Here is a 70,398-nt window from a genome sequence, read left to right as displayed (position 1 = left end):
TGATTTTATTCTATTTTGTTTTGTTTGTGTTATGTCTGGTGGTATAGGCAACTGCTTTGAAGATAACAAGAGGCGTCATGGTAGCCACTATTGCTTTCCTATGATCTTGTTTTGAAGTCCTGTACTGCTTCCATTGTTTTGTTTTTACTGGTTTTATCTTGCACTATTTGGTTTGACTTTATTACACCTGATGGTATGGGCAGTTTTTTTGAAGCTAACAAGAGGAATTACGGTAGCTATTATTGATTTCCTTGTATTTTGTTTTAAAGTCATGTACCATATTCATTGTTTTGTTTTGATTGACTGTATTCTATTTTATTTCACTTGGTTTTATTCTTTTAACAAAAAAGAATACCCATACCAACAGGGACCAGAACGTGACAGCCCTTGTGTCTGGGGTGTTTTGTAAAGTTGGGACAAAAGTGAGGTTTCTGTGACATCCTAAGAGTCCATTGTTAAGGCTGGGAGTTAGAGGACTGAGGTACAAGACCCTGTCCACTGAGGAGGAAGGCAAGTGTAGGCCCTTTTTGGCAACCTATAAACCAGGCCAGTTTTGATTGTAGTGTCATGAGTGCAGTGAGGTAGTTCTCCTATTCGGAGAGAAGGCACCAGACAGGTGAGGTTAGCTGGCTAGCCATAAGAGCCCGAAACAGAGAAAGGACCTACACTGGCTGCATCTGTGGCTGAGATCTGTAGGAGGTGTTCTGATCTGTAGGAGCAGCCAGGTAAACATTCTGTTGGTGTGGGATGAGCTGCCAGCGTTCTGTGAGGTTTGTAGACTGTGATAGGGCATCTTATGTTTGTGACAGAAGTTGGGGGACAGGTTGAGTTTGATGTGGGAATACTTCGGGCAGTGAGGTGGGCGATTGTGGGGTGTTGAACATAGGGAGTGAGGCTGTGAGTGCGGCCTGCAGTGAGGAAATTGCCCTGAGGTGGGCGATAAAGCTCCATGCCAGAGGAGGTGATTCTATGAAAGAGAAGGTCCCATGTCTTTCCCAGGAGATATTGGGGGTGTGATGCATTGTGGAGTGTGAGCTCTACTTTTCCCGTGCTTCCCCATGCCTTCCCACCCCTCCCAAGCCATGGTAGGGGGGCCAGCTTGTTTTGGAACTTCGTATCTACCTCTGTTTTATAGGTGGGCAGTTGATTCCCCTATCCCAAGTTTGACGGTCTAGTCTGAGGTGACAGTATGGGGTTTTGAATATACACATAGGCATAACAAGGGTAAAGTTGTGGGTAGCTATATAACCCTGACCAGTAGAGTAAGGGAAAAGGTGCAGGTAGGACTCAATGTTGGGTTTGTGGTTATGCCAGCGAAAGAGGGGAGCATGAGAGTGTGAGGCCTAAAAGTTGGGTCTCAAAAAGACGGTACGATTGTGTCATAGGAAGAAAGGTTAGAATCCAGATCCCTGAAAGTCTCATGTTTGGCATAACAGTTGAGGGTGGAGAGAATTGGGATTGTTGCTAGGTAGAACAGTATATTGGGGCTGGGGATTTAGCTCAGCGGCATAAGCGCCTGCCTTGCAAGTGTGCGGTCGTAAGTTAGATCCCTGGTATGGATAAAAAAAAAAAAAGAAAAAGACAAAAAAAAAAAAAAAAGAACAGTATAAAGACCACTTTGTATATGGTGTGGAGATCTTTTGGTGAGCTCACCCACAGTGCTGTAGCAAAGAAAATCACCACTTAGAGGTAAGGAACCAAGAACCAGACAGAATCACAAGCTGTGAGTTAGTCTGACAGTTGTGACTGTGTGCACCTGGTAAGATGGAGATGAGTAGGAGATAGGAGACATGATGATCACTCATCAAGTAGGAGCTTAGCTTGAGTGATGTGGAACCAGCATGGTAGTACAGTGACCTTGATTGCCATTAGAGTTCCATGGTACACCAGGTAAGGGCCACTCCACTTTGGCTGGAGCCCTGTGGACTTAAGAGATTTGAGCTAAATTAGGTCTTCTGGGGAAATGGGAGGATTTGGTTTGGCTTCCTCAGAGGGCTTGGGGAAGACAGAGTTTGGCATGCTGCTGTAGCAGGTGTTGAAGAAGAAGGTTGAAATATAGTCAGAAAGAAAAAGAGGATTTTGGGAGGTAGGAAACTTGTGGAGTAGGAATGATTTGCCACACATAAACTCAAAAGGGCTTTAAAAAGTAAGAGCCTGAGGTAGTACCCTGAGTTTGGTTAAGGTTAAGGGAAAAAGCTGAGGTCAATGTTGATGTAGTTCTAAAGTGAGTTTTGTGAGGTGTGTGGTTTTTTTTTTTTTTATTGGTACTAGGGATCAAACTCATTACCACATGCTTGCAAGGCAGGCGCTTATGCCACTGAGCTAAATCCCCAGCCCCGTGAGGTGTGTTTTTATGAGATCATTTGCCTTTTCTACTTTTCCTAAGGATTCTGGATGGTATGGAATGTGTGGGAACCAAGTGATGTGTAAGCTTGAGGATAGCTCCATTGAGTGATCTGAGAAATGAAGGCTGGACCATTATGTAATTGGATGCTTTGTGCCAGTCTGAATCTGGGTATGATGTCCTGTAATAAGGCTTTAGCAACTACATTGGCAGTTTCCCTAGCAACAGGAAAAGCTTTTGTCCATCCTGAAAGGGTAAGACAAAGGTAAGAAGATATTTAACAGCTTTGTAAAGATGTGTGTGTGTGTGAAGTCTATCTGCCAGTCTTGACCAGGAGTGTGTCCACACAATTGTTGAGTACGAAAGGTGGTGATATGTGTCTTCGAGGAGTTTTAGCCCAGAGTTACAGGTGTGAATTATCCTGATGATGACAGTTTTTAAAGGAGGATGTGTGATCATTGGGACTAGACATCGTAGAGTGCCTGTGAAACCATGTGAAAACAATTGTGTAAATCAGTAATGATGTTCTGGGCTTGTTGATCTGGGAGGACAAGTTTTGATCCTTCAACAATCCATTCCTGGGTGTTTTGTACATAATCTGGTTTGTGAAGCAATTGTAATTGTTTTGATGAGTAGGTAGACAGAGGTAGGGTGTTTGAGACCAGTGGGAGGTGAGAGCAATATGATCCTTGTGCAGCTAGCTTGGTTTGTGTATCTGCAAAAGCAGTGCTCTGGGCAGTGGAGTCTGTAGTTTTTGGTGTCCCCTGCAGTGAACAACTGCTGCCTGTTTTGGAAGTTGTGCTGCTTTTAGGAGTTCAAGGATCAGAGGTATATTAGTGACGGGTTCCCTGAGTGTTGATAAAGCTTCGTTCTTGCCAGTTAGTGGCCTGGGAGTAAAGGATATTGAATGTGTATTCTGAGTCAGTGTACATGTTTATGAACTCACCTTTTGCCAGTATTAGGGCCTGTGTGAGAGCAGTAAGTTCTGCCTTTTGTGAGGAGGTCCCAGGTGGTAGTGAGTTTGCCTCTATAACTTGACTGGTTAACTATGGCATAGCCTGTCTTTTTTTGATTGTCCATGTTTGTTAAGCTCCCATCTATGAACCATGTGTCAGAGGTGGCTGAGAGACAAGTGCTATATATAGATGTGGGGGAAGGGAGTAGGAGTCATCTATAAGACCTCAACACTGATCATGGAGGGGAGCCCCATAGGAAGGAGGGAGGTTGGGGTGAGGGAGCTAGTAGTGGAGATGATGATAATAGGGTCCTGTATGAGTGACCGGTGGACTTGTAAGCAGGAAGGGATCATCAGGGCAGGGAGTATCTTGTGTGAAATTAGGTCATTTTAGTCAGTGTGGTGAGTACATAGTGGTAGACTGCCCCAATGTAATTTGTTTGTTTCTTGAGTCAGTGCTGTTGCCGAGGTAAGTGCTCAGAGACAAGAGGCCAGCCATGCATGGTGTTGTCCAGTGGTCTGGAAAGAAAAGCTATAGATTAAAAGAAAGTCCTTTCTACTGTCCCAGGACCCCCCACAGTATTGTGATCTTGAGAGGTAGTGTATAAAACAAAAGGTCAGGTTGGGTAGGAAGAGGGTTGGGGCCCCTAGAAGAGCTTCTTTGAGCTTAACAAAGCAGGAGTGTACAGGTATAGTGGGGTCTAGGGGCTCTGACTAGGAGCCCTTGGAAGCTTTGTAGAGGGGTTGAGCTAAAGCTGCAAAGTTAGGAGCCCAGAGGTGGAAAAGTTAGAAACAGAAAAGATAGGACCTATTGTTTGGTTGTAAGGACCTGGAGATCCCAAAGGACTGCCTTACATTCTGTGATGATGAAACAAGTGGCGGGAGTGAAGGTGAGTCCCAGGTATCTGATGCTTGGGGAACCTATTTGGATTTTAATAGGAGAGACTGTATCTGTGGTGGGAGAGAAAATTAAGAACAGCTGGAGAGCACAGGCGATCATCAACATATTGAAGGAGTGTGCAGGATCTGAGATGAAGAGTGGTATGATCAGCAGTGAGAGCTTGGCTAAAGACATGAGGACTGTCTGAATCCCTGAGGGAACAGTGTCCAGGTAAGTTGTTGAGTCTAAGACTGTCTGGGTTAGTTCATGTAAACACAAAGAAATCCTGACAATCCAGGTGTAGGGGAGGATAGTTAAAAAGCATCTTTAAAGTCTAAGACTGTGAGGTGAGTGGTGGGGGGAGGCATATGAGGAAACACAGTGTAAGGGTTTGGTATCACTGGATGAATGGGTATTACTGCTTGTTTATGGTTTTAAGGTCTTGGACTACATGGTAGGATCCATTGGATTTGAGACCTGGGATGATTATTTGGCACTCAATCTGAAGTGGCACAGACAGAATAAAAAGACAAAGAGTAGAAAGGCTTTAATGCAGGCACAGGAGAGCTGCAAAAGAGTACAAGTACTCTCTGAGCTATACAAAGGGCAAAGGCTGCTTATAATTAACTCACATTGGGCTGAAGCTAAGCTCACTGGTGACAGCAAAGCTGAATGACATTTTAGTTGGGCATTGGAGGGTCTTTGGCACACACAGGAAGGACAGGCAGGAAGTCTATTTTGGGTCAGGATCACCAGAAGTCTGATAAAGTGTCCTTTTGTGGTCTCCTCACCATAATGATTTGGCAGATTTCCATGGAAAAAAACCTGTTAGTTGCCATTGTGATTGAATTGGAAGTGAGGCAGAGGGCCAAAAGGCCAGGTTACAATCCCTTAAAGAGTTACCCCCCTTACAGGCAATGTGAGTCAAGTAAGGAATAGAGATTCCCAATCCCTGCACCCAGCAGTCATCACTGGTGGGACAAGGGGGGGGGGAAGCCCCAAAGGGCATGGTCCTGTAGGACAAGATGGGGGGTGTCCTCATGTGGGCTTACAATTTATGAGATAGGAAGCCCAAAGTGAGCAGTGGCTCACCTGTTTGGATCCGAGAATTAGACTGAGGTGGTGGTGGGTGGAGGCCAGTAATAGCAACAGTGGAGACAGAAAGGAATGAGAAAGAGGCTCATAAATGAGAGGAGCTCAAACCAAGGGAACTCCCCAGGAACTACCCTACTCACCAATCTGCATCATGGCACCAACTGATAGGATTTTTTTCAGTACAAATAAGAGACAGAAAAAAAAAAAAGAGGCCTTTACTGTGGACACGGGAGCACTGTGGAAGAGAACTGAGCAGGCTCTTACCAGCTTTAAATTTGGGAGAGGTTTGGGGTTGATGAGGTCTTATTAGCACTGGATTAGAGGTTTTTTGGTGAGTGTGTGACTGGGGACAGGAAGTTTATTTTGGGATGAGGGGAAAAGGGAGAAGTCAGATAAGTTGTCATTTTTGGCTTCTGCATCATCTTGTATCATCACCATCATGACTTGGTGAATTTCACATGGGCATGAACCCATCAGATGGGCCCTGTCTGGAGAAGTTGTACAGGTTGGCTGTCAACCCTTACAACAGACTGTGGATTGGGTACATCAACTTGAAAATTCACAAAAAACACAATAGGTAGTCCCTGCAATAAGAAAAAAGATTTTATATAAATATGAGATATCCAGCAAGACTCAGGGCCCTGAGTCCTGTCAGTCCTCTTCAGCAGTGATGCCAAGCAGTTCAGTCGATAATGAGTCCAGTGGTGGTGGTGATTGGATCTCCTGTGAGGACTGGATTTCCTGTGATGACTTACCTGCTCTCTGGTGGACAGGGAAGTCACATTTCCAGTGACCCTTGAGATTGCTGATGAGACAGGTCCCAGTGTGGCTGCAGAGTGGGGCAAGCACGTGCTCAGTGTCCTTCGTTGCCACAGTTGAAGCATGATCCTGGGGGAGGGGCTCGTGTTTTAGAGTCTCTTTTGACCTGTGTTTTATTTTGAGCCCTGAGTGCTGCAGCTAAAAGTTGACATTTAATATTTTCAAGATTATCCTGCTTTTGTTGTTCTTCTCTATTGTTAAAGACATGGAAAGCCACATTTACAAGGTCTCCCTGAGGGGACTGAGAGCCAAGGTCTAACTTTTTGAATTTGGCTCTAGTATCAAGTTTCATTTGAGAAATAAAATGGGATTAAGGATGGTCCCTTCAGATGAATGGGGACCCATGTCAGTAATTTTGGTGAGGGTCTCAGTGAGGTGAGTTAGAAACTCAGTGGAATTTTCATTGGCTTGTTGGGTCTGTTTCTGATGTTTTAGTATTTAACTGTCTAAACATGCACAGACACTGTGTAGCTGAGCCCTGGAGGTACTGTTCACACTAAAACCAAAGTGGTTACAGGCCCAGACTGCCTCCATTGTGCGATGTGACTGGTACTTACGAGTTAATTCTGTTTTTTTTCTTAAAAGTTGTTCAGGCTGGCCTTCAACTCAGTATGTAGTCCAAACTGGCTATGAACTCAGAGTGATCCTCCTGCCTCAGCTGCCTGAGTGCTAGGATTATAGGCGTGTGCCACCACTCCCTTCTCCTTAATTCAGTATTTGTTTCCCCACTACCAGGGATAGAAACCAGGGTCTGGCACATGCTAGGCAAACACTCTGCCAGAGAGCTACATCCCCAGTCTGCAACCTTGTTAGATATTTTTCTATTAATTTTTGAACTCCAGTAGCACTACATCCCCATCCACTTTAAACATTTAAAAAAAAATTTTTTTTGGTACTGGGGAATGAGCTCATGACCTAGTGCCTGTAAGGCAGGCACTTATGCCACTGAGCTAAATCCCAGTGCCGACATTTTAAAATTTTGAGACAGAGTCTCGAGGGACTCAAACTTTTAATATCCCTGCCTCAGCCTCCTAAAGCACTGGGTTTACAAGCTTGTACTAGTATGCATGGCTTATTATTCTTTTAACCATGTTTTACATCTAGGACAGTGCTTTATAGTTAGTGATCAATAACTGGTTAGTGGATTGAATTTGTACCCACAAAAGAGCACTGGGCTTCTGGTCAAAAGACTCGAAGTGAACCCTGTTCATGACTCCATTATTTAATAATGTATTGGCAAATGCTGACTAGTGTGGTTCACAAAAGTTTCAAAAGGTTAACATTATTTCTAAATGACTATGTGCTGGAAAACCTAATTATCAACTGAAAAACTATTCAAAAATAGTAAGACAGTAGAACAGGGTGGCAGGTTATAAATTAAATATTCAAACATCAATGATTTTTTCATGTTTCAAAAGTAACTAATGTAAGTTGGGTGGTGTATAATCTCAACACTGGGAGGCTAAGGCAGGATGATGGCCAAGTTTGAGTCCAGCCTGCACAGTTTAGTGGCTTAGTAAAACACTGTCTCAAAATTCAAAAAAAGTGGGCTGGGAATGTGGCTCAGCACGAGGGCTCATGATTCAATCCCCAGTACTTCTGGAAAAAAGGGAAAAAAAGGCACAAGTCCTGTGACCCTGAGGCAGTTTCACCGCAGGGGTGAGCTATGAGAAAAGAGAGCATGAATAGATACCTTCCAAGTTACATGAGCTGCAGTCATGTGTGGCTAACAACCCAGTGAGACGGGATGGCAGTGTACAGGATTAAGCATTAACCTAAGGTGTTAAAACTCTTTCCAAAGGAAGTGACCTACTGTAGGCCTCTGTCTACACACCAAGTGTAGAGTGGAGATGCATCTCCAGGGTCTCCTGCAGAAGCCAGAGGTTTAAGTAAACATGTATGTGTGTGTGCATGTGTGCCCATATGTGTATACAAGTACATCTATTAGAAAGTGTGGTGTTATGAAAGAAATAATAGTGTGACAGAAAATAAGGGGCATGACTTTGGTTTGCAGCCTTTCTTCAGAAAATCAAGAGATGAACATGCAGAACAAAGCACATGGCAAGCACAGTTGACTCCTGGAGTCTGGGAAGATGAGCAGCTTTTTTGCTTCCTGTGATGAACACTGTGGGAGGGAATCCCAGTAATAGGAAGCAGGGATGCCCAGGTATGACGGGAATGAGGAAGGCAGGAAGCAGCCGCATGGAAAGGGGTGGGGGGGAGGCAGAAACAGGAAGATGGAGCACAGAGCTAACACTGCAGTGTGTGTTAAGCATTTACCATATGCCTAGCAACACTTGGGGATTCTGATTCTGAAAATAATGGTTCTTCCTCTCAGTAAGGCCAGTAACAGACCTCCTTTGAAGACAATACCCCCTGTCTTACGGCCTTCGCACTGGAGACATCAACAAGGATTTTGGTCTTTGGACTGCAGTACCAGGGTTGTGACCTCTACTACTCAGCTGCACTCCCAGCCTTTTTTAGCCTAAGACAGGGTCTTACTGAGCTGCCCAGGTTGCCCTCAAACTTGCCCTCCTTCTGCCTCAGCTTCCTGAATAACTAGCTCAAAAATTTCTTTTGGGAAGAACACACACACACCTTTTTTGGTGCGTCTGGGGATCAAACCTGCACCTGCACTTCTTGATAAGCAAGCATTCCACCTCTGAGCCTCACTCCTCCAATGAGTCTCTGAATTAAAAGATGCATCTTTCTACCACAGGCCCCCACTGCCCACTACAGCCTTCCAGCAGTCTATGGCTGGAGATAGGAAGGCTGCTGAGCCTCTTCAGAGATGCAGAGAGGTGCTTCCGACTATTTACAGGAACATCTTTCTCCTTATTTGCTTTTTTTTGAGACAGGGTTTTAGTGTGTAGCCCAGGCTGGCTTCAAACTCAAGGTGGTCCTCGTGCCTCAGCCTCACAAATGCTAGGATTACAGGTGTGGTATAGAGCACTACACCCAGCTCACAACCTTCCCTTACTTACAGCACAAGAGTTAACACCCTTTCTGTTTTGTGTAAGTGTATTAAGCCTGAAAGTTTTTGTTGTATCTTCACAAAGGTAAAACCTACAATATTTATTGGGTTGGTTAGATAAGGGGTTATTTACCTCCCACTGGAGAAGCTGAACAATGACAAAACAAAGTAGCAAAGGTTCTAACTGTAAAAAGTGATGCCCAGGGCTGGGGATTTAGCTCAGTGGCCTAACCACCCACTTGGCAAGTATGAAGTCATGAGTTAAAAAAAAAAAAAAAAAGTGATGACCTAATTGGGGTTCAGTTCTGAGATATTCTAAATAATAAATTCAACTGGATGTGTGTGACAGAGTATCAGTTTTGTGACAATAATGGATTCCTTTGTTTTCTGTTTTGAGATAATCTCTCAATGCCAGGCTGGCTTCAAACTCATTGTGATCCTTAGTCTTGCAGTGCTGGGATTACAGGTAGGGCCACTATGCCCCCAACTATTTTTTTCTTCCATGTGTTTTTGGGGATTGGATTGAACCTAGGTCCTTGCACATGCTCGCATGTCAGGTTCTATGTAAAAAGGAAAGAATGTACATAAGTGCTCATCATACAGCCCACATATTCAGTGCTGACTAAATGTGCAGTATTTGAAGACCTTAAAAAGATTATTAAGCAAAAGAGCTGTAGTGCTAACTCCAGGAGGCTGAAGTAGGAGGATCATAAGTTTGAGACCAGCATGAATATGAGTAACTTTCCCTGGGTTCAATCCTAGTAACACACACCCACACCCACACACATACACATGACAGCCTATGACTCTAAGAGAAAGAGATGGACTTTTCGGATTTTTTTTTTTTTTTTGTCTTTTTCGTTTTTATCGGTACCAGGGGTCGAACTCAGGACTGCCTGCTTGCAAGGCAGGTGCTTATGCTGCTGAGCTAAATCCCCAGCCCTGAGATGGACTTTTCAAGCAAGGGACAAAGCTAAGTGACAGACTGTTGGATGGTTTGATTAGAACTCAGGATTTTTATGTTAGGTAAAGAACAGGCTGAGAAAAGCTGGTATATAACTTAAATAGTGTGGATATTCCACGACACTGAAAGTATTTTTGGGAAAGGAATATAATGTTTAAAGCTCAATTTTAAGAAAGTCAGAAAAGGAACACAGGAAGAAAGCTGAGAGTAAAGGCAATATTAAGGAAATAATTCACAAAACCATTATGATGATTCAAATTATTTTGTGGGGATAGGTATTGAGCCTATGATCTTATGCATACTAGTCAAGTTTTATCCCACTGAGTTTTATCCTTGGCTCCAATTTAAGTTTTATTTTTGTTTTTGCTAAGCTACATCCCTAGTCTTTTTTTTTTTTTTTTTAAGATACCAACTGCTCAGTTTGGGCCAAATTTACGATCCTCATGTCTCAGCCTCCCAGGGTGGTAGCACTACAAGCCTGTGCCACCATACATAGCTCAGATTCAGGTTTTATTTATTTATTATCTATTTATTAGAGGCTTTTTTTTTTTTTGAGACAAGGTCTCACAATACAATGCTGCTTAACTTGGAATTATGTAGCATAGGCTGACCTCAAACCTATAGTGGCCCTCCCACCTCAGCCTTCCAAGTGTTGGGATTGACTACAAGTGTGTGCTGCCATATCCTGCTCAAGTTTTAAATAGCACTAACACATTTAGAAAGAAAAAACTGGTGTGAAACTGAAAATCAGGTTAGGCTCAATTTAGGTTTTATTTATTGAATCCTTGAGTATGGGGGGAATAAACAAGAGAAAGGTACCACAAGTTGAAATTATTTAAAAGCTGTGGCTAACATACAGAGCCCATTATTATGGAATGATAATAAAAGTGTTGAATTTCTGGGTGTAGTGAGGCACATTTATAATCCCAAGCACTCTCTAGGAGGCTGAGGTAGGCCTCCAAGTTCCACCCTAGCCTGGATAACCGGGATTCTGACTCAAAAAACCAAACCAAACCAAACCCAAAACCAACACCAACAACGGCGACAAACAGTGCTACGATGTGGCAGTTCAATGCGAAGGCCCTGGGTTCAATCTCCAGTATCACCACTCACACACACACACACAAGGAATTGATAGGGGATAAGACTCAGAATGCGAGGCCCAGAGCCAATACAAATTTTTTTCTTTTAGCATTTGCTTGATAAGGGGTCCTTTCCCCAAAAAGTACTATCTTCCTTCCCTCTCCATAACCAGGAAAAACAGTTGAACTACTTATTGAATCGTTCAGGATACCGCTTTCACCAATATGACCGCTATAAATATAAATATATATTTTTGATGCAAAATAAGTTATAGGAGATTCGGATTGCTATCAGAACCTGTCCTGGTATTTCAAGAGCTCTCATCTCTGCCTTTTAGGGAATGTCAGATTATATCAGACACTGTAAACTGGACTCTTGCAGTCTCGTTCTCTCCACCTTAAAAAGCGCAGTCCCGCGATACCTTCTTGGACACAGACTTCAGGAAGTGAGGGAGGCTCCGGCCAGCTGGCCACAGCGCGGACCCCAGGGGTGCGCGGCTCGCTTCTCAGGAAATCTCAGGGCCGCTCTGGGCATCGCTGAGGAGGCCGCCTGGGTCTACACCAGCTCGCTCGGTTCTCTCTCAACTGCCCTCCGGTCCGCAGCGCAGCCGGAAACGACGCCGGCTCCCGCCACAGCACGGTCCTCGTCGCCCGGGCAAGCAATTTGAGGACGCCCGCCTCGTGCAGCGCGCCAGGTGAGTACGCGTGCGCAGTCCAGCCGTAAACAAGCCCGCCCCTTCCCCTCGGCCCGCCTTCCCGGGGCTGGCTCGAGGGTGGGCGGGGCAAGGAGGAAGGGGCGGGGGTAGAGCGAGCGCCTGAGACGGCGCCTGCGCGGTGGGCGTGATCCGGGCACTTAGGGCAGGATGAACGCTGCTTTCCAAGATGGCGACGGAGGGAGGAGGGAAGGAGATGAACGAGATTAAGACCCAATTCACCACCCGGGAAGGTCTGTACAAGCAGCTGCAGCATTCGGAGTACAGCCGGCCCAACCGGGTGCCCTTCAACTCGCAGGGATCCAACCCTGTCCGCGTCTCCTTCGTAAACCTCAACGACCAGTCTGGCAACGGCGACCGCCTCTGCTTCAATGTGGGCCGGGAGCTCTACTTCTATATCTACAAGGGGGTCCGCAAGGTACCGACCCGGGCGTCACCGGGGCCCGCCAGCGGCGCGGGCAGAGGCTGGGAGCAGGGCGGTGACAGCGGCCCCAGGGTGACCAGTGGGGGTGGCCGTCGCTCGTACTTTTGAGTGGGCCGGCAACTCCACTGGGGTACTCTTGAGGAAGGGGGTTCTGGAGGAGAAGGGTGGAGGTTGGGGGGCGGGGGCTGTGGCGTGCCGGGTTCCGGCCGGGATGCCCCGAGGGAGCCGGCTCCCTGTCTCCGGGCAGGGTCCGGCAGGCTGTGACACGGCCAGGGAGCGGGCCTGCAGGTCCCCGGAAGAGGTGGCGTGGCCGGCTTGTCTGCTCCCATTGCCTCGGCTCCTGGGCGGGTGGGAATCTCGCCCTGGGCTGGAGATTAGGGTGCGAGGTGGCTCGCAAAGGTCTGTAAGGCAGACCCGGGGCTGGGAGGCGGAGGACCAAGACTAGGTCAGAAAGGACCTGCCCGGCACGCAGGGGCACTCCACCTGCTGCCGCACTGACACTTCTCAGAGCCGCTCCTTCTGGGGTTGGCACTTTGTGTTTCCAAAATCCTCCGCGGGAGGGATGGCTGTCATTGTCTCCGCGGAGGGAACCTTCTGCCGAAAGACTAGAAAGAGAGTCCTTCTTTCCCTTGCAGCCCGCGAGGGCTGAGTACTAGGGGTGGGGAGTGGAAGTAATGTTTCCAATCGACTGAACTGATTCGAGGGGCTCTGTGTGAGCGTGCCCAGGTGAATCTTGTCTGACAAGTCAGGCTGTATCCCAAAGAGGGAGGGATATGCCTTAAGAACTGCTTTAAAAGAGCCCTTCTTCTTGGCGAGGCGGGGGACCTAACAGTAATTCTGTGAAGCATGTAATCATGTTTTAAAATATCTTTAAAAGTAGTAATTTATTAGAGCTTTTCTTTCATTGGCGATGTTACTGTGTTGTGAGAACTGCCGACTTTTGAGATGATGATCTTTGACCTGACTCTTAGGAAACAGGAAATTAGCATCTCAGGACTGGATAAGGTGATAGGTTAATTTATAAATGCTTAGTGTGAAAATAAACTACATATTGAAGAGTGAGCATCCCCTAGGATGTCATATGTCCAAATGAAGTACAGAATTTCTACTTGTAACAAAAGTATCTACAGTATTGGAACTGTTTCATTCAAGGTGAATCCTTGTTTGCGTTTATTAGAATAAGTACACTGTGCTTATACTTAGGGCATATTGTTAAAAGTTTCTCAAGTCGCTTGACTTTTCCTCTCTTTTTGGAATTGGGAAGGCACAGTAGTTGGGAGCTGTAATTTTAGTGCTGCTCCCAAGCGTGTCACTGACTTGTTGGGTGACCTTGGATAAGTTATTTAACTACAATTTGCACATCTTTAAAAAGGGAATATTGCAGTACACATGTGATTAACAACATAATAGCAATGGATTTTAAAGCTCTGAAGCACTCAGGAGATGTAAAATATATCTAAAACAAACATGCTAGGTGCAGTGGTGCATGCCAGCCACTGGAGGCTGAAGCAGGAGGATTCCCAAGTTCAAGGCCAGTTTGGGCAACTTAGCAAGACCCTGTCTCAAAATAAACAGTAAAAAAGGTTGGGGATGTAGCTCAGTGGTATCATGCTTACTTAGCATGCTAAAGTCCCTGATTCAGTCCACAGTACCACCACCTCTACCTCACCTCACCCTACCCCTGCCAAAATTAAAAGTAATTGTTAAATGGAAAGATGCCATCATTAGAGGAGGACCAAAAATATCAGGCTTTTTCTTCTAGAAATAAGTTTTAAGATTTATATTTATATAAACCATAATGTGGTTAAAAGCTAAATTCACTACCAGTAGCAATGACTACAGCAAACATTACTTTAAATTTTTTTTTTTTTTTTTTTTTTTTTTGCTGGGTGTAGTGGTGCAGTCCTGTATTCTAGAGGCTGAGGGAGGAGGATTGTTATGAGTTTGATGTTAGCTTGGGCAACAAGACCCTGCCTCATTTATGGTGCTGAACATTGAACCCAGGCCCTTTTAATGGTAGGCTAGTGCTTTACTAGCAACTGCACCTCTAACCTTGAAACATTATTTCTTTTCTTTCTTTTTTGGTGCAGGGCCCTTTCATTGGAAAAAAAAAATTTTTTTTTTTTTTTTTTGAGATAGGGTCTCACTAAGTTGCTAGGTTGCCTAGGTTGGACTTGAATTTGGAGTTATCCTGCATCAGCCTTCCAGACTGCTGCACAGATGCATGAAGCACACTTCTGAAGTATTCTTGTGGCAAACCTCATTTGAATCTGGTTGTCCTGGTTTGCTTCATTAAAAAAAGATCACTTGCTGGGTGTGGTGACACACACCTGTGATCCCAGCACTCTAGAGGTTGAGGCAGGAGATTGCTGAGTTCCAGTCCACTCTGAGCTATATGGTGAGTCCAAGGCTACTCTGAACATATAGTGAGAGACTGCCTCAAAAACAAACAAAACAAAAACAGCAAAACTCAGGGCACTCACTTGGATGTTCTCTTTTATTTAGCAAGACACTGTTCATTGAGTAAAACTAATAGAGCTTGTTTCAAAACTGTGTCAAAAGGGGCCCCGGATATAGCTCAGCTGCACAGTGCCTTCCTAGCAAACACAAGATCCTGAGTTCAATTCCCAGTACCCACAAAGCAAAACATAACAAAAACAAGACAAATCTAAGCTATGTAGATTGCCTTTACCTGCATAATTTGACCCCTTTACCTTTTTTTTGGTAAAATTCATTTTTATGGGGTAATATTTTATAGATATATTTGCATTTTGTATCAATTTTTCTTTTTTTTTTTTTTTCTTTTTGAGACAGGGTTTCACCACGCAGTTTAGGCTGGCCTTGTACTCACTTCATAGCCCAGGCAGGCCTTGAACTAGTGGTGATCCTCCTGCCTCAGCCTCCTGATGCTGGGATTACAGACATGTGCCACCATGCCTAATTTTGTACCAACTTTTAAATCTAGTAACTATTGGGCTGGGGATTTAGCTCAGTGGCATAAGCGCCTGCCTTGCAAGCAGGGCAGTCGTGAGTTCAATCCCTGGTACCGATAAAAAGGAAAAAAGACAAAAAAAAAAAAAAAAAAACCCTAAAATTTGGGGAGTTAGTAGATAGAAGTCTTTTCTGACTGTTTTTGATTGGGTTGATTTGTTTTTGTTTTTCTTATTTTTTTGTCTTTTTCCTTTTTATCGGTACTGGGGATCGAACCTACGACTGCTTGCTTGCAAGGCAGGCATTTATGCCGCTGAGCTAAATCCCCAGCACCTCATTCTTTTTTAAAGGGATATCATTTTAAAACAATTATCCAGGTCATTTAAAAGTGCTAATCTGGACACAATTTAGATTCACCTGAAGTGTGTGTAGAATGGTCTTTCCCATGGGAATGGGAGGTGGTGTGCCAGTGACAATGAGGAGTGTGGCCTTGGCCCTTCTAACACAAGTGAGAGGTTGGTGACCGGATCACCCAGGGGCCTTGGAGGACAGGACGTGCCAGTGCCAAGGAACCCACCATCCGAGTGCTGCAGAGGCCGTTTGTTATCACTGAAAGTTCTAAGAGTTCCGCCTGGTGTGTGGGGCATCACCCACACCAGGAAAGGCAGACCCGCCACAGGGTTTTCTCATCGTGAGGAAGATGAAGCACAGCTACATCTCCGTCTGCAGATACTGAGTCCTCTGGGCCTGGTGGCCAGGCCTGTAATCCCAGCACTCCAGAGTCTGAAGCAGGAATAGTATGAGTTTCAGCCTAGTTTAGAAAACGTAACAATGTAGTGAAACCGTATCTCAAAAAAAAAAAAAAAAAAAAGAAAGTTGGGGATGTAGCTCAGTGTGAAGGCCCTGCATTGTTCCTGAGTCTGGAAAATTTAAAAAAGGCAGGTGCTTATTCTGCCTTCTGGTTGGAGTACCAGAACTTCCCCAGCATTTGACCACAGCAGCTTGCATGGAATCTTGTGCACCGTGACGAAGATGAAAGCAGCTTTTCATGGTGGCCGTTCAAGTAGGGTCCCTTGTGTGAGGTGTTGTTTGTGAATTTATTTGGCTTAACCAAAAATAATTTGAACATTAATACCAACTAATCTCAACAAAGCCTGGCTTGGCTTCGGTCACACAGCCATTACCAGTCCTGGTGATTGGGAACTGTTTGGAGCTGAGGCAGACCACACCTCCCACCCCACCCTGGGTCTGCCAGCTGTTAGCCTTCCGTCATTTCCATAGCGTGGCTTGTTACCTTCAAAAAAGGGTGGTTGCCTGCTGAACCAGTGCTCTGCTTTCCTGGAGTGAATGACCTCGGCTCAGACCTCAGCTTAGCTATCCGCTCTCAGTGAGGCCTCTGCGCAGCTCCAGGCTGGATCAGTGTGCCCACTCCTTTAGCTTCCTGTATACCCTTTGTCTTCCACGAACTTCTCTCAGTTTGTATTTCTTTAGGGGAGTCATCTTTTTGATACACTTCTCTTAGTTTGTCTCTCTCTAGGGCAGTCGGTTTTTTTGGTAAGCAAAGTGACTGGAGAATGGGGTTGGAGCCTCCTTTTGGCCCACATCTTCCCAGAGCCCACTGCAGTCTCTAGTGGAGTCAGGACTTAAGTTGTGTCCACCTATGCTGTTCTTTAAAAAGATATTTAAGAAGCCAAAAAAAATTCAATTTCAGGTCAAAAAGTAACAGGTATTTATGTGTAGCATATATCTCTCTTTGGAAGGAGCTGATGTTGTTATGTTTGTTTTGCTTGTTGAGACAGTCTCAGTATGTAGTTCAGGTTGGTCTTGAACTTGCCAAGTAGCTCAGGCTGGCCTCAAATGCACAATAATCCTCATGCTTCAGCTCGTAAGTAATAGGATTACAAGTGTGTGCCAGCTCTGGGTTTTTTTTTGGTCTTTAGTCTTTTGTCTTTTTGAGACAGGGTCTCACTATACAGTTCAGGCTAGTCTTGAGCTTACTTTAGCCCAGGCTGGTCTGGAACTTGCAACGGTCCTCTTGCCTCAGCCTCCCGAGTGCTGGGATGACAGGTGTGTGCCACCACACCCAGCTTGTACTTTTTTTTTTTGAGACAGGATCTCACCATCTAGCCCAGGCTGGCCTTGAACCTATGATGATCCTTTTGCTTCAGCCTCCCGAGTGCTGAAATTACAGGCATGTGCCACCACACCCCTGGCATGTAGCACACGTTTTTTGAAAACATTTAAAAGTGCCATTGAAGGTAACAAATACGGCTTTCTTAAAACTGGGAAATTATGTGGCAAGAGTCAGTGAAGTAATGGAAAGTAACCAGGTAGCAAAGATTACTTACAATCTATGTCTGACAGACCATGTTCATTACCTGCGAGGTTCGTGTCTTGACAGCTTTGGAACTTGTAGTCAGAATTACTTAACATTCAAACCAAAGAACCTTCCTCCCCACCACCTCTGCCCCATTTAGGATCCCAGACCACAAATGTACTACTCAGAGATGTTACTGAGACATTCCCACGGTGGGTGGAAAGTACGCAGGTTTTTGTCTATGGGTGCACTGTATTGCCTAGGCTGGTCTCTGACTCCTGAACATAGTCAACCTTCCCACTCCCCTCTATGTTCCTATGCCTGGTGGCGAGGTTAATAAGTGGTACCGAGGACTTTTCATCTCCAAAAGTTGTTTGGGCCTTTTTTTTCAAAGGGATCAAACTCGCTACCTTGTGCTGCTAGGCAGGCACTTAAGCCACTGAGCTAAATCCCCAGCCCTTCATCTCCAGAAGTTGTATGCTCCTGTGCTCAGTTATGTCCTCATCTTTTTGTTGGGTGTGTCTTCATGTCTTGAATGCATTGCCTGCTTTGAGTTTGACTATAGGGAGGGCAGGATGCCTGGGAAAACAAATCGGAGACACTGATTTTTTATGGTGCCACGGTGCAACCCAGGTGCTCTACCAAGAAGCTGTGTCTCAGCCCCCCCCCCCTTTTTTTTCTTTTTGAGACATGGCCTCACTATGCAGTTCAGGCTGGCCTTAGAGCTCACTTTGGAGCCCAGGCTGGCCTCAAACTCACAGTGATCCTCTTGCCTCAGCCTCCTGAGTCCTGGGTTTACAGGTGTGAGCTCCCACCTGGCTACATCATAGCCTTTCCACTTTTTGAGACAAAGCTTGCTGGTCTAGCTCATGCCGGCCTCAGATGTCCTCTGTAGCTGGGCTTATAGGCGTGCACCATTATGCTTGACTCGTTGGGAGGACTTGGCAGTGGAAAACTCCATGCCAACCATGCTGAGAGAACGTTGGGGCCACAAGAAGAATCAGTCTGCGGCTTCTAGGATGTTTTTAGAACCATATACCAGAGGAAAATGAACTCAGGAGAGAAAATGGACTCAGGAGAGAGCATTCTCCTAGACAAATGTTCTCTCTTAGTCAAAAACTGGAAGACCACCTGTTGGTGACACAGCTGGATGAACAAGGTATCTTTATGTGGTGGGGAAGAACTAGGGGTTGAATCCAGGGCTTTTGCATTGAGCTACATCATGGCCTTTTTAACTTGTTTTTTGGACGAGATAGGGCCTTGACAAGTTGCTTAGGCTGGGCTTGCAATTGTGACCTTCCTGCCTCAGCTTCCCCGAGTTCTGAAATTCCAGGAATGTACCACCATGTCCAAAGTAGATGCCTTTTAAAGTTTTTTCCCACAGATTGGTTTTAGATGGACAATTGCTTCAGAAAAGGTCATGTTCACACCCTTCTTTCTGTTTGTAATTTTCACACCTCACTGATCACCATTTATAATTTAGAAAGAGGCTTAGAAATCTAAAACTTTTTATGTCAAACTGACTTTGAGAGTCTTGTACTTAATGTTGTAGGGCACATGTAGGATTGCTGAATGCCTGGGAACTTGTTTCTTTTCCATTAAGAGCTAACTTACTGACTTGTGAAATATTGGTAAGATTTACTTATTTGACTTTGGAATCTTACATTCTAACAGGAAAGCATCTTCATTGTCACTTAAAATGGAAGTTATGTTTGTTTTTTTGGCTGCATTGAGGATTTGTGTGTGTTGCTAAAAATTTCTTAGATGCACATAATGATAGTGTTCATCATAGAGAATGGGTGTCTTGTACTGGGCTCGAACTCAGGGAATGATGAGCTGCCGCATGCCTATGCCTTTTTATTTTACTTGGCAACAGGATTGTGCTAGATGTGAACTTGTGACCCTCTTGTCTCAGTCTCCCAAGTATTATGGTGTGCCCCACTGCACTGGGCAAGAAATGCTTTGATTCTCTACTTTCCTTCTCTTGCCCTTGCAGAGGTTGGTGGTGAGATTTTGAAAGACTTTGTGGGTGAATACAAGCATTGGAAAGATGCATCCAGAAAATGTCAGTTAAGCCCGTAAGATGGCCATGAATTGTCACCTTTAAGCAAGCACTAGCTGGTACTGTTCTAGATGCTGGGTATAGACAAAGCCTTTGCTCTCAGGAATTTTTCTTATTTATTAGAGCTGGGTGTAGACAAAGCCTTTGCTCTCAGGAACTTTTCTTATTTATTAGAGCTGAGTTAACCTAGAGATTTCAATGGTATTTTGGTCGGTAGGAAGGGCGAGCAAGCGTTTCTTCACACTAAGGTCTAAGAGAGAAGAAACTGCTGGGCTGGTAGCTGTTGAAGCTGAGGGGTGGAGACAGGGCTCCATTGTGTCAATACCAGCAAGATCGCAAGGCTCACCCTAATTTTATTCTTTCTGCTATTGCTTATGTTTGAAATTTTTCATAGTGAAAAGTTTTTTTTTTAGACTAAAAACAAAGCAAAAACAATAGACTTTGTCATTGAATGATTTGAGTATATGGTTAAAGAAGAAAAATTATTTTTTGGTGATACTGGGAATGGGAACAGGGCTTTCATGTCTTTTTTCTTTTCTTTTTTTTTTGTACTGGGGTTCAGACTCAGGACCTTGAACTTGCCAGGCTGGCACTCACACTACTGAGCTATATCTCTGGCCCTCGAGTCCTTTTCTTTTTTTTTTTTTTTTTTTTTTTTTAAATTTTTACTTGCTATGTAGTCCAGGCCTGCCTTGAATTTGTGATTGTCCTCCCTTAGCTTCCCAAGTAACTGAGATTGCAAGTGTGAGCCGCCACACCTAGCCTATGGGAGTAATTTTGTTTTTCACTAAGTTAGTTTGTATAAGAATATGAAATTGGTCCTGATTGGCTATTCAGGAGAGTCGCTATACTTGACTACTTGGGAGGCTGAATCAGGAGGATCAGAAGTCTAGCCTGGCCTGGGCAATTTGGTGAGACCCTGTCTTAAAATAAGAAACAAAGACGACAGAATGTAGCTCAGTGGTAGAGTGTGTGCTTAGAGTCCCTGGGTTCAATTCCTGGTACCACAACCAAACCAAACCAATAAATTGAGAATATCAGTGACGAGTTGCCTTGTCTTCTGAGCATTTGGCATCTTTTTTTTTTATAGTGGAGTGTAAGGTGTTGTCTTGGTTACTTTTCTCTCATTGCCAAGACAACATACGTGATGCCCAAAATTAAGTAAGGAGAAATTTTATTACAGTTTGTGGAGGTTTCTGTCCATATTCACTGGCTCCAAGGCAGGGTGGCATGGCAGAGGTTAAGAGTTCATGACCACAGAAGACTACAAAAGCAGCAAGAGCAAAAGAGAGGAGTTCAAGAGAAGACGTTTTCCCGCCCTGTGTTACATATAGACTACCTGCCCTAAGGAGGATATAGCAGTCACACCCATTAACCCAGCATTGGACTATGGATTAATCACAAACTAGAAGCCTGCCTCCGAAAAGTGCCTTCATGACTGCATGAGGCTTTGGGGGACTTCCAGGCGCAAACCATAACAAATATGTGTTGCGTTTAAAAAGTCATTCAACAACTGTGTATTGAGGATTTATAATGTACAAGACACTTACTGTCTATTTTGGATGACTTGAGGGTGGGTTAAGACACACTTCCTTGCCAGGTATGGTGATACGTATAATTCTAGCACTCAGAAGGAAGCTGAGGCAGGAGGATCACTGTGAGTTCAAGGCCAGCATGAGCTACATAGGTAGACTCTTGTCTCAAAACAAAAAACAAAGAGCATTATGTATATCTAGAATGTATCAATAAAAATCTAATGTTAAAAAAAGGACACACTTCTTGTCGTTATAGTTTGTATTTTTGTATTAATGATTGTAATGTAAAAGTAGAAAGTGTGTTCCACGTGTGGCTTAAGTATTAAGTGTTAAGTTGATTTAAGGAATAAAGATAAAGAAGTATTTCTCTACCTAGCAGAAGAATTTGGGGTCAGGTTTCAAATAGGTGATTTGCCCTAAAATGCTGTGTCCAGGTTATATTGTTGTAAATTTTTAAAATTGTAGCCTTATATTTCTAATTTCAGAAATGCTTTATGGTTATTTCTGATTGAGCTTTAGTTCACAGTTGCTCTTAACTTTCAGCATTTTTTTTTTTTCTTTTTGTCTTTTTCCTGTTTATTGGTACCAGGGATCGAACTCTCGACTGCCTGCTTGCAAGGCAGGTGCTTATGCCGCTGAGCTAAATCCCCAGCCCCTTCCGCATTGTTTTTAACTAAAAAATTTTTCTGCTGATTAGTTTGTAAATTAATACTTTGTTTAGTGGTTAAGGATTTTTAAAAAATAAGTGTATTATACTGAAAACATGCCCAGTTTGTTACACTTTATTTGGTGACTATAGGAAATGTGCTTGAATCTATAGATTTTACTTTCATTCATGAGGAAGAAATTTGTGCAGTTTTTTATTTGTTGAGACAGGGTCTCACTGTGTACTTTAGACTAGCCTTGAAATGACTGTAGCCCAGGCTGGCCTCAAACTTGAGGCCATTCTCCCACCTCAGCCTTCTGAGTATTGGGATTACAGGAATGTGCTACTATACCTGGCTTGTGCAGTTTTGAGTCTTTAAAAAGTAAGAATAGCTAGGACTTGATAGGCAGTTGTAACCCCAGCTACTTGGGAGTCTGAGTCAGAATGACCCACTGTAAGGCCAGGCTGGCCAATTTAGTGAGACCCTGTCTCAAAAATAAAAACAATTTACAAGGGATCGAGGTGTAGCTTAGTGGCAGAGTGGTTGTCCAGCATGTGCAAGGACTGTGTTCAGTCTGCAGAACCAGGAAGAGCAAACACAAGTGCAAGCTGTCCTGCAGGAAGGAGTATTTTGACACCCCTCGGCCACTCCTGGGCGAGCGCCCTTCTACTTGGAAGCTGTTTTTCCTTTTTTTGACTCGCTATTGCTTTTTTCCTACGATCACAAAGCTTGTCCAAGCACTTGCAGTCTTTGCTTTGATCTCCTGAAGAGGCTCTGTTTGGTCTGAATATTTCATTTACTAAGTACTGTAGGGGTTTTGTGTGAAGAGCAGTGTAGCGGATTGTGGGAATCACTGGCGTGACCTTGAGAGGGTTGTCCTCGTACCAAGGAGATTTGGTCTCCACACATCCTTCAGTGACAAGTGGCAGCCGGACAGTGTTGCTGAGAAAGGGTCTCTGCTGGCAGGGGGGTCCAGGCCAGGGGCGAGAAGAATAGCTTGCTCATTCAGCCAGCATTTACTGGACCTGTGCACCTGAGGACAGCTGGGACAGCCACTGTCCTTAAGTGTCTGCTCTCAGGGTGAGAGGGACAGGTAGAGCAGGGTGCCAGCAGCTCCTGCAAAGCCAGCTGGGCATTGCCTGCCCTGTGTGGCTGGCAAGGGGATCGGTGCCCAGCCTGGGATTAAACTCAGGGAATGTAGCTGAGCTACATTTCCAGCCCCCAGGCCCCATTCTTTTTGAGACAGGTTCGGGTGCTCTGGCTGGTCTTGAACGCTCAGTCCTCTTGCCTCAGCCTTGTGAGTAGCTGGAATCACAGGTGTGCACCACCGCACCCAGCGTAACGCATGGAGGTTGGCATCTCAGTCTTTTCATTTTGTGCTCCTCAAAGCAGTCCTTTGGATGGGGGTGGGGTTTTTTTTGTTTGAGATAGGGTCTGCCAATAGCGCCCGTACCTTCAAGTCCATTTCGGTAAAGTAAGGAAAGGACTGCCTGCCCTAACCTGTAGAGCTACAGGCTACAGTTCAGGTATTCCTGCCTCAGCCTCCCGAGAGCATGTACTACCACACCCAGCGGGGAGGGTTTTTGTTGACAGAGGTTTCCACTTACTTAGCTGCTCAGCGGGGGCCTGGTGTTGACCCCAAGGCCTCTGATTAGGCCCCCGTGCCAAGTGAAACATGAGCACTGTGCTTGAGGCAGTAGGGCCTGGTTGGTGGGGGACGCTGGTGTCCTTCCAGAGTAAGGGAGGGTGTGGGCTGGGGAGCAGTCTGTTGTTTCGTGGAAGACAGGTAATGGCATGTGCCGTCCTTTCAGACGTGGAGAGGTACCGGAGGTGTCAGAGGGAGAAGGGAGCTTCGCTCTGTCCTCATGGGAGGAGCATCGAGGCAGCTTTCTCAGCAACACTTGTCCTGTCTGTCTGTCTCTCTGTCTCTGTCTGTCTGTCTGTCTCTGACCATCTGTCTTTCTCTTTCTCTGTGGTTTGAGCTTACTATGTAATTAATCTCATCTAGTCTTGAGCTTCTCTGTAGCCCAGGCTGGCTTCAGACTTTTTTTTGGTGCTGGGAATCAAACTCACAACCTCATGCTTGCCAGGCAGGCACTTGTGTCACTGACCTAAATCCCCAGCCCACGGCTTCAAGCTCTTGGGTATCCCGTCTCGGCCTCCTGGGTACTGGGATTCCAGGTGTACATTGGTAGTTTTCAGGTCTCCTTGGGTCTGGCATTGGTTTGTCCTGTGTCCTAATGGAATATGGACTGCTTGAGCACAAGGCCTTTTCTGTGTCAGGCGTCATTGTATCTTCGGTTTAGCAGCGCTAACATAGACAGCTAGTTGGCTGAAAGAATGAGTGTCACGCTGTGTTTTGTCTGCCGTTTGCGTTACTGGTGAGGACAGTTCACAGTATACACAGCTTCAGCACACATCGTCTTCGTGGAGCTCTACAGGTTAGGGCAGGCAGTCATTTCCTTACTTTACAGAAGCTGACTTGAAGGTACAGGTGCTGTTGGTAGAGTTAGGACACAGTTCCTGAGGGGCGTAACCTGGCTGTAGAGCTTGTGCTCTGTCTTAACCCAGTGCTGCCATGGTGGTTTTTTATTTAACATTTTTTTGGCACTAGGGATTAAGCCTATGGGTTTCATTCAGAGCCATACCTCCAACTCTCCTTATTTTGTAATTTCAGCCATGGTCTTACTTGGTCACTAAGTTGCACAGACTGGGCTCAAACTTGTGATCCTCCTGCCTCAGCTTCCCAGAGTGTGCCATCATGCTAGTTCTAAGAATTTTAATAGACCAGCTAATACTTGGAGCCTTCTTAAATGTTAGATTCTTCCAGCAATGCCTATTTTGCCTTTCGTCTGATGGTCAGAGCTGTTGATTGTGTTGGTTCGTGTCTAGGGGCCTGAGATTAGATTATTTTTTTCCTCTTCCTTTTTCTTCTTCCTTCTTCTTCCTCCTCCTCTCCATAGTGATGAGAGCATCTATCCTGCTTATTATTTTAACTTTTTTTTTTTTTTGTCTTTTTCGTTTTTATCGGTACCAGGGATCGAACTCACGACTGCCTGCCTGCAAGGCAGGCGCTTATGCTGCTGAGCTAAATCCCCAGCCCCAACTTGTTTTCTTTTTTTTTTTGGTACCGGGGATTGAAAGCAACGCAAGTGCACGCTTCCAAGGCAAGCACTTATGCCACTGAGCTAAATCCCCAGCCTCTGTCTTGCTTATTTTTTATCCTGCTTGTTTTTCTCTTGATGGTACAGGGGATTGAACCCAGGGCCTTGTGTGTGTCAGGCAAGCAGTCCACCACTGGTCTACACTCACAGCCCTTTCTATTTTGAGTTAGTGCCTCACTGAGTTCCCGAAGCTGGCTGCAAACTTGGAATTCTCCTGTCTCAGCCTGAAAGGAGCTGAGATTATAAGCATGTGCCATATTGTTGTCTACTTACTGTTTGTTTAGGATTAAGTTAGATACTTGTGTAAAACCTCTTTAAAAATGACGAGGTCACCTGTGAGTGTAGACCTTTTTTTTCGCTTATGGGAGCATGCACCAGAGGGCTGAACTGACTGTTCGGGTTTAGCTCCGGCTTCACCTCTGGAGTCTCCTGTGTCTGGAAGTACAGTGGGCTGGGCTTTACCGATGGCGGGCTGTTAGGAGTGCATTTGGCTGGGAGAGGCATGACCCAGAAGGGGTGTCTCCCTCTTCACGCCTGCCCAGGCTCTTAGCTTCCTGTGTGCCCTGAGGTGAGCAGTTTCCTCCGCCAGGCTCTTCCCACTGTACAGTTTGGTGTTTAAGCCAGCTGAGCGGGACTGAAAGTTCTAAAACATGAGCCCAAATACACCTCGCCTGCTTTAAGTTGCAGGTGCTGGATATTGGGTCCCCGCGACAGGGGAGGTGACTAAGGCAGACTCTCGTTCTCTGTGGACTGTGACTCAAGAGGAGGTGGAGAGGAGCTGGGAAAGCAGAACAGCCAGACTCATAGCCCTGTCAGAGTTTGCGGGAAGAGCCAAGTCGGGTGGGGTGGGGATAGGACGACCGTGAGATACACCAACCCATGGGACACATGCAGACTGCAGTTACTCCTCAGGGCTCTTTGCTAAGCCTGAACAGGATTTAGGGCTGTGTCCACACAGAAGAAAGCCATTTCATATCCTGCGTTTCTCTGACTTTTACTGGGATGCAGGGGTCCCTGACTGAGAGAGGTAGAGAGCCAGTCCCCGCAGTGGGAGAGGGTGTGGCCACCAGGGGCCACCCCGGCGTGTTCAGAGCATGCCGTAATCCAGGCTTCTATTTCAGGCATCGTTTACGCTCATCACTACTTTCAAGTTATAGTAGTCAGTGGATCTGCCCCTGGATCTTGTTCAGTAGTAATGAAACATGTGGATATCTGTGCTTGTTTGATGTGGTGTAATTGTACTTCAGTAGAGATTTCTTATGTAACTTAGGTTTTTAAGAACGATTGGAGTAGACCATGCACCCTGATTTGGAAAAGTCTTGGCTGCCCTTCTTCAGTGTCATGAGTGTGATTACCTGTAAGGAGCTAGCTGCTGGCGTTTCGTGTCCGGTTATGTGAAACTTCTGCTCCACCAGGATCTCCATGCTCTTTTTTTTTTTTTTTGGTACTGGGATCCTACTCATGACCTTGCACTTGCCAGGCAAGGGCTTATACCACTGAGCTAAATCCCTGGCCCTCCATGCTCTCTTGCCGTGCTCTGCGCTCGGATGTTGACTTGTAGCCTTCTAGGTGCCTGCTTTTTTTTTTGTTCCTGGTGCTGCCTTTGTTCTTGCTGCCCCACCTGGAGCGAGGCATACAGAAACTGCTCTCTAGGATAAACTCTCGCGCTCCATCTGGCAAAGTGTAATGTGGCTTTGTCTCAGCTGCAGTGGGAATTTAGAGAGGCTTTAACAAGGTGATATTTGAGCCAGCATGGCAGTGCACGCCTATGAACCCAGCACTCAGGATGCTGAGGCAGGAGGATCGTGAGTTAGAGGCCACCCTGGGCTGCATAGCAAGACCTGTCTCCAAACAAAATGAGGAGATACTTAAATTGAAGACTGATGGGTTTTTGGCTGAAGGAAGACAGGATTTCAAACCAAGAGAACTAGAAACCCAAGACCTAGGGATGTGGGAGTTGAGCTGTACTGTGAGGCTGAAGCTTTGCAGTGCTTGGGGAGGAAGGGTGAGCTATGTTTTGTAGTGGTAGATGCTTTATTTATTTATTTATTGAGATAGGCTCTTACCTTGCAGCCCAGGCAAGCCTCAAACTCATGTGACCCTTCTGCCTTGGCTTCCTGCCTATTAGGATCACAGATGGCACTACCACGCCAAGTTCCCTTAGTGGTAATCATTTACAAGTTGGCTCTATCCTTGCTTCTTGTAGAATTTTGGTGTGATTTTTGAAAAGGTTTTCCAGCAGTGCATTTTCTTACTCTCCGTCCTTCCTGCGGAGCAGTACACTCCATTAGCGTGTCATTCCCCTTCTGGGACCCAGACGTCAGATTGTACCCCGCCCTTCTCAGGGCCCAGGTACTGCTCTCCATCTCTGTTGTTTTTAGCTCCTGCTTGCTCAGTGCTCACTTCCCGACATCTCTCCCAGTGCAGTGTGATGGCTGCTCCTGAGCCCAGCTTGTACACATACTCATCTTAGCCCTGGTCGTCCTCTCTATCTCCTGGTACCTGGCTCACATGGCCGCTGTGGCTGTGGCTGGAGAATAAGTCACCCTGCCCACGGGCCTTTGCTGTTTGGGACCGTGATCTACACAAGGTTGTGTGCTACTGACTCTCCACCCTCTTATAACCCTCTGCAAGCTCCTTTCCTGCCCTCATTCATAATTAATGTCCTTTATCTTCCTCTGAGCACATTAGGCAGTTAGAAGAAAAGGAAGGAGGAGAAAAAAAGTTGTAGTTAAAAGCTGAACCGGAGAATTGCCATAAGTTCTCTGCCAGCCTGGGCTATATTAAGTTCTCGGCCACCTTCAACTACAGAGTGAGACCCTGTCTTCAAAAAAAAAAAAAAAAGAGCAGTGAGAAGAAAACGGCATCTCTGACTGCCTCCCCTCAGGGCCTGCCAGCCCGCCTCCGCACTGCGGGCTGTATGAGGAAGAGCTGTCCAAGCCTCTGAGGCCCCTGCCCCACCTGCCGTCTTCATCTCCTTACCTGCACTGGCTTTTCTGTCCTTGCAAACCTGTGCCCCGAGTTAAACACTGGGAGGCCTTCCCAACCCCAGTGTGCTCTCTGGGGCTGTCACCCGCGGCCCTGCTGCCCTGCCAGTGTCTCCGCAGTGCCATGGTAGAGCTCCTGTCCAGCCTCCATGCAGTGGGGCCCGGCTGCACTGATACCTTGGTCCCAGGACTGCCTCGGTTCCCTTAGTCCAGTCCAATCATGGCTGCTCCTTGCCGTCTAGCTGAGGGATACAGGTCTATGATTTTTAGGGACATTTCCAAGTTGTAAAACTATTACCATAATGTAGTTGAGGACTTCAAGATTGGCCCTAGTATTTTTAAACTTTTAATTCTGTAAAATACTTCAATGGCTCTGAAATATATTTTTTAACTAATTAATTAACTTATTTATTTTAATTTTTTTTGAGACAGAGTCTCACTATGGAGTTCAGGTTGGCCTTGAACTCACTTTGTAGCCCAGGCTATCCTCGAACTCATGACAGTCTCCTGCCTTAGCCTCCTGAGAGCTGGGATTACAGGCATGTGCCATTACACATGGCTTAGATTGATACTTTTCTTTTCTTTTAGTGTGTGTGTGTGTGTGTGTGTGTACCAGAAATTAGACATGGGCCTTATGCTTGCCAGACAGGTTCTTTGCCTCTGAGCTATATGCTTGGCCCAGCTCTGAAATACAGAGCATGTCCATCCTGCTCTCTCTCTCAGTTCCTGGCTTCTTGGTACAGGTGATCATTTAGCTTTCAATTTGCAGTTCCGTTGTAAACCCATAGAGCACCTGAGCAGAGGTTGGAAGGAGGTGAGGTGCAGTGGAGAGGCTGTTCTGTACTTTGTTTTTTCCTGTTCATGAGAGGGCTTCGCCATGCTGTCTTCCAGGTGCTTTCTACCCTGTGCCTTGTTTTTTTCTCAGACAGGGTCTTGGTACACACTGTTTATGTGGCCTGAAATTCAGTCCTTCTGCCTCAGCCTCTTGAAAAATACATGAATCTTGATTGTTAATCTCTTATTTTATTTGATTTTTTTAAGACGGAGTACAGTGCTGGGCTCAAGAGCACCAGGGTTAGGGATGTGAGTGCTGTCAGCCCCGAGTGGCCCAGATGAGATATAAGGAACGGAAGGAGCTGTGGTCTTTCCTTGTGGCTCCCTTTTGCATGCCTTGAGCGGTTTCTGCAGTGCCTGCCTGCATCCACCCTGCCTTGGAACCAGCCGATTAGGGACTAAAACCTCTACAAACTGTGAGCTAAATAAACCCTTCCCCCTTTAACTTCGAGTGTCTGGCATTCTGTCCCAGCAGTGACAAATGGAACTAAGACACCTGCTATAGCGTTGTGCTAGTTTTACTCAGATGTGCCTGAGAGTTGCTTGTTCTTCTGTACATTATCTAGAATTGTCAGATTTGTGCATTTGATATGACGTGTGAGGAATTAGGGAAATTTGTAATTTATGTTATTAATTTTTGTGGTTCTGGGGATAGAACCCAGGACCTTCACACTGACTACCTCCCTAGCCTTTAACACTTTCATTTGAGACAGGTTTCACTACACTGATAAATTGTACAGGCTGGGCTGGAGTATTTTGATCCTCTTGCCTCAGCCTCCCAGGGTAGGGGATTATAGCTGTGTGCCAATGTATCCAACTATTAGTGAATTGTTTTACTTTTCCTGTGATGCGCGAGGGTAGGCATCTTTCTGTATATTTGAGTGAGCTGTGTTTCTGTGAACTGCTTCACATTTCTTGTCCACACTCCTGCCTTTCTGTCAGATTGAGGTGTATCTTAAGGGAAACTGCTTCTATATTGGAAGATTATCGTTTTGTCTGTGATAGAAATTGCGTATTTTTTTTCCTAGTTTGCCATTTGTTTTCTAACTTTCCTTGGGCAGTGTGTTGTTTGGTTTTGCCATGAGGAGTTTTCATTTTTTGTGTGTGTTTAAATCTGCAAATTTGTACATTTCCTTTTATAAATTTTCATAGATTTTGAGTCTCAGTTAGCCAGCTTAACCAGTTGCCAGTCTTCAAGGTTTAGATAAGGGAAACATTTCCATTTTAATATTTGGGAACTAAGTTTAATGAAGACATCTGAATGTGCAGCAAAGTGCTGCTGGGCTGTGATTCACTTGTGGGTTTAGCATGCCCTGAGTATTTTATAATGTTCCAAATGTTTTAGTTTGCAAGTAACAGGAAACGTGTTCAAAGCAATTTAATTTTTAAAGGTTATACTTCGGTTTCTGTTGCTGAAAATCCCTTTGGATGGTGGGCTCTGTCTTGCTGATTCTCTCGGTTCTGCTTTGCAGTCTGTCAGCCAGGTGTAGGTGGCCAAACGGTGGCACAGATATTAGGCTTCACATTGTGGGCCCTCTGGACCAGGCAAGAGCCAGGATCCAGTAGGAGCAGGAACAGCTCTCTGGAGTATTAGAAAAGTGTGTTGTCGAAGCTCCTGAGAAACCCTTCCTGACTCCTGCCCCTAGCTGGAGTGTGGGCCATGCCAGTAGCCAAGGGTAACCCACACCAAGGGGGTTGGATTATCTGTCCCCTGAATGCCACAGAGACCAGTGTGTAGGTGGATGGGAGAGCACGAACTTGACCGTGCCCAAGTAGCGGGCAGGTGCCCCCCCCCATCCTTCCTAGGAACAGCCTAGATGAGGAGGTGAGTGCAGGGCAGGCATGGGCTCCTCGAAACAGGCACAGCCCTGAGCCTGTCCTTCCAGTGCTGCTGTCGTTAACTGTGGGTATTCCCCCGCCTCTCTGTACACTGTGGTCATTTTTTGTTTGAATCTGCCTTTCCTTCTAGACTGAATCTGAAGGGGTAAAACCATATCTTATTTATCCATATCTATCACAGTTTGTTTTCAGATGAATGAATTGGTCAAAATTATAGCTCTCCGAGGACTCACTTGAATAAATTGGGTAATGTCAGCTGTGGTCTGTGTCAGTTCCTGGAGTTCACAGAGATAGGCTTGCCAACCCCTTCTGTCTTGGTCGAGAGGCTTTTAGAAATTAGTCACAGCCTTGACTCTTGTGCTGGTAGAATCCTCTGGACCAGCCACAAGAGGAAGCTGTGTGTAGAGTCTTCCATGTGCTGCGCTGACTTCGCTTGGAGTCTATGTGTTCCTTCCTGGAGTCTCAGAGCGAAATTTCCTCACTTCCGTCCAGGAGGAAGCAGCTCTGCTGCTGACCCTTACTGCTTCTTTTCTGCTAATTACAGAATTGCCTGACTGTGTGCATTGCTGTCTTTCCTGCAGATTCTGGGATAACTCCTGGGATAGCAGGACTGAGGGCAGGATGAGGCCAGCTTATTAAACAGTGGTGGGCGTCCTCATGGCGCCCATTGGTGTGTGCAGTCAGAGAACACGGGTGAGCTGGAGAGGCCTTGCAGAGAGCTGCTTGCCACGCCACACAAGCAGCCTTAGACAGGGCTGTGTGCAGTGTCTGCCTCCCTCCATGCATGCGCCGTCTCCGTCTGACCAGTGACGGCACCCTGCTTCCACGTCCCCACCGCCTGGCACACATTGGTGCCAGCGCCCTAGCCTTCCCTCTTGCCCTGGCTCCTGCCCTTGTCTTGAGTGGTTTCATATCCACCACATGACCATCAAGCACCTGCACTGCTTAGTTTCGTGGCCACCCTGGGGTTCCCCAGCCCCCTCTGGCATTCTCTTCCCCTAGAAGCACTCACGGTCTTGTCACCCCCAACTCCAATCTAAATTCAGATACGAAACAGTTTTCCTTCCCTGCAGTACAGCCTTGGCTTCCACCATGCTGATTCTCCAGGACACTGGTTGCTCACAGCCATCAGACACTGTACAGCCCGGACCTTCCCTGGCCTCGCCACAGCACCTGACACCACTGGTCACCTTTTATTGAAACTCTTCTTGTCAGGACACTTCAGTCCTGACGCTGTACTTTCCAGGCCCATCTCTCTGCCGTGTCTATCTTACCTCCTAGCTCCTTCCCCTATGCCCAGTTGCCACCCATGCCCTCTAGCTTTGGAGACAAGGTCTCGCTGAGTTATCCAGACTGGCCTTAATTTGGGATTCTCCCATCTCAGCCCCCTGGTAGCTGGAACTCCAGGCCAGTGCCCACCACATCTGCCCTTTGGCTAGTTTTTGACTGTTGCCTTTCCTTAATGACTCAGTTCTAACTCCTTTGCTCACTCCAGAGTCTCTGCTATATCTGGAATTATATTTCTCTTTTGTGCCTAAAATTGTTTATGTCTTGTCTCTTCCCTTCCCCAGGTAAAAGTAAATTAACCCAGTGGTTCCTGGGAGAACACAAATCAGGACAATTGAAACATAAACTAACATATGTGGCCAGCAGAGCTCTATCTCAGTCACAGTTCTCCTCGATAGTGCCTTGCCAGTTCCTTCCTGGCTCCTCTCGTGCCTTCTGCTTCCTGGGCCATCTGTCTCCAGCCTGGACGTCACCTTCTCCACTTTGGACTCTGGCTGTCGGCCTCCTGCAGCCTGTGACCCCGAGCCACAGTGCGAGACGTGTTCTGCTGCATCACTAGCTGCAGCTGCATCTGTTCATTTGTGTTTGAATTTTTTGCTGGATAGACTTACAGTTTGTTACTTAACATTTTTTTCCCAAAGAAACGAATGTCATTCCTTCATTTTCTGTTTTGTTAGTGTGTTCTCTTTATTTTCATTCTGTGTTTCCTTTAGATATACTAGATAGTCTGTTCTTTTTCTAGCTTACTAAATTGAAAACACAAGTTTTCTTACCCCCCCTTTCTTCCTCTTTCCTTTTTTTGGTGGTACTGGAAATTGAACCCAGAGATACTCTACCACTGAACTACATTTCCAGCTTTTAAAATAACAGTAGTAACTATTACTAGTATTTGCAGTGCTGGGATTGAATCCAGATCCTTCACACTCTGCTATAGCCCCAGAACTCCTGTCCCTTTTTTTAAAAAGTTTTGAGACTGGGTCTCTTGCTAAGTTGTGCAGACTGGTCTTGAATTTATTGCCCTGCCTCTGCTTCCCAGAGTGCTGGATTCACAGGCATGCACCTCCAGACCCAGCTTCCTTTTCCTTTTTTTCTTTTAATTCCTTTGAGACAGAGTCTCACTGGCCAGGCTGGCCATGCGCTTTTGGTTCTCCTGCCTCTGCCCTTGTAGTGACTGGATTACAGGCATACAACTTTGTGCCTGATTCTTCTTGCATTTTAATGTGCACAAGGCTATAGAATTCCCTCTAAGAACTGATTTAACAGCCTCCTATTAGATTTGTGATAACGATTGTTGCTGATACCTATACAAAGTCTGTGATGATTTTGTTACTTCTATTTTTATTCCCTGTTTAACTCTTTAGTTTCTGAGTAGACTTTTGTTCTTGGTTTGGGTGATAAGGTCTTAAACTCAGCATTGAGCCTGGCTGTAAGTAGGCATTTTTAGTTTCTATTTATGATATTTAGCTTCTTAAATATTGATTGACTTATCAGCATTTATGGTCATGGAAGATGTTTTTATACTTATTTAAATGGATACGAGACTTTCTTTGTGACTTCGTTAAAATATTCCATGGATTTCTAAAAGATATGTATCCTTTGTTTATTAAAGTCAGGATGGCATATGCGTGTGTTTGGTCAAAATTGTAATGCTCTTCACATTCTCTATCATTACTGATTTCTGTACTGCCTTATTTATCAATATTGGATTTTTTTAAAACAACTCACTATGATTCTGAACTCATCGATTATTTTGTCAGTTCTGCTTCATATACATTTAGAATTGTAAGTCTTTGTACTGGCATATTGTACCGATTTATATCTTTGCGCAAAATTCTTTTTTTATTTGGTTTCTGTTTGCGTAGAATGGCTTTATGTCCCTGATTTTCAGCTTACCTGGGTAGTTTTGCTTCCATGTGTCTGGTGCCTCTTTTTAGGAAGGGCACTGGGAGTGCACAACCATTAAGCTACAGTGCATTCTTAAACCCCCCCCCCCAACCCAGTGCTGGGAATTGAGCCCAGGGCGCTCTCCCGCTGAGCTGCATCCTCATCCCTTTTCATTTTGTTAGGTGGAGTTGCTGTAAATTGGAGGTGGAGGGGGCTGGCTTGCAGACCCCTGGCTGAGCCTGCCTGAGTGCTGGCGTCACAGCTGTGTGTGCTGCACCTGGCCCTCTTCAGTGTGTTCTGTTTCTCTGGCCTTGTGAGACTTCTTTCTCCAGAAACATTCTCTTGCCTCTATCCACTTTTCTCACTGGTTGCTGTTGATTGTATCTCCAGCGAGAACCTTGAATGCATCTACTTCCATTTTCACTGCCCTCATTCATTTCACCTAGCAGGTACACCTTTGCCAGGTCTCCTGGGGCACTCCTGCTCCCTTGAGTCTCATCTCTGTACAGCAATCAGAATGAATGATCTTGAGACATGGTGAACCTAGGATGCGTGTGTTGGCTCTGCCTGCAATCCTAATAGTCTGGGAGGCTTAGGCAAGAAGTCTGCAAATTCAAGCTCTGGGCAACTTAGTGATTTAAGGAGACGCCGCTTGAAAATAGGAAATAATAAAAGTTGGGGAGGTGGCTCATTGTGAAGGCCCTGGGTTCCATCCCTAGTATCAAAAACAAAGGTGAGTCTGAATCTGATTGTCGTTCCCAGGCTACTTGTTGCATTTAGCTTGAAAAACAGAATCAATAACCTTGCTGACTAGGACTGCATGAATTAGCCCTTGTAACCTTATTAAACCCTCTCCCTTCCCTATCAGTTTCTAACTCCCTTGCTTATTTTTAACTCCTGAGAAGCTGAAACTTCTCACCAGGAATTCTTAGAGGTCGTTTTCCTCACCTGGAGTCGCCGCCTGTCCTATCTCCTCCATCCTGTGGAGAGAAGGTGCAGGCACCCACCTGCCTTCAGAGCCTGGTCCAGTGACAGCGAATCTTTCAGAGTCTGCCACAGCACGCATGCCACAGCGTTGCCCCCTGGCCTGGTCTCTCCCTCTAGAGGATCTGATTTTTGCCATCCTCTGCCTAAGTGTGACTCTGTCCCTTCTCCCCAGAAAGCAACTGGGTCACCATTTTCCCTCAGTCCCAGCATTCACTTTTCTTGACTGGTTTTTCTTCACAGTCCTTCCTCTCTGGCGTGTATTTGAGTCCTGTGTTCTGGGTGTGCCTTTCCTTGCACTTCATAGGAGGAGGGACATGTCTGTCCTCATTGCTGAGACCCCCCCCCCCAGAGTCTGAAATAGTGCCTGGCAGATACTGTGGAGTTCAGTAAGTGGCAGCTGGTGCATCTAAGGGACTTAGAAAGTCTCATTTAGGATGTAGGGATTATAACTCCTCTTGGGCCTGTTTCATTTTTTAAATCGGTGATAAATTCACTCATGGTTCCCAATGTGAAGCACATGCACAGGAGAAGTGTTAAGACCTGGCCGCAGCTGCCAGGTTCCCTGCCTCAGAAGAGGCCGGTGTGAAATTCTCGGGCAGGTTTCCAGAGACAGTGCATAAAGTCGCAGGTGCATTCTATCTTTAACCAAGTGCAGAGGCACTTTTTTGCACCTTGTCTTTGTTTTGTTTTATAAATATACTTTGGAGATTATTTTTCCCTCAATGAGCAAAAGGCTTCTTTATTTAATGACAGCACAATATCCCATTGTGTGAATTTCACATAATTCCCCTTTTGATGGCCACCGAAGTTGTTGCCAGTATTTGGCTCTTACAAACTGTGTTGCTTTAAATAACCTTGTACGTCATTTCTTGGGCTGCTGGTGTAGCTGAAGAATAAGTGACCCTGTGTGGATTACTAGGTCACCTGTGCACTGTCACTCGGACAGGCATAGTCCAAGTGCCTTCCGTAGGTCATACGGGTTTCTACTGCTGGCACAGGGTACTGTTTAATCTTTGGCAATTGGACAGACGAAAAATGGTGTGTCTCTGGACTTGTTTTGTGTTTCTTATGCAAGGATTTAAGCTTTATTTCATAGTTGAAAGCCAAATTTATGCTTTCTGTGAGTTGTCAAGTCCTGTACCTATTTTTCTACTAGGATTTTGGTCTTTTTTTTTTTTATTGATTCGTTAAGAGCTTTTTTTAGAAAAGTGATCTAAATTGTGGACATTTTGTCAGTTGTCTTTCAGTTTTGCTCACAATGGTTTTCTTTTATAGAAATTTAATTTAGGGGTCTGTACTAAAGCCTTCCAACTTTATTTTTTAAAATCCTCCGTATTTTGTACATTGGAGATTTACTTTTTTTACATTTGGTATCTCTTCATCACTGCTGAGATTTTTAGTGAGGTGAGGTAAATTTCAAAGGCTTCTTCCTGCTTTGCTGTGCTGGGAACTGAACCCAGGACCTCACATATGCTAGGCAAACTCTTCGCTATTGAGCTATACCTCGTTTTATTTTGAGGCAGTGTATCACTGAGTTGCCCAGGCTGCTCTTGTGCTCAGTCCTTCCTGACTCCTGAGCAGCTGGGATTACAGGTGTGTGTCCCACACACCCAGCTCTTTGCTCTGATGTTGAGGATAAGACCCTGGAACCCTGAGTTTCACTCCCAGAACTCAAGCCCATTGAAAAATCCCTTATATCTTATGGAAAATAATCTGTAGCTATTTTGTGCAGAGCTCTGAGTAGTACAGACCAGAGGGTCACCTCTTGTGTACTTTGAAGAACAAAATGTAGTAAGATGTGCAGGAGGTGGTGATGCACATCTGTAATACAGGCAGATAGAGGATGGCAGAAGGAGCCCCACAGATTCAAGGCCAGCCTGCATTGCATAGCAAGACCCAGGGAGTAGTGGCACCTGCTTTTAATTTCTGCTCTTTGAGAGGCTGAAGCAGGAAGATGTCAAATTGGAGGCTAGCCTGGGCCACTCAGTGAGATCCTGTCTCCAAAAACAGACCAAAGCAAAACAAAAGAAACAAAGTTGGGCATATAGCTCAGTTTTGCCTGAGTTCACTCCCTAGTACTACAAAACAGAAATACAAGATGTGGTTGTATTTTTCTTTCAGTAATGGGAATTGATCCCAGGACCTTGTATGTGCTAGGCAAGTGCACTACCACTGAGCTCCTTCCCTCGCACCCTGCCCCTATTTGAGACAGTGATCTCCTGCCTCAGCCTCCAGGTAGCTGGAATGACAGATGTGCACCAAGTCTGGCTGTGGTGGTCTTATTAATGCTAATTCAAAGAAGTGATTGAGGTACACTATTGGTAAACATTGTTTGAAACAAACTTGGCAGAATTTTCAGCTCGTAAGTGAAGTGCAGTGATAACTGATTAACATTATCTACTTACTTAAATGTGTTTAGTAAATTACATAAAGCTAAACAAATAAGCGATTTCTCCTTTTGGAGTTGAGCGAGTGTGGCTGAGATCTGTGGCTCTTCTGTGAACGCCTGGTAACATCAAATGAGTAACTCTGAAGGTCCAAGGGAGCTTCGGCTCTGTTTCAGAGCTTCCCGAACCTTCCCGCGCCCTCCCATGCCTTCCCGCGCCGCAGGACCCTCACTGCTTTGCCCTCCCCGTCCCCCCCCCCCCCCGCCCACCCCTGCCCTGCAGAGCAGAAGCCTGCCAAGCTCTAAGCTCCTCCGCTCTCCAGGAGGGGCTCCCTGGCTGTCCCTGCTGGTTCTGTCTCAGCCCTCTCTTGTGTGCTTTTCCATACCTTTTGCTCATTCATACCATTTCCTAACTATTTTGCTTCTTACATGTACAAAACCCACCAGGCTCTAGGAACTCTGAAAAACTACAGTATGTGTCCCAGCCCTTTGACAGCTTGGCCGCCTATTTTTATTTTTATTTTTATTTTATTTTTTTGTTTTTGTCTTTTTGAGACAGGTTCTCACTTCGTAGCCCAGGCTGACCTTGAACTCACAATGATCCTCCTGCCTCAGCACCCCACCACTACTCAGTGCTGGGATTCAGGCTTGAGCCACCATACCCAGCTAAGATGCCTGTTTTTATAAGAATTGAGCCTTTCAGAAAGTGGTAGAATTTAAGCACTGTAAATTGCTTCCCAGCCTCCTGTGTCCCCCGGTAGGGATCACACTGTGTACCCTTCTCTCTCCCTTAGATAATGGTTCTCTTAGCAGTAGTCCCTGGCCAGCAGCACTGCATTGCTTTGGACTTGTGGAAATGAAGCTCCTTGGCCTCCATTTCTCCAGCCCGGGGAGTACTAAGGATTGAACTTAGAGCCTTTGCACTGAGCTACAGCCTCAGACTTTTTAAAACTTTTATTTTGACATAGGGTCCCCAAGTTGCTGAATTATCCAATCCAGCCTTGGGTCCTCCTGCCTCAGCTTCTCAGAATGCTGGGATTATTTCCATGTGCTACCACGTCTAGCAACACCTTCTCAGTATTTTTGTCTCAGAAATTAACTTGTACTTCATTGATGGATAAATTGGTATACTATACAACTCTGACCTCTGAATTTCTCTTATACTTTTTAAGAATTATAATCCAAATGACAAAAAAAGGGTGGGGGGGCTGGGGACTTAGCTCAGCGGCATAAGCACCTGCCTTGCAAGTGTGCGGTCGTGAGTTCGATCCTTGGTACCGATAAAAATGAAAAAGACAAAAAAAAAAAAAAAAAAAGAATTATAATCCATCCAGTTTAGTGAAATCTTCACTGGTTAGAAAAGTAGTTTTCTTGGCTTAACTTTTGAGTTTCCTCCACGTTCAGATTCCCAAACATACCTGTATGCACACACAGTTCTCCACAGGCAACTAAATAGAGTCACAAACATTTTTGTTTTGTACTATCTCTTTAGTTTTTCCTTTGAACACTGAACAAATGCAAGTTCATGTAATTTACTTAATGATGCAAGTTCTTTCATCACAGAATCCAAAACCAGCATCAACAAAACATTCACTGCATACCCAGCAAGGCGTTTTGGATTTTCAGGGTGTGGAATTGTGAAGTCTGTGTGATGTGCCGGAATCCCTATAAGGCTCACACTTCCGTTTCACCTTGTACCAGGCTTGACTATAATCACTTCTGCCAGTTAAACTACTCCCAACTGCCACAGCTGCGTACCAGGGCATGGTCGTGGGTCGGTGGTGGGCAGCCACCTGCCCGGGCTCCCAGCACAGAGTGGGGCAGTTTGCCTCGCCTGGCCCCAAGGCTATGCCTGGCAGCTCCCCGTGGCACTAGCCTTTGTAGCAGTCGCTGCTCCCTCCATTCCCCCCCAGTCGGGACATGTAAGGCAGTGGGGCTGATGTGCGAGCTCACACAGGAAAATACCAGGTCATTGGGACCAGCCCAGCGCCGTTTTGTTTGTTTGTTTGTTTGTTTTTTGAGATTGGGTCTCATTGTGTAGCCCAGGCTGGCCTTGAATTTGTGGCAATCCTCCTGCCTCAGGCACCTGATTACAGGCGTGTGCCACCACAACTGGCCAAACATTTTTTTAAAATACAAGAAGAGAGCTGGGCATGATGGTGCACGCCTGTAATCCCGCACTTGCGAGACTGAGGAAGGAGGATTTTTGCAAGTTCAAGATCAGCCTAGGCTACAAAGTGAGCCCAACGCTAGAGTCTCAACTGTGTAGTGCGACCCTGTCTCAAAAAGACAAAATAAATACATATACACATATGTATCTGCATATATACAGGAATAATGGCAGAAACAAGAGGCGATTTTAAACCAGGTTGCCCAGATATGGACAGCTAAGGAATGCATACCAGCAGTTCAGCTTGTGGTGCTTCTGTTAAAAACAGAGACTGTAGCTGGGCATGGTAATACATCCCTGTAATCCCAGTACTCAGGAGGCTGAGACAGGAGGATTGCCACAAGTTCAAGGCCAGCCTGGGCGGACACTGTCTGTAAATTTTAAAAAATAGAATTTGTTTTCATTACTTCTTAGATAGGATCTTGTTATTGTAACCTCGGCTGCCTTTGAATTTGGGATCATCTTGCCTCAGCCTGTTCAGTGCTGGAATTACAGATATGTGCCACTATATCTGGCTGTCATTTTCATATTCGCATGTAAAAATTTCATACACGTTGGCCATAATTTCATCGGCAGGAAGTGGGGCTAGGCTGCATAGGTATTATTTTCTGGGAGGGAGGTAGGAGTTTGGGAGTTGTGGGGGTGGGCTGTGGCCTTGTTATCAGAGACAGGCAGCTCCCTTCTCCCTCCTCAGCTGCTGTGAACTAACAAAGGCTGCCTGCAGCTGGAACAGACCTGTCCTCTTTGCGCTAAGGAATGTCATTGGTTTATCCTAAGCTTCCAGGGTATGAAGCCTTCTGTATCTCCTTTGTCTGCATTAAAGATACATAGTTACAGGTTCTGACAGCAGCTGTTACCACCGACCTAAATTCCAGAGTCAGAAAAGGCATGAGAAAGGGGCTTTGGCTGTTGCTTTTCAGAGGTTGCTGGGGTGGCATGGGCCCAACGAGTGCGAGCAGAGCCCTGGGGCCGGCTTGGCAGTGTGCACTGCTCTTGTGACTTCCAGCAGTTTACTTCCTGCTCTAAGTGCAGCACCTTGGGAACAGAGGGACTCGGTGTTTGAAAGTGCTATTGCTGCTCTTTTGTGTGTTGGCTTGACTCTGGATCAGATTTACACTGTCCAAATTCAGAGGAGACCTCCGTGTATGTTCTAGAGTGCTTCACGTTGTAAAGTGACTTGGTTCTTTAATCCACCTCCTTCTGTATAGCTATGCAAATGTGAGTGTGCGTGACAGGGACCTCAGTCTCGGCTCTGAGTGGGGGGTGGCCTGCTCACCTACGTTTCAAATCCTATGCTGTGCCTTGCTGAGACAAGGGGAACACCACCTTCGTCTGCAGCCTAATACTTCTTTAGGCCTCAAAAACCTTACCTTTAAATGTGAAAATCTTACCAAGTACTTAAAAACAAATTGCTTTGTGTAACATGTCTTCCATTATGGACTAGGCGTGGTAGCACATTGCTGGTAATCCTAGCACAAAGGAGGCTGAGGCAGGAGGATCGCCACAAGTTTGAGGCCAGCTCCTGCTTCAAAACATCTTCTCCAAAAAAGGATAATAATTAGGGATTCAATTTTTGTAGACTCCCTAGAAGAACATTAAATGGATGCCAGGAATACAGCTTCTTGTAGAGTGGCTGCCTCACATGCACAGGGGCCTGGGTTCAATCCACACCACTACCTAAATAATCTCAGTTTAGTTCTTATGAATCAAATATGGATTCATATTTCACTTCTGTGCTGGGCATGGTATCACACACCTGTCTTCCCACCACTAGGAGGCTGAGGCCACAAGAATCACTGTGAGTTTAAGGCCAGCCTGGGCTAAAAAAGTGAGTTCAAGGCCAGGCCACACTATATAGTGAAACCCTGTCTCAAAAAGAAAAAAAAAAAGTACTTCACATCTATGTTACAGAAAAAATAGATGAGGTCAGACACATTCAAGGTTGTTTGGCCATAGACTAGAGGAAAAATAGAGCAGTAAACCTGGAGTGGACTGGGTTTCCCGGGAGGACTCTGGGAGAAGCTTTTGCTTCTCTGCGGGCATGACCACAGAGGTGCACACAGGCTCCTCGCAGTGCTGTGTGAAAAGCTAGACTTAGAGCCGCCTTTGCCTCCCTAGCCACACCTGGACAGCTGGCCACTCTGGGAAACTGACCTCTCACGGTGAGTGTAGCCATCAGTACTGCAGATACACTAATTAAAAAGGCAGCATTAAGTAAAAATAGAAACTTTCCTGGCCTTTCTCCAGTGCCATAGTTGATGCCAAAATAAACCAACCAGGACCAGGAGATGGCATGGGCCTGGCGGTGGTGAAGGGACAGTAGCCTGTTGGAGTTGGGCATCCCGCTGGTGAGAAATCAGCCCTGCTTGTGTGTTTGTCTTACTTAATCAAAGAATGCTTCCTTTTATGATGAATTTTAGTGGTTTTTGGTTTTTGCTGTACTTTGACTTTTGGCTTTTGAAACAAGGCCTCACCAGTAACCCAGGCTGGCTTTACTTGTAGCAATCCTTCTGCCTCGGCCTCCTGAGTACCAGAATTATAGCCAAGCACCACCAAACCTGGCTAGTGATAGCTTTTAATATTCATGGGAATATCTTTTCAAACTGTTTTCTTTGAATCAGATGTAAGCATGAGTAACTATATGGTACGATAATACTTTTTTAATTGCGGAAATTTCCCAACTGACAGAAAAATGCAAAGCATGGCACAATGGACTCTATGTTCCTGTGTCCCAGATTCAGCATTTGCTGACATAAGAACACTGTCATTTTATCTGTTATCTATCCCTGCCAGATTATTCTAAAGCAAATCCAAAGCATCGTGTCTTCTGTATTTTTTTTTGTTATACATGGACTGTTTTTGGTAATAACATTCTCATGTGTAGATATTTATCCCTAAATAGTCTTTTCCCTGAAAAATTTATAAATGTACGTTATCTGTCTATTACAATTTTGGGGATTGAACTCAGGCCCTTTGTTCTGAGCTACATCTCCAGCCTTTTTTATGTTTTGAGACATGACTTTTTTAACTTGCCAAGCCTAGGGTCAAAGTTTTGATCCTTTGGGCTAGGGATTCAGCTCAGCGGCATAAGTGCCTGCCTGACCAGCATGAGGTTGTAAGTAAAATCTTTTCAAAGTTTTGACCCTCTTGCCTCAGCTTCTCAGAGTACTGGAATTACAGGTATGTGCCACTGTGCCCAGCTCATAATATTTATAGATGGCTTCTCTAGTCAGCTTTCTGTGGTTATGACACAAATACCTGAAAGAATCAATGTTTAAGAAGAAAGGGTTTATTTTGGCTCACGGTTTCAGAGGTTTTAGTGCATGGTTGCTTGCTGCTTTTGCTTTGTGTGTGGTGAAGAGGAAACCTGTTCACCTCTCGGTGACTGGGAAGCAGAGACAGGAAGGTGCCCGAGGCTCTCCCCTTAAAGGGCCTGCCTTCAGTGGCCTACCTTCTTCCTTCTTCCACTAGAGGCACTGCTTCCTCCTGTGACAGTGCCACAGGCTGGTACCCGTGTATTGCATAGGGTCCCTCACCCCTGAACCATTTACACTGACTTACAGGGCCCTTTTTATTATCTCATTGCTGACTTTTTTTGAGGGTGCGCTGCTGGATCAGATCCAGGACCGTACATATACAAGGCAAGTCTTCTGCCATTGAGTTACAGCCTGGGCAGCCCCTGTATTTTAATAGAATTCCACAGCTGGAGAAAAGTTACAAGAATAGTATAAAGAACTTCTATGTGACATTGTCAAGATAGATTAAGTACTTAAATTCTGCCCATGTGTTTTATCATTGGCGCCCCTTCCGTGGATGGCACGTAGTACCTGTATCATTTGAGATAGGAGTAATTTGTAGACATTCACGTCCATTTTGCCTGTATAGACTTCAGTCTCAGGTCTGTATTTACATATTTAGGGCTGGGGATGTAGCTCACTGGTGTGTCACCTGCCTGGCAAACTTGAGGTTGTGAGTTCATTCCTGGTACCAAAAAAAAGCCTGCCTGTATTTATGTACTTACTCGTTGGTATAGCCAGCTGGTGCTGGCATGGAACTTAGAACTTCCTACATGCTTAGGCAGGAGCCTTCCCCCTGGAGCTCCACCACCAGCCTTAGTGGCAGTTTCTGTTCTGAGCAGGAATCTTCTCCTACACAGCTATTGCGTTATTAAAATCAGAAGGCCCTGAGGCATGGCCCTTACCTGATCTGCAGGTCCTGTGCTCTTCTGATGGTCTCCCCGGAGCCGGGCTTCGGTCCAGCGCCACCACTCCAGGCTGCGGGTGCTCGGTCTCCTGTACTCCGGAACTCTCCTTTCGCTTTCTTTCTTTGCATCACCTTGACCTTTTGAAAGAGTTCAGACAGTTATTTTTAGAGTATTTTTCCATTTGGATTTGTCTTACGTTTTTTCGTGGTCAGGTTCCCGGCCTGTGTTTTGGGCACAGTAACACAGCGTGGGTGTGTCCTTTTCTGGGCAGCACTTGGGGGCCCTGGATGCTCCTCCGTCAGTCAGTGCTGCAGTGCTGGTAATGGTGATGTTGAGGTTCCAGGTAAAGTTGAGTTTGCTAACTTAATTCATAGTTAGGTGTTTTTGGTTTTGTTTTCTGTTTGTTTGTTTGTTTTTTTCTTTTTGAGACAGGGTCTTGATATGTAGTTCAGCTTTGAACTCACTATGTACCCTGGGTTGGCTTTGAACTCACAGTGACCTCCTGCCTCAGCCTCCTGAGTGCTGGGATTACAGGTGTAATGGGGTTACATGTGCCATCATGCCCAGTTTAAAAACTTTATTTTGAAACAGGATCTCATTAAGTTGCCCAGGTTAAATTCAGATTTGCAGTTTGCCTTCCTTGGTCTCTTGAATAGCTGGAATGACAGGCATTGCATCACCGTATCCAGCTTAATCAGTGAGAACAGTCTACAGGTTCTGTGCAGTCCCCATCAAGATACCAGTGACCTTTTTCTGGAGCTAGAGAAGACAGCCCTAAAATTCATAGCAACACCGAAGACTCAGAATCCCAAAGCAGTCTCAGCAACAAGAGCGAGACAGAGGCAATGCAGTGGCAGACTTCGAATTATACTCCAAAGCCACAGTGACAAAACAGCACGGCACAGGCACCAAAACAGTCACACAGACCAGTGGGACAGGACAGAGGACACAGACCCACACCACTGCGACCACCACTTCTGGACAGAGGAGCCAAAAATAGCCTGGAAAGAAGACGGCCTCCTCGACAGATGGGGCTGGAAAAGCCGGACGGCCGCCAGGAGAAGACTGAGGCTGGGCCCGGCTGGGCCCCGCTGCCCCCTGCACAGTTTGATTCGATTCTGGACAAAGGAGCCAAAAATATATGTGGGAAAGAGGCAACCTCTTTAATATGTTACTGTAATGGTTATGAAATGGTAAATTTTAAAGCTCCATTCTCCATTTTTAAAGCTGTTTTCTTCATTTATCGGTGTTAGTGTAATATGAGAAAGCTTTTCATTCTTCCGCTTAGTCACATTAGTGCTCTAATGTAGAGCTTTCTGTTCTCCCTACCTATTGATGTTGGTATAAACTCAGGATTTTTTTGTTTTTGTTTTTGTTTTGAGGAGGGTGCTTCAGGTCAGACCCAGAGCCTTATTCCACAGTATTCAAACTCAGCTTCTTATTTTATTTTTATTTTTTTTATTTTTGAGGCAGAGCCTTGCTTTGTAGCCAGGCTGCCCTTGAATTCACAGTGATCCTCTTGCCTCAGCCTCCTGAGTACTGGGATTATGGCCCTGTGCCACCATGGCTGGCTCAGCTTCTAATTTTATTCCGTGAAAATTTCATCTTACTGTTCTGTTGTTTCAGTTGATCTGTTTTTGGCTAGCCTTTTTTTAAGACAAGGTCTTGCAGTGTAGTTGGGACCTAGAGTGCCCGGTTTAGCTTCAAACTCATAACCTTCCTGCCTTGGCCTCCCTTAAGTGCTGGTTAGTGAGGCCTGTCTTTCCACATTCCGTGTGCCAGTCTGTTGGACAGTGTTTTGGAACTGCGTGCTGATGAGCTGCTCAGGAATACGCATACCAGGCCCTGGAAGGGCTGTGTGTGGCTGATAGGAAGAGTGTCAGAAGCACCGCAGGCCTTTCCTGAGTGGCCTGTAATGGTTGGAGAGATGAGCCATGTGTGGCAGTGCCAGACCTCCTGACTGCCAGTCGCGCGGTTCACTGGTGAATCCAGGCTGCGGCTTCAGACAGAGATGACAGCCCGGCCCTTCTTGCAGCGATAGTTAGACAGCTGCTCTGTTGGTCCCCTTGCCGATTTGAGGCTGCTGTCTTTCCTGAGGCTTGGCTCAATCAGATTATTTTTATTGGAATCTCAGAAGCTGAATCGAATATTTTGGCTGCGTTAGTGGCTGATCCTGTTAATGTTTAAGACATGTTAGTGCGCACTCACACCTAGCTCTCTCACTTCCTTGTGACAGGACTGTAGTGTAGTAGCTCCAGAAGGTTTTGTTCGATGTAAAATTGCTAGTACAAACCATTGGGGTTTTTCATTTCACGTGTGTGTTCCACAGTTCGTTGTCCAAGCCTACATTGGCTGATGGAGGAGTGTGACGGCTCAGTGTAAAGTGCAGTTCCCAGGGCTGAGAACCCTTGGGCAGACAGATCATCACCCCACCCTGGGCTCCCTGAGGGGGGAAGTGGCAGACGCATGTGGGCCCTTGCACAATTGGGGGTGAGGGCGCTTTCTACTTAGAATAGAAGCTCCTCTCTACACCCCTTCTTATGTTACTCAGTACTTGAATTGGTAAAAATTGTTTATGGATTGAGTGCATGCCTGTAACCCTAACTACTAAGGAGGCTGAGGCAGGAGGATGGTTCGAGGCCAGCCTAGACAGCAGAGTGAGGCCCTGCCACCAGGAAAAAAATCATCCAGTGCCAAACACAAGCACTGCAGTTGTCTCAAGGTCAGGAAAAGTGTAAGTGGCTAAGAGCGCATCGAAACTACTCCTTGTTTACGATGGTCTTCCGCTTGCCAGTGTTGCGTTGGCACTTTGAGAAGTGCTCTGAGTTCCCTCTTTTCCCACCTCTTTTTTTTTTTTTTTGGTCTTTTTCGGTACCAGGGATCAAACTCACGACTGCCTGCTTACAAGGCAGGCGCTTATGCCGCTGAGCTAAATCCCTAGCCCCCTCCCACCTCTTTCTAGGGGAGCCTTAAAAATTATCTTCTTCAGAATTTACAATGAGTATCTTTTGTAGAACCCAAAATAACTTACCTTTTCTTCCATCTGATATATTGGTATTTCCTTTGGAATAGGGTTGTATATCTCTTTGTGTTTAACAGAGACTTTAATAAAAATAGGTCATTTGAATATGACAGCGTTTTAATGTGAGATCTGCTGTTAGAAAGTGTGCAAGTTGAATTTATCTAATGTTTATTCATAGTTATTCTTTAATGAAGAAATAAGTATTTCTTTAGCCTAAGTGGAGTGGCAGGACAGGCACTGGTGGTGACTTGGCTGTGAGAAGAGCCAGAGCCAAGCAGGGTGCCCGGGAGAACTCAGCACAGGGCAGGGAAGTCGCTGCTTGCGCCTTGCTGAGTTCATGTTGGAGAACCACTCCCAGGGCAGAGGAGTGGGCTGTGCAGAATGACGGTTTGGAAGTGACAGGCTGCCTTGGGGAAAATGACAGGCTTACTCAGCAGGAACCGCCGGGCAGTACCGGCCAGGAGAGGACCTGCTGCGTGCTGGGCCTGTGCCCTTCTTCCATTTAGGGCTAGATGTGACATTCCTGCACTGCCCATCTCTGTTCAGTTGTGTCTCTGCAACCACCGGCTCCCTCTGGGCTTCCCCCTCCGCCCCGGTGTGCAGTGGGGTCGGTGGGCCCAGGCTGCACTGTGCACTCATGGGGGTGAGAACGAGGCAGGGCGGGACCAGACAGGGAAAGTTACTCTGGAAAGTTACCTTGGACCAGAACCTCGGAGATTGGCTTCTGCTGCCTTTGTCTTTCTCCAGGAAAGATAGGGCAAAAATAAAAACCCTAGTTTTCTTTATTTAGGCTTTACGATATTTGAGGGTGAGACTTCAAGGCCACTGAGGTAGTCAGCAAGTCCTGTGGGGCAGCTCAGTGAGACAGCCCTGAGAGGGAGGTCTGCCGAGGGGCGGCTTAGGGGCCACGCCAGGAGCCTGCGCCCTGCCGGAGGAGCAGCCTTCCCTGGTTCCTCCTCACAGCCGGCTCCCTGGTCCTGCTTTTGACCCCAGCTCCGCAGTGGCGCCTGGTACACTGGCTGGTCACGGGAAGAAAGAACGGATGGTGAAGGTGCTTTGTCACCGTGAAGTGACCAATCAGGTCAGCCAGCGGACACTGTTCTCTCCCACAGATGGACATCCAAGAAGGCAGTTAGCGAGTGGTCAGCTCTGTGGTCAGCAAAGGAAGTATGTGTTTTGCTTCCTTGTGTCTGTCCCTAGGTCTCTTTCGTTTTTTTTCGTTTTATTTTTCTTCCCATTTTCAGGACTCTTTTCTTTCTAGGTGGACGCTCAGTGACACCATCCATGTGCCAGGCCTGCTGCTGGGGTGCAGTGAGGACACATTTCTGCCCACTCAAGACACTGCAGCTGGGCTTGCACACGTGCATGAGAGAAGTTAGTGTCAAGGCCAGAGGTTTGGACCTAACTATTGAACTGAGGGGCCTTGGAGAAGGATAGGTTGTGTGGGCATTTGAAAAGAATTTCTCCTTTGGAAAGGGCAGGTGAGCTGGGACATGGAGCTAGCATCTGCGCCCCTGCAGCTTTTTGTTGTTGCTGCTGCAATGCTAGAACTCGAACCCAGAGCCTCCCATGCTAGGCCAGCACTCTAACACTGAGCCATGTCCCTGGCCCCACAGGTCATTCTTACTGGAGTGGGAAATTTCACCTGACCTTATGAGTAGGCAGTGAAGATGTTTGCAGATCCCTTCTTGATATTTTTGTCATTAGACCCAGTTATTTCCTGCTCTGTTGCAGAAAATTTAGGTTAGTTAGGTGGCTGCACTCCAGGGAAGCTGGGAGGCCAGCCTGCTGCCCGCTCCTGGGCTTGAGGCGGGGCTGTTCGCTCACCCCTAGCAGCACTAGAAGCCTAGAGCATGACCAGACTGCCTGCGTCCCCAGGAAGCTAGCGACAGACCAGCTTTTGTTCTTTTTTAAATATCTCAAGTTTTGGGGCTGGGGATTTAGCTCAGCGGCATAAGCGCCTGCCTTGCAAGCAAGCAGTTGTGAGTTCGATCCCCGGTACTGATAAAAAGGAAAAAGACAAAAAAAAAAAAAAAAAAAAAAGATCTCAAGTTTTAAACTTGGGTCCTACGATTCACCTTTTTACTAAGTAAGTGATCCTTGTGACCTGGGAAGTAATCCCTGGGTCACGTTTGCTCCTGCTCCTGTCTGAGATGTGAGCCGGCAGAGGTAATAGGAAGCACTCCATCCGCCAGTTCCTGTGGGATTCTCATGGTGGCTTCATGGCAGCATTGGGTGCCACGTGGGCTGTGCCTGTTACTTGTGAGTAATGGCTCAGGCTGTCAGTGACTCAGCAGCCTCCTGGTTTTTGGTTTTAAAAGGAGCCAGACTTTCACATTGTGGAACATAGTTAATCTGTTACCACTCAGGAGTGTGGCCCATGGTGATGGGCACTCCGGAAAGGTAGGCAATGAGCCAGGTGTTGCAGTACAGGCCTGTAAGCCCAGCATGGCAGGCTGAGGCAGGAGGATCACTGAGAGTTTGAGGCCAGCCTGGGTTACATAGTGAGTTCAGGGACAGGGCTAGCCTAAACTTCCTAGTGAGACTCTGCCTTAAAAATAAAGAGGCGGAATAGGCAGGTGAGAGCACAGCCCAGTACCTTTGGGATCCTGGTGAGGGTGCACGTTCCAAGGGTACCACTGTGCTACCGTGCTGAGCCCTGGAGGTTGTGCATGGTTGATACCCAGGGCTTCCTAAAGAGTTGTTGGCCAGGCGTGTGGGGCACAGGCCACCCTGGGGCAGGTTAGGGTTAGGTTTGCTGGGGAGGCAACGGCAGGGTGTGTGGGGTGATGCTGTCATTTGGGCAGGGGCTGCCTCTCCAGGACCCAGCACACTTCAGGGGTACAGCTGGGGAGGGGCGTCAAATGGGAGGCAAGCTCCTGGGGAAACAGTGACCAAGATGCAGTGGACACGGGCGTCCTGTGTGTGTCGGCATTGGATTGTTGTCAGGGTTATCTTCTGGATGTTTTACTTCTTTCTGGCAAAAAGAGGTTCCCTGTGCGGTGGCCGGATAGGGCATACCCACCAAATATTACCACATTTCCAGGCTGCATAAAATCATATGGCATGTGGTATTTACATATGTGTATAGTTTCTTTAGACAGTTCATTCAGGCTGGCCTCGAACTCACTGTGTAGCACAGATGGGTCTCTAGTGACTGCGCTCCTCCTGCCTCAGCCTCCTCACCATACCGTTTTGCCTCTCGTTCCTCAGAAAAGGTTGGACATATTTTTCATGCCCCATCAAATGCGTCTGAACTCCAAGGAGCAGCAAAGCATGCCATGCCCATGGAGCCATGGCTTTCTGAGACCCTGCTGAGGAAACCCCGGGGCTCCGACATGCTAGGCTGGGCAGCTCCCTGGGAAATGCCAAGGCTAGAGCCTGGGCCAGAGTGTGGGTATGGGTGGCACCTGGCAAGGAGGGCTGCAGAGAGAAACTCCCAGTCCCCACAAGCTGGGCGTTTCAGCAGCGTTCATCATTGTGAAAAGAATCCCAGAAGGATTGCCCACCCAAGGAGAGCAGTGTGGCATTCAGAGCATTCACTTCCTAACTGAGGCTTTTTGCAATCAGTTCTGTTTCTCAAGTAGGAATTTTAATTTTTTTAACTTTTTTGGAAACCAAGAATCGAACTCAGGTCCTCATGTTTGCCAGGCAGGCAGTTGTGCCATTGAGCTATGTACCTAGCTCTAATAGGAATTTTTAAACCATCATTTAAAATTTTCCAACTAGATTGAAAGCCAAACAGGAGCAACTCACAAATTATTTGTAGTCTGTAGCTATGTAAAATTCAAGAACATAATTATGTAATTTTAAAAACTTAGGATAATTGTGATGTCATTCATTTAACAAATGCTGGCCGTCTGTAGCCACCAGGATACACTCTGCTGGGGCTGGGTACAAGCACGACCTAGTTCTTACAGTTGGTAAGAATTTTTAACAGGTTGGTCCTGCTACAAGTTCATGTTCACTAGCTCAGATAATTGAAAATAAGGATGTGAGCATTTTGTAAAAAAATCTGAAAGTACACAGAACTCACTAAAGCTAATTTTGTAGAACAATACAGTCGTTAACTGATGAAGTTTGCCTGAAAGGAACTTTATTACAGTTCTGTCTGACAGAAAACATAGAACATTTGGAGTCACGTAGGCACTAAGTACCTTGGGGAGCACGGGAAGTCCAGAGAGCTGAACCAGCTTGAGTGGCCCCAGATACTCACTGAAGGCTGGGTGTGAGCCATAAGGAGGGCTGCAGAGTGTAGCCCAGGGATGCCCACCTGTGGGACGGAGCCGGGGTTGGTGTGTGCCGCGTGGGGGAGCGGGATCCTGGCCCTGCACCCCTTCCTAGGTGGGCAGAGTATTGGGATGGCAGGCATAGAGCCTCAAGGAGAGCCTGGGGTATGGAAAGGCTCAGTGCATAGAAGGTGGCATTGCTGTGAGGGCCAGCAGGGCCCTTTGTCCTCCAGGAGCCCAGGACCTTAGAACAAAGGAGGCCAGGCTGAGGGAGTGAATGCTGGCAGCTCCCCGCGCCTACTCTTGTGTGCTCTGTGCTTTCTGTCCCTTGCCTGTGATTGTCACCAGTGCCCTGGCTGTTGGGGCCCATGGTAGGGTGGGTTTGAACCTAAGCCTGTTGCCACCGACATCTGAGCCTTTTCTCCTCCAGGGAAGCCCCCTCAGGCTGGCGCCTCTCTGGGAAGCGGCGTGGCCCGCCCAGGGAGTGTCTGCTGCTACCCAGGCTGTATGGTACACTGCATGGGTGAAGGCAAAAGAGGCGGAAGCAGGATAATCACAGCAGGGAGCAAGAGCTGCTACCAAAAACAAAAAAAGACCATGAGGTAGTGGAGGTGTCAGAGGTGAAGGTGGCGCAGGCAGCCTGACTCTCCTCCTGCTAGGCCGGGCTGCAGAAAACTCAGACAGCTGTTGTGGGGCCCATGCACTTTTTCATAAATGCAATTTTGTTTTGTTGACACAGAGTCTTGCTATGAAGTCCAGGCTGGTCTTGAACTCACTATGTAGCCCAGTTGGTCTTTGAACCCTAACTCTAACCCTCCTGCCTCAGCCTCCCAAATGCTAGGATTACAGGTGTGTGCCGCCACACCCAGCAGACTTTGTAATGGGTTTCAGGCTTCATGGCCCTTTGCACTTGGGCAGGTGACCTGTTGCCTGGGATGCCACTGGGGAGAGCTTGGGCGGGAGGGAGGCACTGAGGCAAGGGAGATCTGAGTGATTCTTGGGCCCAGGAGTACTTTTCTATCTTTGAGGACAGTGTTCCTTACAATAGTGCTGAAGGAGCAACTTTAGAAATTGTTACTCTCTCTGGATTTTATAAAATAAAAAATGGATTATCAGAAAAAGAAGTGGGAAAGACATGCAGAGTACAAGCGCTGTTTTTGTAGCATTACAGTCCACAGCTACAGAATCGCCCTGTCAGCCGCCCCAAGACCCTGGCGGCTGCGGGTCCTGAGGATCCCGGGGGGCCGGAGCTGTGAGATGGGGGAGCCGAGGGTAATGCAGTTGTCAGAAGGGCTCTGCGAGTTTGAACTGGGAGCGTATGTGGAAAAATAGTTGCTTTGCCTCCTGTGCATATTTTTTTGTTAATTTATATTAGAATGTTTTCTTTGTTAATGTTCTTCTAGTCTTTGAATTGATTTTCGTATTTCAGTGTGTAACTTCAGTTGTATAGTTGTATCTTTTTAGGAAAAAAATTCTCTAGAACACTAAAAAAAAGTTTCCAGTCGCATATGTTGTTATGGTGATTATGTAATACTTTCCTTGTTAATATTTCTGAGAGTTTTGTTTACTAGCTGCCAGTTGCATCTTGTTTTATATTTTGGGCAATTTTTTATTTTATTTTTTTTTAAACAGTCTCATTGTGCAGTACAGGCTGCCCTTGAACTTGTTTATGTAGCCCAGGTTGGCCTTGAACTCACAGCGATGCTCCTGCGTCAGCCCCCCAGATGCTGCAGTCATAGGCGTGTGTCACTAAGCCTGGCTAGGGCTGTCTTCACCTGTCTCCTTTGTTGAAGTGCAGTGTGCATGCTGTTCCTCCTCTGGAATCCTCTCTGTATCAAGCTCCCCCACCCCTGGGAGCTTGGCCTCCAGGCTCCATTGCTGTACCCCTCTGCCTGGGCCACACTCCCCTCCCAGCCACGCTTTTGCTCTTTGCTGCAGTCTGGACTCCTGCGGCTTTATGCCCAGGGAACATTTCTGAAGCTCTTCGGTGTGTCTTTCCTCAGATCCCATGCTCCGCAGGTTGGTAGAGGAGCCTCCCACTTTCCCTACGGTGTCCGTGCAGCTTCCGGCTTCCTTTGCCCCAGAACCTCTCGGCTCCAGACTTCCAGAGGCTCGGCCTTCCAGAGGCTCGGGTTCTGCGTTTTTCTGGTTACCTGAACTTTGAGGCCCTCTTTTCTCCTCAGTCATTATGCTTGATACTTGACAGTCAAGTGTTCAAGCATGAGAATGTCCTTGTCATCTTGGGCAAGTCTCTTGGGCAGGCAGGGATCTTCTGAGCCTCTGGGGGAGTCTGGAGCAGTGATGGCACCCAGGAAGGGTACCTTTTAAGGACAGGGTCCTGGTAGTTTTCAGAAACCAGCAGGCAGGGTGGGCTGCAAGCACACGGAAGTGGACAGGTCGTTGCTCAGGAAGAGCGAGGCTTGGGAAGGACATAGAGGGGTGCTGGGGAGGTGTTGGGGACCTGAGTCAGAAACCACATGCTTCAGACTTTGGGATGCACTGGCTGTGTGTTTTCCTCATCGGTGAACGTCACCAGCCCTGGGTCCAGCAGTTTTGCGGGCATGTCCACTGCCCTCCTCACTCCCACTGTGGAGCAAGGGGATGCGATGCAGCTCCCCGGGAGCAGATGCGGGAGAGTGGGCCCAGGACCTGCAGCAGCTTAGGCTGAGTGGGCGTTGGCCTGGCTGAAAGCGGGGTTCCATTCAGGCCCTGGGCCTGCCCTAGAGTTTTCCAGAGTGGAACTGGGGCAGGCTTGAGTATGTCCATTTCTGAGTTTCCAGGCTATGCTGCTGCTGGTCTGGGATCCACGCTTCTTGTACTTTTGCTGAGCCACCCACCCGTCGGTGGTCAGGTGCTGCAGCTATGTGTGACAGCTGAGCTTGCCTTCTTCCTGTGCTAGTGTGTGTGCAGGGTTGGATGCAGGACCTGCTCACTAAGCTACATTCCTAGCCCACCCACTTTGTTTTACCATTTTGACACAATCTGAGTTACCCAGGTTGGACTCAGCTTGGTGATCCTCCTGCCTCACCCTCGAAGAGTGCTGGAATTACAAGCATGCACCACCACTCAGAGCTGAAAGCTGAGCTTTTCTGTGGTTACAGTTACTGTGTTAAAAACTGGGAACCAGGCGTGGCTGGGCCTGCTTTTAGTTCTAGCACGTGAGAGGCTGAGTCAGGAAGATCACAAGGTGGAGACCGGCCTGACCTACACAGTGAGTCCAAGGCTAACCTGGACTACAAGGCAAGACCCTATCTCAGAAACAATTACAACTGCAAAATTTCCTGGAATGCATTTGAAAAATGCTGAATTAGAATCTCAAAGACTTTTTCTTAAGTCTAGATGTTCTTGTTATGTTTGAAAGAAAATAAGTTCTGGAAATAAGTTATGAATCAATATATTACAGATAGTCTAACAATATCTCTTTGGCTAAGATATGTGAAAATACTTTTATAAAATGTTAGATGAATTAAATAAGAACTGAAACAGTATTTTAAGTAACTTTGTTTTAAGATTGAACATCGAATGGAGTATAAAATAGAGTGACGTAGATTTCTCGCCTCAACGTGCTGTTCACTGTGTGTATTTTTCTCTTTCTCCTCTAGGCTGCTGACTTGAGTAAACCAATAGATAAAAGGATATACAAAGGAACACAGCCTACTTGTCATGACTTCAACCACCTAACAGCCACAGCGGAGAGTGTCTCTCTCCTAGTGGGCTTTTCTGCAGGCCAAGTCCAGCTTATAGACCCAATCAAAAAAGAAACTAGCAAACTATTTAATGAGGAAGTAAGTAGTACCCTGTCTTAGCTATTAAGAATCCCTTTAAGAGTTTGTATGGTCTTACCAAGGGGAGCGGGCCTTTCTTTACACTTTAGGCCAAGCCCATTTTAAAAAGTTTCTCAGCTGTCCTCCCTTGTATTATCCAGGCTTAAATGTGGGGAATTAATTTGTTGACCTTTTCCTATTCTTCGTGGGATAATGGTTTTGTGCATTTTGTGGAGCATGCTTAGGTATTCACTGCAGGTGCCTTAAATCTTCTCTCACGGAGATAGGCACAACACAGTCATTTGGTACGCATCATTTAAAGAGGAAAATACAGAATTCAAAACTTGGTTCAGATCACCAGAAAACCCACGCAAGCCGGAGAACCTAGTGACCTTTCTTCAGGTTGCTCAGAGTGCAGTTTAAGCTTTATCTGTATGTCCATGGGCATTTGGCTAAGGGGTGATTCTGCTGCTCTTGAAAATGTTTGATGTAGACCACTCACCACTGACACTTACAAGTCCTGGCACTCACACGTGACCCACACAGTGTAGTCTTTGCAGCGCCGTGGTGTGCACAGGCCCAGCAGCTGCCCTTTCATTCCAAGCCGCTGCTCGGGGAAGGGGGCGGAACTGTGGGGCGTGGCTCAGGTCACTTGTCCAGTGGAGCCCGTTCCAGCCTGTGGCGCCTTCTCTGTTGCAGGTGTTGGTGCTAGACATGTGGTGCTCTTTTCCCTCTGATGCATCGTGGCTCACCCAGCAGAAGGCAGGGGTGAAGTGGCCTTGCTGGGGCAGCCTGGGGATCTACTCCTCCTTGTTCCTCAGCCCTCAGGGCCAAGCGTCAGGTTACATGGGACCCCTTTTGCAGAAAGGACAAGTGCTTTTGCATTTCGGCATGGTTTTAACATCACTGACCAGAACAGAAACATACTACATGTTATAGATTCTGCTTCTTAAGAAATACTTTGTTTGTTTGGGGAAGAATATTCCCCAAACATGACAAACTGCAGCTAAAGTTAGGGTTCTGTTGCAGTCACAGAAATCCGCTGTCCGCTCATGTCCGTCCGTCCGCCCATTGGGCTCCGACCTGATCCTGTCGGTAGATTGGGTGAAATCTTTTGAACCATCTCTTTTCTGATCTTATCTGAGTTGAGTAGAAGCAGAATTTGCCTCCTGGATTGACAGACTATAGAAGAAAAGTCTTTAATCCCATTTCCCCAATGAGCCTACACAGAAAATACTCTGTTTATCCAGTGTTTATTAATATCTGAGGGAGTGTTAGGCGAGTAGCTGGATGGTGCATTTTTTATTTTTTTGCTGATGAGGAGGCACCGAGCCAGCCTTCTCTGCACGGCCAGCACGTGGTGAGTGGTGCAGTCATCGTGGCTTTGGTTTGTGTTGAGGTAGAGGACAGTGATCAGGGGAAGGGACTGGAACCAGTGCAGGCTGTGGGTAAACACGGTCGTGGGGCAGTTCTGGCTGAGGATGGCACAGAGTGCCACTTAGAGAACAAGAAAGGTTTGTGTGTCGTGGCTGGGGGAGGTTGGGGAGTCAGAGCCGACAGGCCTGCGGTCCCCGAGAGCACTGGTCGCAACAGCCAGTCCCAGCCTGCCCTGGTGCAGCTGCAGCTGGTGCACAGGCCTTCGCTTCCTGACTAAAGCGTGAGTCATCATGAACCCCTGTCACTCTTTCCCCGAAAGACGGCTCTTCAGACCGGTAGCGCTCTTTACGGCACCGTACCAAGTGGTATTTACAGTGTGAGGCTGAAATCGATTGCCCTTCACAGGAAGGACATCTTTGGCTGTGCGGATTCATTTTCATCAGAGTTGGGTCAGAATGTCTGAGAGCCAGGCTGCCAGGGCCTTGTTCCCAGAGGGCCAGGCGCAGCATCTGAAGCAGCCTTTGTGCCATGCTTTGCACTGGTTGAGATTTTAAGTGTCCCGGGGAGGGGGGAAGTTGTCAAAGCGGTGAGTGCATTGTCCAGCTCAGTGAGCGAGTTGATGATACAGTAGGGTTGGAAAATTAATTTCCAAACTCTGACTAATCATAGCTGGCCTGTGCCTTCCCGTGAGCCGTGCATTGTGAGAGCCAGGGGTAATGGAGCACCCATCCACACACACAGCCTGTAAGTGGAGCAGTGTCTGGGTATGCATCAGAAGCTACATGGGAAGCCACCTGCACCCCAGTGCTCTGGGAGGCTGTGGCAGGGCGATCACAAGTTCAAGCCCAGCCTAGGCAAGTCAGCAACTCAGCAAAACCCTGTTTCAGCATGAAAAATAAAAAGGGCCAGGGCGCAGCTCATTGAGAAGGCCATGGGTGTTCAACCCCTGGTACCAAACCAAACCAAAGTTGGTTCAATCAGGGAAGTTCAGAGATGATGTCCGACCTGGGTCTCGCAGGGTTTCTGCAGTAGTAGAGAAGGTGAAGAAGCCCTTTAAAGCTGGAGGAAACATCCCAGGATGCGGTGGCACGTAGGTCTCTGTGGGAGGCCGGAGCAGTAGGATCTGGAGACTGAGGCAGCCCAGGTTATGCAGTGAGGCCCTGCCTGGTGTTGGACAGAACATCAGGACACCGCATGGTCAGGGCCCGGGTGTGCAGCCCGGAGGGGCAGGGAGTTGGCACTGCACTGCACACGTGGGCCCTTCTCACACTGGAGGCTGGGGGGACCTCTGGGCTGTAATCAGGGGAGTGACAGGCTCACATGTGTTTTTTTAGAGCTCTTGTCAGCACTTGTGGAAGGTGGAATGGAATGAAGGAAGAGAGAATGAAGGTAGCAGGACCAGTGAGGAGGCCCTAGTAACTGTCCAGGTGAGAGCCGAGGGCTTGGACTAGGGTGTGGCCGTTCTCCCTTTCCCTCGGCGGACTCCTCTGCCACGTCCTCAGCCCTGGGTCCGCAGCGGCAGAGCAGTCTAACCTGTCACCCACTCAGCGATGAGCAGGGTAGACCACAGCACCACCCACACGCCGATGCCCGTCTGCGAGCAGAAGCAGGCACTCTGACCCGCAGGCAGGGCTGGCAGGGATGGTATTAGCAGGCGAGGGTGCGGGTGTGCAGCTAGGGGGGGCCTTAGCCACACGCAGAGGGAAAGTAAACATGCTAAAATAAGATTTTATTATAGGAAAGAAACAGACATGGACAAAGATGGCGAGCCCATGGACAGAGTCACCTGAACACCTCGTGTTTGTGGGTCCCCTCCTGGTTTCCCTGTGTCTTCCTCCGAAGGCGGCAGCCTGTTGGTTAGCTGCTTGTGAAACAGGCCTGTAGCTCCCTGCCTCAGGCCCCCACCTGGCCTGCCGGCCACCACCATTCAGAGCCGCTTTAAGCAAATGATTTAACCTACTTTACCGTTTGATTTGCTCCCAGCCTTCTGCTGCCCCCCAGGGAGCTCCATCTACTCTAATTGTAGGGGAGCTGCGAAACTGGTGCTCTGTCTTTCGGGGCTGCCTCCCGGCTGACCAGAGGAACAGAACTCACCAGGTTTTTGCTCTAGAGGTCTGGTGGGGCCTTTGGCTTCTTGCAGGTATTGATGGTATAAGATTGTGGGTATAAGATGGAGTCATGGGTGACCATGGAATTGCTGTCACCTAGGAGAGACAGACTTAGATAAACACAAGGGCCAAATACAGTTAGTAAGGTGGTGATAAGAGCCTGAGGAGGTGGGAACAGGTCAGAAGGACGGGGCAGCTTTGTGTCACTTTATGGAACAGGGTAGGATGTCCAAATGGAGTGGTTTTATTGCATTTACAAAATTATTTTAAAAGTATATTATGAAAGATACAAAAGATCAGTAATGTTATTTCTGTTGGTTTTGCAATCAGTGTGTGATCTTTAGCATCATAGCTTTAAATTTTTATTTTACCCAACATGCTTCAGAGAATAATTCATTACGTGCCTTAATGAAACATTTAAAATATTTACAAATTCAAAATAGATGTCTCATAACTGAAACACATTACACCTGAGAATTCATTCTAACCTTGCCATTTGTTCCTTTTTTATCCAAATCATTAAGGTGACTGAGTCACCCTGCAGTCTGTATCATCTACTGTATCAATTGTGTTTAATTTCTTATTTAACATTGGTTAAGCATTAAACTTACTTATTTTCACGTTTTAAATATAACAATTTAGGGCGGGGATTTAGTTCAGCAGCAAAAGCTCCTGGAGCCTTGCAAGCACATGGTTGTGAGTTTGATCCTGGTACCAAAAAAACAAAAACAAAAAATAAATACAACAATTTAACAAATTGCTATGGCTATAATAGTCAAATAAGGAGTAAAAATTTACGGTAACATTATTTTCCTGAGTAAGTTGTAACATCTTTTTGAAAATCATTAAGCATTGAGGTCAATTCATAAAGTAAACAATGATGATCATATAACATACAAACCAAAAACAGTAATTTAAAAATTCTACACAAAGGAAAAAGCATACACTGTATAAAACATAATCCTGTTGTCTTTGGCAGCCTCAAAAAAATACTGCCTTGAAACAAACTGTCTTAGAAAAAACTTTAAAAGTTAATGTTAAAACCTGGCATGGTGGTGCACGTTTGTAATATCAGCACTTTGGAAGCTGAGGCAAGAAGGGTGTTCCAAGTTCGAGGCCAGCCTGGGCTACATGGTGAGATTCTGTTTCAAGAAAACCAAAACAGTAACTTTTTCAAAGCAGATACTTACAGCTGCAGTTAAAGCAAAAGATGGGTTAACCTTTGCATATCCAGAGAATGATGACAGACAGTAAAATACATTTTACAACAGAGACAAATACAAAGAAAGACTTAAGTGCCCAAGTGAGAATGGTTTGTGTGACTTTATACCACACAAGATTAGGAAAAGAAAGAATTGGCTGGAGATTTAACCTAACAGCATAAGCGCCTGCCTTGCAAGTGTGTGGTCGTGAGTTCGATTCCTGGTACCAATAAAAAAGAAAAATACCACCCCCCAAAAACGGAAAAGAAAGAAAGCCTGGTTCCCAAATGCTGACCCAGGATGGCACACATCTGTCATCCCAGGAGACTGAGGCAGGAGGACTGCTCTGTGTTTAAGGCCAACCTGAACAACATAGTGAGACCCTGTGTCAAAACAAACCTGAACCAATGCAAATGCACAGTAGAACAAGATGAAGCACCTGGCAAGCCTGAGTTCAATTCCTGGTACCAAAAACAAGATGAAGCTGCGTCCTGTCTCTGAGACCAGCACAGGTGCAGTAGGTACGTTTCTTCTCACAGCAGTGCCATTTAGAGTGTGCCGCAAGCCACGCGCTGGGCTCTGCCTTCCAGGCCTGCGTCCCCAAGGTGGACAGAAGGCCTTGCTGCGTGAGGAGCTTTCTGGCTTCTTGGCTTGCGTCAGTGTTCCAGGGTATTCACTTAGGCCACTGCGTCCTGATCCCTGTTTCTTCTTCCAAGGGACAGCACTGTAAGGAAACAAAGTTCCTCACGGGTCTGAGGTGCTAGAGATGGAAGTGGGAAGGACATTGATCTCCTCGCTGCCCCCGATGTCCAGGGATGCGGAAGGCAAAGCCTTCCCCTCAGGCCGGCCCCTGCTTGGGCACAGTGAGAGCCAGTCCGTGCTGGTGGACACAGGAGCAGACGATCAGGGCTTTAGGACTGGGCAGGGGCTGACGCTCATCCTGGAGCGCTGCGGGGCACCTAGCTTGCTTTGGCTTCCGTGGCAGGGGAGCTCAGGAGGTGGGTCCGTCCCACTCCTGGTCCTGGTCCGCGGCAGTGTGGGAGTGGTGGTGCCAGGCTTGCGTGCCCTCAGAGTCCTCAGTCTTGCCGTGGCCCAGAGCACTGGAGCCTGGAATCAGCCTTCTTATGGACACCCGTGCGTGGGGGCTGCTACTTTGGAGTGGCTCTAGGAGCGCTGGGGCCGGGTTTCCAGCCAGTTGTGGATCTAGTCTTGCTCTGTTGGGATTTTCTGTTGGTGGCTTTTTCCTGTCACCATTTATTCTGCAGTGACCATCTGTCAGTCACCTTTTCCCTTTTACTGTTAAGGTGAGTTGGGCTCCTCAGGTCCGGTGGGTTTTGTGAAGGACACTTTGATGCCTGTGGGACTTCCTGCCTCTTCAGTTACGCCATCTGCTGGGGGCCTCAGCCCTCAGGGGCCTCACCATGCCTGCCCCCTGAGCCCTGCAGCCACTCTGCCCCCACCCTGGTGCCCTCCTCTTTGCAGGAGGCCCACGGGCCGGCTCCTTGTCCAGGGCTCCTCGCCCAGGGTAGGTTCCCTGACTCTCTGGAGTCGTAGGTGCCTTTGAGAAAGCCCGGGAAAGGACAGATGGCTGCTCTCTTGGCCCATTTATCTTCCTTGGCTTCGTTCTCCAACCCTGGGTTGCTGAACACCAAAAAGATCAGTCCCCCCAGGCTTGAGGGGAGCGGTGAGTCCTGATCCTGACTGTGACACTTTTCCTGGGACGTGGGAGCCACCCTGAAAGGCAGAGTGTGCCCATGGCCTGTAGATGGCGTCATCTCAAATTGCCACTCAGGCCGTCTAGAAGCTCGTTCCTGCAACAACAAGTGGTAAGAGGAAAGTCGAGGCAGAACTGAGGAGCGTGAGACAGCTGTGAGTGCAGCGCGTGGAAGGCTCCTGCCAGGGTCTGGTCGCAGTGAGTTCAGCAGGTGGCAAAACAGTGGTGCAGCCTTCTCTGGAAGCGCCGTGGGGTCACAGCTGTGGCAGACAGCGTTATACCAGCAAATGCCTCTTGCTGTCCTCGTCACCCCTCTTCCGACATCTGGATGCCCCTTGTAGTGTAGCCAGTGACTGAGGGCACCCTGAGAAAGGTTTTTTGCCAACAGCTTCAGCGAGAGAGGCATCAGTTCTCGATTTTGAAGGCTTGGGGGAACATAAATGCACTTAACATACAAAGACATCTGTACCAATTACGGTCACAGTTACAGAGGAGTCACAATAGACTTCCTATTGTGGTAGACAGAGACACGTGTGAATGTACATGTCCATGTTTTTTGTTTGTCTTTAAGACAATTGTGGGCTTGCACACGTGCCAAAACCACTTTTGAGTAAAATTTAGAATTTTTTTAACCGGTCTATGCAGGTTCATAGCACTGACAAAAATCAAAGGATGGTACTAGACCTCCACTTAATAATTTAGGGAAAATGCTCATGACCACAGACTTTTTTTTTTTTTTTTTTTTTTTTTTTGTCTTTTTCCTTTTTATCAGTACCGGGAATCGAACTCATGACTGCCTGCTTGCAAGGCAGGTGCTTATGCCGCTGAGCTAAATCCCCAGCCCCATGACCACAGACTTATTACTGAATGTAAAAGTATATTTCATGTATATGATCACAAAAGTGCTCATTTGGTCCAAGCAGAAGGAGGCAGGCCAGGTTTTAATGGCAGGGATGAATGACTGGAGGGTCTTCTCTGCAAGCCATACCAAATGCAAGCAGCGGAAATGCTGGAAGCTTTACCGACCATTTTGTGTGTTCCAGGTCCAGACACAGAGCACAGCGTGTGAGGGAGCGTGCGCTAGTTGCTGTGTGCACGGTAGCTCATGGACCTTTAACCTCACAGGCTTTGCATATTCACACAAAGCTCAGGTGTACTGTATAAGCCTCAGATGGACGTGCATCGCTTGTCCCAGGCTGTCAGGCACAGTCGCCTCAAGCAGTGCTATTTAACCAGAGTTCAAGCCGGCTTTAACCACAGTTACAAAGCGGTCACTTAAGCGATCTTCCCACAGGTAGACACTTAAACATTGACTGCTAAAACACAGTCCCCTGGGCAGTCAAAAGCCTTACAGCAGCAGACACAAGATAGTCTTGATGAAACCTCAGATCTAGCCAGACATGTTAGTGCAAACCTGTAATCCCAGCATGCTGGGAGGCTGAAGCAGGAGGATTGTGAATTTGAGCCTAGCCATGTCTCAAAAGCTAAGGAAAGGAAAGAGGTGCAAAAGTGAATTTAAAAGGAATTAAGATATGTACATGAACCAGCTCCCACAGAGAATGTAACATGTACTACACACATGTACTAATAAAAAAATAAAGGTCCCAGGAAACTGTGGCTTTAGCGTAGATTTGTGGCTGTGAGTGCCAGGCAGTGAGGCCCTGTGTGCCTGTGGACACTCATAAGGGTCAGGCTTGAGCTCCCACAGCCAGAGGACACCATGCTCCTGGTGGACAGTGCCCCAGTGCAAGATCTAGGACTGTCACCTTTGACCTGGTCCTGGCGTGCCTCCGGCCCCAGAGATAGAGCCTGAAGTCTGGCTGCACAAGAGGGGGACTTAACTCAGTGTAGGCTGAGGCAGGCAACCCTTTTCCCAGAAGCAGTTGTTTCCCCTGAGAAAGTAGTGGTGGGGTTGGGGTGCAGCTGGTTGGGAAAGCATTGGCGTTACCAGCTGTGGCGAAATGAGCACCTGGGTTCAGGCAGCCACTGCAGGGCTCCGAGGGGTTTCTGGTCTCAGCCCCACCCCTGCCCGGGAAAGTTTCCTTCTCTGTAGTCGCAGGGAGTTTACCGCTTGACTAACTACTTAAAACAGTTTTTAGTAAAACAGAAAAAAATGAGAACCCAAAGCCTTTCTTAAACTCTGTAGTGCAGTCTTAAGAATTATGTGTACACAGAACTAAAAGAAATGGAAATTAAAAATGAGGTGAGCTTTTCAAAAAGTTGAAGAAATGAAGCCATTCAAGTACCCTGGTGTAAGTTACTTTCAGGAACTGAGTGATGTTTTCAGTAGTGGTGTTGCCGCTCACCACGTTTATTTTATCTTTACCAGGTCAGTTAATTGCAAGCACTGACTGACCAAGAAAATAGGTAAAGTAGATTAAGCCATTCCATTAAATCAGAGTGCACTTTCAGATCATCTCGGCTAGATTTTCCCTGGGAGCACATGATTGGAAGTAGCCCCAGCCCTCCTTTGCTTTGGGGAGGTTTTTTAGTACTGGGGATCAAGGCAGGGCCTCATGGTGTAGTTCAGGCTGGCCGTAAACTCACTCGGCCCAGGCTGGCCTCCTGCCTCAGCCTCCCGAGTGCTAGGATAACAGGTGGACACTCTCATATCCAGGTACTTTTCATTCTTATAAAAATGATGACTTTTTCCCTAACATTCTGGCTTCTCTGGCTAATCCCTGCTAGTTAGTATTACAGAGTTAAAACCCATAACCTGTAGGTGAGTGAGGGAGAGAAGAAAGCCATGTGTGGATTCAGGTTCAGGCCCCGCAGCTGCGTTCGGCCTAAGGCAGTGACACCGAGAAACAGATAGCAGAGTCCAAGAAGCTTGGGCCCTGCCCCAGAGGAAAACTCCGTCCAGCCTGGGGCTGTGAGGAGGAGGATGGCCGGCTTCCCTCCAAGGCAGCCACCATGGGCGCCCAGGGGGTGGCGAGGAGGACAGCACACGAGGAGGCCAGTAGCTGGAACCCCACTCGCAGGCCCTGGTTAGTGCACCCCAGCCAAGTCGGGTCTGGGTGAAGCCTGCAGCTGGTCCCAGCTCCTGGGCATGCCCACACATGGATGCTGGGGGCTCAGCAGAGGGACTCCAGCAGCAGAGCGAGCCTCTGCTCTGTGCCCCACCGCCTCCCTAGCATGGCCAGCTGCCTGCCTGCTACCCTCCCAGCTAGGGTTCATGTCATCTCTCTTCTCGGGCTGCTTAAAACCCTAACTCCAGGCTCAGCGCAGCTCTCACATAGGCTCTTGCTGGCTGGCTCTCTGGCTGAGCAAGTGACGTGGCCCCTTCTGAGTTCCACTTATGCCCTGACTCCAGAGGCCCAGGCCCAAGTGCCTGCCCGCAGGGGCACCGCACCACAGGCAGAAGCACAGACCGGCTTCTGGACTTAGCCCCTGCGGTTCTGGGGACTGACCTCGGCTCTGTGCTGAGCCGCAGCACCAGCCCTGACCCCCTTATTTGTATTAGTGAGGCAGCCCGGCATCTGCTCTGTGAGCCTGGGCCTTGTGAGGCCAGCTCAGGGCCTTGTTAGGTCCCCGATGAGTCCCCAACCCGAGTTTCTGCCACCCCCTTAGAGTGGGTTGGTAGCATCTGTCTGACCTGGGAAACCCCTGACAGCCTCGAGAGTGCTGTGGCCCATTAGCAGCTGCTTTATAGGAAGCAACTAAGGGCCGGAAGTGTGCTGCTTGGGTGGCCGGCTGGTGACGTGTGGGCAAGTTCCCAGGGCTGTGTTCTGTACAACCATGCCCGCACCCTTGTGGTGTTGGCAGAAGCTCTGATCTGGGTATGTCACAGAACAGTCTCTTCCTGGGGTTTGCAGGGCGCTTTGAACATTGTGAACTGTGAGCTCTAAGGGAAGCTTGTCTCGTACTGGTCACTGCCGCCAGATGGTGAGACTGTCCGGCTCTGCTGCTTTGGGTTTCATTGCATTTTTAATCAAAGAAAGGAAATTGGTACTCAACCATCTGCTCCTTTAGAGCTTCAACGTTGGCAGAAACGATGTCACTCCTTCGTCTCAGGCCTGTGAGATGCCCGTTCCTGGTGCTTCCTGCGGAGGCCTGGCCTCCTGACACCAGGGCCCAGTGAAGTCTCCAGTTGCTGTTTTTACCTGTGGTCACATTGTGACCTTTCCAGCAGCTGCTGTGGTTTTGTTACAATTTAGCGTCCACACTGTGAAATGCATGTCCACTCACCTCTCGCCAGAGAAGTCTCTCCTGCCTGGTCTGTGGACAGATCGTGCCACACAGAGCGAGGTGCTGCCAGGCCGTCAGCAGGGAGCGGTGTGTCTTCCTGTCTGCTCCTCGCAGGTGTGGTGTGGTGTGGCGTGTTCCCTGTGTCTCTTCTGCCCCTCGTGGGGAACAGAGCCTTTTCTGCACCTTCCAGGATGAGACAGCAGGGCAGGCTTTGGCTGAGGGCTTTTGCGGAGATGATGGTGCAGCCCCAGCCCCCCATCCAAGCCTGGGGCCAGAAGAGGTGTTGCAGGGATGTCCTGCTGTGGTTTGTAGGCTTGTGCTGTTCAGGGGGGTTTTTGTTGGTTCTTACATAGGTGGTTTTGAGGTGGGTTCCAGGGCACCCTGGAAATTGACTTTAGGGGAGCCAGGGCAGGCAAAGTGACAGTCCCACCTCAACTGTGCCCTGGAGGGTGGCAGTGGGGTCACAGCCCTCAGCTCCTGCCGCAGCTCCCTCTCCTCTGTCCTTTGTCTTCATCTCTGCCCTTGGCGCTCTGGTCACTCTGCTGCAGCTGTGCTGCCCGCATGCGCTGCTCTGCCTGCCGTCCTGTGCCTTGGCCTCAAGGCAGTCCGGCACAGCCGTGTGCCACAGTGGCACCCGCGACTGCTGACCACTGTCCTGTTCCCACCCGTGCCTCTGAGCAAAGCCTGCCCGGGGCCCACAGACTCTTCCTCCTCCTCCTGGTGGTGCGCTCGGGGCCCAGACTGGTCCTGCCAGTCGCCACTTATTTGTTGCCCTTCCTGGTCACTGTCCCTGGTCCCAACAGCAGAACCTGGGACACTCCACATGCCTGTCCCACAGACACACAGTGGCTGTCCCCACAGGGAAAGGGTCCCCCCCCCCCGGCATCCGGTCCACAGCTCCCCTAGCACTCTCATGCACCTGATGCTGGGGGAGCTGTGTCGTTAGTGCACAAGCTCCGGGGCGGCCCCACTCTGGGACTCTCTGCGGCACTCCCACATGGTCACAGGCAGTGGCCCCATTATCCTGTGGAGAGACAGGCTCTGTCCTCCTGCAGTGGGAGCAGAAGTGCTTAACATTTTCCGGAGAGGCAGTTGGTACCACCGTTAAAGTTATAAAGATACCCCGCTAGGGCATTGAGCTTGCAGGTGTGTACCTCCCACCTGCAGGTCAGGTTTGGCATCCCTGACCACGCCACACTGGGGTGGGGAGGCAGAGCTGAATGTGCCTGCCCACTGCGAAGAAGGAAGCCTGTGAGCCCTGCCCCAGGGCGCTGACTACAGTGGATGAGCATAGGTGGCCAGCGGTGTGGGGGGTGCAGGAGAAGCGTATGATCAGGGCTCTCTCCTGCGGGCTGGCACATGACTGATGAGTGTGTCACCTGCTCAGATCCACCACACCGCTGTAGGGTTGGCTGCAAAGTCAGAGGGCTCAGCGGGTACTTAGGTTGGGCTCAGGACATGTTGCCAGCTGCTTCCTGCCCAGCGGTCAGGGCTCTGGCTTCCAGATTAGTCTTGCCAGTGAGCGCCTGAGCTGCCCAGGGGAGCAGGTGGGGCAGGCCGGTGCAAAACCCTGGAAGAGGGTGCAGGGGCCTGGCTTCGCGGCTGCAGTTGCCCAGAAGCAGAGTGTGACAGCCAATGATGAAACAGTTCGGGTGCTCTGGGGGCTGCTCTTGCATTGAGCCAAGGACGCTCTTGACTTAACCGTGACGTGGCAGTGACAATCACTTTACTGTACCTCTGTCCCACATCTCACCGTGCGGAACACATGTTTTTACTTAATAGGCTTCGCTTGTAGTTCTAATGGGATGTGGTGTCCTGTGGGGTTTTAAAGGTCCAAAATAAAATTTACTCCCAGCCATACTGCTCGGAGTCTTCATGTCCTTAAAATTCTCCACACTGCATACACAGTGTAAGAGGGAAGTGCTGCCAGAAGCCTTGGGTTTTGGTGGCAGGGCTCAGGAACTGAAGTACAGGGCAGCAGCTGCCGGTGGGTGATCAGGGAGCTTGAGACACGGCTGTCAGGCCTGGATTCGACTGTGGCCCTGGAGTGCGTGCAGGGCAGCCCAGTGCCATGAGCTCCCACAGGGCACAGCTCCTGGCTGAGCAGGCCGAGCAGGAACCCTGCCCGACGGTGCCATGTTCCCAGATGGCTGGTGATTTTGTAGATAGGTCAGCAGGAGCTAAGGGAAGAAGTGGGGTGACGGTGTTGGCTGTGTCCCCAAGAGTGGGGCCTATGACTGTAAGAGGCCCAGACTTGTTCTGTGGCAGTGAGCAACGGCCCCTGTCTGGCCCATGGAGCCCGAGCCCCTAGCCTCCATGCTTGCTCGTCTGGGTCGTTTGTCACCCACTTGGTTTCTGCGCTCCTGACTTGCACTGAGCTTCTGTAGTCCATCAGTTTCCTTCCCTTCTGGAGAGGAGCACACGTGCAGATGTGTGGCCTCAGCCAGGCAGAAGCCGTGCGTCCAGGCAGACTTGGGACGCTCCGGGCAATTGCTGGTTGAGGGGGTCTCACGCAGGCATCGCAGAGAGGAATCAGCCTGGCAGAGGCTGCAGTGCCGGGTGACCTCCCTGCAGAGAGTGGGTGTTGCTCACTTCCTGTCCTCGCTCCTGTGGCCTTCACAACAAGATGCTGCCACCTGCCTGTGAGCACAGCAGCCAGGGTGGGGCCGGGAGCGAGGCAGAGCGACAGTGGGGTTAATCAGCCCCTCTGGCTGGGAGGAAATTGTGCAGAGATGCCTCAGTGAGTCCCCCAGGCCTGTGTGCCGACCCTGAGCAGCGACTGTGGGGACAGGACCCACAGTGACAACATGGGGGGGGGGGCGTGTGGAGCTGCCGGGCTCGCAGGTCTGGGTGCTGTTCCCTGCAAAGCCCCAGGGCCGCCCCCCACCTGCCGCTTGGTGCAGAGCGGGGGGCCCCTCGGCAGCTGGGCCCTGAGTGCAATTGCGCAGACTGCCCTCGTGCACAGGGTAAGCCATGCACTGCTCCCTTGTGATAACCTCTTCTCCTTTGTCTTCACAGAGACTAATAGACAAGGCACGCGTAACCTGTGTCAAATGGGTGCCCGGCTCGGAAAGCCTTTTCCTAGTAGCCCATGCCAGTGGGAACATGTACTTGTATAATGTGGAGCACACTTGTGGCACCACGGCCCCCCACTACCAGCTCCTGAAGCAGGGAGAGAGCTTTGCCGTGCACACTTGCAAGAGCAAATCCACGAGGAACCCTCTCCTTAAGTGGACGGTGGGCGAGGGGGCCCTCAACGAGTTTGCTTTCTCCCCAGATGGCAAGTTCTTGGCGTGCGTGAGCCAGGACGGGTTTCTGCGGGTGTTCAACTTCGACTCCGTGGAGCTGCACGGTACGATGAAAAGCTACTTTGGGGGCTTGCTGTGTGTGTGCTGGAGCCCAGACGGCAAGTACATTGTGACGGGTGGAGAGGATGACTTGGTGACAGTGTGGTCCTTCGTAGACTGCCGGGTGATTGCGAGAGGCCACGGGCACAAGTCCTGGGTCAGCGTCGTGGCGTTCGACCCCTACACCACTAGCGTAGAAGAGAGCGACCCCATGGAGTTCAGCGGCAGTGACGAGGACTTCCAGGACCTCCTGCACTTTGGCAGAGACCGCGCCAACAGCACGCAGTCACGGCTGTCCAAGCGGAACTCTACTGACAGCCGCCCGGTCAGCGTCACCTACCGCTTCGGCTCGGTGGGCCAGGACACGCAGCTGTGCCTGTGGGACCTCACAGAAGATATCCTCTTCCCCCACCAGCCGCTCTCCAGGGCGAGGACGCACACCAACGTCATGAATGCCACAAGCCCGCCCCCTGGGAGCAACGGGAACAGCGTGGCACCGCCTGCCACCGCCGCGCCCCCACCGCTGCCCCGGTCCAACAGCCTCCCCCACTCGGCTGTGTCCAACGCCGGCAGTAAGAGCAGCGTCGTGGATGGGGCTGTGGCATCCGGGGTCAGCAAGTTCGCGACCCTCTCCCTGCACGACCGGAAGGACCGGCACCACGAGAAAGACCACAAGCGGAACCATAGCATGGGGCACATCTCCAGCAAGAGCAGTGACAAACTGAACCTCGTGACGAAAACCAAAACGGACCCCGCCAAAACTCTGGGCACGGCCTTGTGCCCTCGGATGGAAGACGTTCCCTTGTTAGAGCCGCTGATCTGTAAAAAGATAGCGCACGAGAGGCTGACTGTGTTAATTTTTCTCGAAGACTGTATAGTCACTGCTTGTCAGGAGGGGTTTATTTGCACATGGGGAAGGCCTGGTAAAGTGGTAAGTTTTAACCCTTAACGCTGCACCAGACCTAGGACTGAGTAGGTGGGGAGTTTTTCTGCGGGAGGGCGGGTGTACAATGACTGTGAATGACACTTCTTCTTAATGTAAATCGAAATGCATCAGAGCCATAATTTTGGATACTGCATGCCATGTAATTCTGAATCATTTGGTAATTCACCTTAGAGCATTTAAAACTATATAATCCAACTAATTGCCAGCCGAGTCAGTCACCGTAGAGCCCGGGGTAGCGTCCTGTGTCCGGTCCTGCAGCGTAGGGAATCATGACCGTGGGGAACAGTGACTTCAAGCGCTAAACCTAAAATCGATGCTTTAACTGGAATATTTTTCTTAACTACTCGACTAGAATATTGTACACCAGATCAGAGTGTATGTTCAGTACAGAAGGCCATTAATTGTCATTTATAGTCCAATTTTTTATCTTAATCATAAAATGTTTAGGAATCTATGAAATTTAACTTTAGGAACAAAGCGTTGAGCAGGGTTGATGATATTATTTTTACATTGTTCTGGCAATCCACAGAAAGAGAAGAGCCTTAATTTTTAAAACCCATTTTAGTCATTTTATGACAATTAAAATTGTTTAATAAACATCTTTTTCCAAAGAAGCAGTTTGTAGAACTCTGATTGAGACTGTGCCCAAAACCCCACGTGACCAGAGCCCCGGGCCTGGACAGCTGCTGCATCCTCCCAGCCAGGGGACAGGAGCTGTCCTTTGTTCTGCTGCTTTTTGTGACCACAGCATGGCCAGGCGCTTGCCCAGTGGGTATCTGGTGGCCTCGGCTCAGGGATGCAGGCACGGGGCTCTTTTTCTTGTCCCTGAGTGGCAGTGCAGCCTGGTGCCTCAGACCTGCCAACCTGGGCTTCTCCCAGCACCACGGAGCCAGTCCCCTTCCTGATGGCTCTCTAGTCCTGATCTTAGCTGACAGACCTTGGGGTCTCTGCTTGGTGTTCAGTTGAGAGTCATCGTGTTGCTAGCTGTTCTGAGCACTCAGGGTGCTAGTCTGTCCC

At 47.8% G+C, this 70,398-nt stretch overlaps 1 protein-coding gene across 15 annotated transcripts; it reads left to right on the top strand.

Moving 5' to 3' along the window:
* Positions 1-10,837: 10,837 nt before the first annotated feature.
* On the top strand, positions 10,838-69,995 carry Wdr20 (WD repeat domain 20). 15 transcript variants are annotated; one of them, XR_010044884.1, is made up of 5 exons: positions 11,937-12,244; positions 54,338-54,520; positions 57,211-57,303; positions 68,366-68,440; positions 68,552-68,689. XR_010044884.1 is itself a non-coding variant. In XM_063241136.1 (5 exons), exons 1-5 carry the CDS (start codon positions 11,996-11,998, stop codon positions 69,382-69,384), a joined length of 1,692 nt encoding a protein of 563 aa, XP_063097206.1. In that variant the 5' UTR covers positions 11,938-11,995; the 3' UTR covers positions 69,385-69,995. The 15 variants fall into 15 exon arrangements, 11 of the variants coding, with proteins under 11 accessions (XP_063097207.1, XP_063097209.1, XP_063097214.1 ...); XM_063241136.1 differs by having other exon boundaries at positions 11,938-12,244; positions 68,107-68,440; positions 68,552-69,995; XM_063241141.1 differs by lacking the exons at positions 68,366-68,440; positions 68,552-68,689 and adding an exon at positions 57,615-68,100 and having other exon boundaries at positions 11,934-12,244.
* Positions 69,996-70,398: the final 403 nt, after the last annotated feature.

This window comes from Cavia porcellus, unplaced genomic scaffold (genome assembly GCF_034190915.1).
Source record: "Cavia porcellus strain 051 isolate PalLab524CR breed Dunkin Hartley unplaced genomic scaffold, mCavPor4.1 scaffold_31, whole genome shotgun sequence".
Taxonomy (NCBI): Eukaryota; Metazoa; Chordata; class Mammalia; order Rodentia; family Caviidae; genus Cavia; species Cavia porcellus.
The sequence above is the reverse complement of the archived record's forward strand: the minus strand, read 5'-3'. Positions and strand labels throughout refer to the sequence as shown.

Excerpts from the sequence above, each read along its gene's own strand:
- Wdr20 (XM_063241134.1), top strand. The coding sequence starts at position 11,996 with ATGGCGACGGAGGGAGGAGGGAAGGAGATGAACGAGATTAAGACCCAA. Across the intron at positions 12,245-54,337 it reads TCTACAAGGGGGTCCGCAAG|GCTGCTGACTTGAGTAAACC; the intron begins GTACCGACCCGG and ends TTTCTCCTCTAG. Across the intron at positions 54,521-57,210 it reads GCAAACTATTTAATGAGGAA|AGCTCTTGTCAGCACTTGTG; the intron begins GTAAGTAGTACC and ends GTGTTTTTTTAG.